Source organism: Octopus sinensis, linkage group LG2 (assembly GCF_006345805.1).
Source record: "Octopus sinensis linkage group LG2, ASM634580v1, whole genome shotgun sequence".
Taxonomy (NCBI): Eukaryota; Metazoa; Mollusca; class Cephalopoda; order Octopoda; family Octopodidae; genus Octopus; species Octopus sinensis.
The window spans coordinates 111,664,686-111,736,774 of NC_042998.1; the positions used below are offsets into that span (position 1 = coordinate 111,664,686).

The window sequence follows — 72,089 nt, forward strand, 5'->3', positions numbered from 1 at the left end:
AAATAAAGTACCTCTCATCTGTGTGTGTGTGTGTGCGTGTGTGTGTGTGTGTGCGTGTGTGTGTGTGTGTGTGTGTGTGTGTGTGTGTGTGCGTGATTTTTCTTTAAGTAATTGAGAGTTCAAGCCGGTCGCTAACAAAGCGACCAGACCTTTAGAGTTAAGAGAGATCCCGGTGTTTGTATGTATGTATGTATGTATGTATGTATGTATGTATGTATGTATGTATGTATGTACGTACGTACGTATGTATGTATGTTTGTATGTATGTACGTATGTATGTATGTATGTATGTATGTATGTATGTATGTATGTATGTGCAGATTTGTATGTTTTATGTATGTATTCTCATGCATAGAGTTACATATCCAGACATGCTCATATATATTTAAATCATAAACTTCTGGAAAGTTTTACAGATTTTTGCAGGTCCAGTGATGGATTGGATCTGTAGTCTTGTAATTATCTTTCTCTTTTCTGGTTTTGAGAAGCCTAATTTCTTAGGACTCGTATTTAGGTAGTATGTTTCTTATCCCAGGGCCCCAATAATTATAGGTATAAACCTGAACTTGTGATCTGAGTAGAGTAATTGCAGATTTCTCAATAGTTCAGCATAAGTGTTCTCTTTTTCACTTATCTTCAGCTTTGATAACATCTACTGTGCAGCTAATTTCCACAACTGTGCTCAGTTTCTCTTCTCTATCCTAAATCATTATATCAGGTCTGTTGAGCTTACATTTTATTGAGGTCTTCACTGGTACATTCCAACAGTATTCATTTTCCTTATGAGTGGCAATGACTTCTACCATATTATGGGTTTTTATTTCTTTGTCCTCGGGATTATCCTTCCGACGGATTTCATTTATAGAGTGTCCTAGCTACAACGTCATGTCTCATCGTAGATAATACCGTGATGACATTTTCGGTCAACTGTTTATGATGTGGGTCATATCTTTAGTGTGAACTCCACAAAGTCTGCATCTGTTATCACATTTTACTGTTTTTCTTGCATCTCTATCCCTTTTGTGCATCAGGTACTTGGTTAATATTTCCTGTTCCTGGATTGCAAACGCATACCCTTCAAAGTAGGACGTAGTAATCCGGCTATTGGTCCATGATAAACTGCTTTGATGATTGATGTTACTATCATCACAGAGATTTCTGCTAACAAACCCATGCATAGTCTTCTGCTCATATAGGCTCATCCTTTAATCTGATGATACGTTGCGGCAGAATCGTGCAACTTCTTTTGGTATGTATTCTAGGTTATCAGACACAAGAGTGTTGCTCAAGGAGCTGCCTTCCAAGTCTTATGATGTTATCAGCCTCACGCATGCAAACTTGGTCAAGGGATACACTTCGACACTCGGTGGTTAAAAGATGTTGCCAAAGGGATATGATGCGACATTCAAAGGAATTTTGGATCGATTTTAAGCCTCTGGCGTCTTGTTTACGTTTTAGGTAGAGGCGCCCTACGTCGCTGTTTATGTGGAAATTATGTGTGCTTGTTAGTATTTTTCGAGTTTTCACATCAATGGCTCGGATCTCATCAAGCAGCTCAAATGTTGCTATGAGTACTGGCACTGCAAACACATTGTGGGCCACTGTTTTATTGAATGCAGAGAGTTCTGAGGTTCAAATTTTCTTTATTCGGCTGTAATATTCTTTAGTGATACGTGTTTTGTTACAGGTCCCATTGTAAGATATATTTTCATCCACCCCTAAATACCTGTGACATTCTTCGTCAGATACAGGAGAAACAGTCAAATTATTGATGGAGATGTTACTAGAATAGTTTATAGTCTTCCCCCTTTTCACAACCATATGTTGTTATATGGTTCTGAAAAGGGGGAAGATTATAAACTAGTCTAGTAACATTTCCATCAATGATTTGACTGTTTCCCCTGTATCTGACGAGGAATGTTTACATATAACAACATTTGTGGAGGCGCAATGGCCCAGTGGTTAGAGCAGCGGACTCGCGGTCGTAGGATCGCGGTTTCGATTCCCAGACCGGGCGTTGTAAGTGTTTATTGAGCGAAAACACCTAAAGCTCCAAGACGCTCCGGCAGTGGAGGAGTGATCCCTGCTGTACTCTTTCGCCACTACGTTCTCTCACTCTTTCTTCTGTTGGCCTGCTCGCTTAGCCAGCGAGGTGGTGTCATTTGAAGGCTAAAACAATGCGAAGCGCATTGTGACCAGCGATGTGTAGCAACATCTGATAGCCTGGTCGGTCACGGTGATAACAACATTTATCCTGATAAATCTCCAACCCTACATCCTTTGAGAATGTTGAAACTAGGTCAAGGCTCTTTTTCATTCCATGCATATTCTTTGCATAAAGTTTTAAGTCGTCCACATAGAAACAGTGTGTAATTTTGGTATTTCTGTTTCCTTGTGAACCTGTGAGATATCTTTCAGACTTCCTTTACATGAATGACAAGGGGTTTATAGAAAGTATAAACAACATCACAGAGAAGCTATCTCCTTTATGATATACCTTTACGATATTGTATTCTGTCGGTGATAATAGAGTCACTCTTTGTGTTTAATTTCAAGACGGTGGCCCACGATGAAGTCAAGTCAGCTATGGCTTTGACTATTATCACTAGAACTTTAGCAAATTGAAGGGCTTCTAGTATCCATGAATGGGGAACAGAGTCAAAAGCTTTCTTGTAATCTTGCCACATTGAAACTAGGTTCCTCCTATGCTCCTGCACCTCTAACATCACAGTTTTGTTTATTAGCAATTGCTCAGCACATCCCCAAACTCCCCTCTTCCCAGCTGCTTGTTCTGCTGCGATAATGTTATTGGTTTCACAATGGTCTTGGAGGAAGAAGTTTAAATATGCTGTATATATCTTATGCATTAAGTTCTGGCATGCAATTAACCAGTAGATTTTTGCCATGTGGGTGGTTCTGCATTTGGGGATCAATTTTGTCTCTGCCAGAGCCAGCCTAATGAAAGCTTGGTGGTACAGATTGATAAGGTATGGTCGGTAGAATGTTAGCTTCTTGTATCAACATTCAACAATCAAGTCTCTCCCAGGTGTTTTTCCATCCTGGATTTTCTGGATCACAGTTGCAATTGTTTCACCATCAATGTTGTATGTGTTGGATGTAACGCAAGAGCAATAACTTTTTTCGGATTTCTTCCAACCACAGAGCATCTTGATTAAATTCCTTCTCTTCGCTCCTGATTTTCCTCCAGGAGTCTATTTATTGCTCCTCCTCTCATTCTCATGTCTATGTATGTATGTACGTACGTACGTATGTACGAATTATGTAATGAGACGTGATGGTGGAGAGAAGCAGAGAGAATGGTATATTGCTGTTGCTGTTGTTGTTGTGTAACGGCAGATCAGCAAATTTTTGGAATCTTACAAATCCTGATTGTAATACTAGTAGATCAGATTCGGAGAATCCGCATCAATCTCTGCTAAGATCCCAGCTGAAAAGCGCACTAATCGGGACAGTCGAATGATTTTTTAGATACTAGGTATCTAGGATCACTCGATCAAATATATATCTTTTCTTTTCTAAGATGGTAGTCGGTGATTTGAGGAAGATTTGGCTGCTATTCCTAGTATTTTAGGAGGCTCAGTTATAGTAGGCGTCGATAACGATAACTAAGCAGAGAGGAGGATTATATATGATTGAGAGTAAGGATGACTAGGTAGGAAGGTTACAGTATAGAAGTAAGAAAATATATCAAGTGAACAAGAAGGAAGACAGTAGCATGATTAACTCAAGAGGAGATAAATTTAGATGGAGTTGAAACCGGTGGTGATATTCAGTTGTTCGATCAACTGAATTACCTGCAGATGAATTAATGTATAGACAAACAGCCAGACCGACAAACAGATAGAAGAGATGAATGGGTGGATGGATGGATGGATGGATGGATGGGCATATTGATAGATGGATTGACAGAAAGACAGTTAGACTCTAGGTAGGTAGATAGGTAGATAGGTAGGTAGGTAGGTAGGTAGGTAGGTAGGCAATCAGGCAGTCAGGCAGGCAGACAGACAGACAGACAGACACACAGACACACACACAGACAGACAGACAGACACAGACAGACAGACACACAGACAGACACACAGACACACACACAGACAGACAGACAGACACACAGACACACAGACAGACAGACAGATAGATAGATAGATAGATAGGCAGGCAGACAGACAGACAGACAGACAGACAGATAGATAGATAGATAGATAGATAGATAGATAGATAGATAGATAGATAGATAGATAGATAGATAGATAGATAGATAGATAGATAGATAGATAGATAGATAGATAGATAGATAGATAGATAGATAGATAGATAGATAGATAGATAGATAGATAGATAGATAGATAGAAAGATGTGTAAACAAAAGAGAGATATCAGTTGGAGAAGAAAAAAGAAAAAAGAAAAAAGACAAATAAATGTTGTTCGTTTAGATGATGCTAATCGATAAATCCCAGATGGAAGATTAAAGTATCACCCTGAATGTTTGCGGTTGTCACATAAAACATGATGTAAGACAATGCTGTAGAAGGGGAGGTGGTTTGAGGGGGTGTGCAGGCAATTTATTGGCACTGTTTTTCCTTTTGTCTGTGTCTGCTTGTTTATATATGTCTACATACGTGTGAGTGTATGTGGATTCGTGTAAGTAGGCTTTTAAATATATATGAGAATATATTTGTTTATGTGTTGTCGTGTGTGTCGGCGTATTATTTACTCGTGACTATATGTATGTGCCTGAGGATATAAATACGTTTGTGTATGAGTGTGCGATAACTGACGAGCAAACAGCACGTTCATGTCTTATGCGTGAATTTTCCGCCGGTTTCTTTATCGAGCTTCAGCTTAATTTTTCATGCATACATACGTATATACATACGTTCCATCCATGGATTATTTTTATTGTAATTTCTATATTTATCTTACGCTATATCGGCACAACCCGATACGATCCCATGAAACTGCTGTTGCAGGTTGGGAGCATTAGGCTGTCATATGCGTACTCAAAAACGTTTCCTGTAAACTAACTTAAACGATATATATATATATATATATACTAGCGTCTTCTTGCTGTCGGCACTAATGTTATTATTGAAGGCGCGAAATTTTGTTTGACCCTCTCGCCGATGACTGATGAGGATTTGGCGACCTTTTGTTTCTGTTTTCCGATTGTTTGTACATTTATTACGTTTTTTTTTAACTTTATATATATAAATGGGGAAAAAAACGCAATAGAGGGCATTAAGAGGTTCGGACAGATAGGCTACACAAAGGCGGACAAGAGAAACAATAATTAGAAGGACAGGCAAAAAAAGACGAGTCATTCTTGGTTTTCTTTCATCAGTCGAGTGTGTGTGTGTTTATCATATATATATATATATATATATGCTTTGTTTGTGTATTAGTTCATGTGTTTGTGTGAATATCTATACTAATGAGTGTAGTGTACAAGTATAAACGTATCTGTGTATGTGCGGTTAAATAGTTAAGTGTGTTTTTTGTTATTAATTTGTGGTTATTTCTGTATGTGTGTGGTGTGAGTGTGCATACATGCTTAGACAATTTTGTGTGTGAGTCTTACAGTTATTTAGCAGATTAATCATGGTGCTTACTAACATTCTCTTCTATGTATATTACCTTGTTGTTGTGGCAAAATATATAAGAAACGAAGCTAAGAAAAGTGAGACTAATATGTAACCAATGTGTAATTAATAAGAAGCCAACGTGTAATCAATCTGTTTTTCAAATGTAACCAATACGGTCCAGAAATCTCCAATATCGAATAATTTTTAAGTAAATTCAAATTTAGTTTTAATGAATTACTAGGAAGCATGAATATTAAAATTTTCGTTCTTTTAATTTTAGTCTGTTAAAGAATTTAAACATGTTTATACATCATATTATTCCTTATTACGACGGTGTTTTTTAAATGTCTTCTTGGATTGCTTCCAGCAGGTGATGGTCTACATCGATAAAAATCAGTCGATATAAAATTCAGAAAAATGGTAAATGTATCAAGCAGAGTAAAAAGTAAGCAACGTTTTGAAACATGAAATTCATCACAATATATTTCAACAATGCCGAAATTTTATTAATCAAAGTAAGTACCATTACAATCGACACATTTTTGCCAGCGAGTTACAAGTTTTCTTATTCCGGTAACATAAAAATCTTCTATTTCTGGAGCTGATGAACTCTTTCAACACACTTTCAGCATCGGCTTTATTTTTGAACTCATTCGCTCGCAGGAAACCATCAAGGTGCTTGAAAAAAGTGGTAGTCGGTAAGAGGAAGGTCTGGGGAATAAGCTGGGTGGGGAAGAACTTCGTAGCCAAGTTCCCTCAACTTCTGGAGTGTCATTAGTGGAACATGTGGTCGAGCATTGTCATGAATGATTGGCCCTCTTCTGTTGGCCAGTCTTGGACGGAGTAGCAGTTTTTCGTTCATTTTTGGCAAATTTCATGACAATATGTTTCTGCAGTAATGGTTTTTCAGGGTTTTAAGAAGTTATAGTGGATGAGTCCAGAAGTATACCACCAAGCAGTCTCCATAACCTTCTTTTTGAAGAGCACGGGTTTAGGGAAGGTTTTCGGTGCTTCATTTTGGTCCAACCACGGCAAAAAACGGTTTTTTTTTGTTTTTTTTTTTGTTTGTTTTTTTTGTTTTTTGTACAGAATCTACTTTTCATCGCAAGTTACAATACGGTTGAGAAATGGATCGGTTTGGTTACGGAGAAGAAGCGACGAACAAATCTGCGCATTTTCTGATTTTCGTTCAAATCGTATGGTACCCATTTGTCGACCATTTTTGATTTTCCGATCGCATGCAAATGATTGCAGGCAGTTTTGGGGGCTAACTTGAAGTTCTTTTGCCAGTTCTCGGGTGGTTTTACTTGGATCTTTCTTAATTTCGGTCTTTAATTGACCGTCCACTACGCTCACGATCTTAAAAGCTCAGGTCTCCACTGCGAAATCGTTTAAAACATCTTCGAGCTAACCACTCACTGGTCATTTCCTCGCCAGACGTTTCGTTGATATCGCGAGCAGTTTCAACTACTTTATGTCCTTTTTTGAAGTTGAATAACAAAATTGCTGGAATATCACGCTTTGATAGTTCTACTTCAGATGATTCTAACAACGGTGAAAAATATATCAATGTTAATTTATTAATGCATTTGCGCAAGTCTATGTCTGTATTATCAGACAACTGCAAAGAAATGTTTTTAAAAATTCAAAACTCTGCAAAAATCCGGTACAAATTCTTCATGATTCAAAACATTGCTTACTTTTTACTCAACCTGAGCATTGCTCTGGGAAGTATAAAATCTAATAACATAAAAGAAGTATGTAGACCGAAGAATTAGAACACGGAGAGGACGAACAAGGACAGACAAACGGATTAAGTCGATTATGTCGACCCCAGTACGTAACTGGTACTTATTTAATCGGCGGAATTTGAACTTAGAACGTAGCGGCAGAGGAAATACCTATTTCTTTACTACCAACAAGGGGCTAAACACAGAGGAGACAAACAAGGACAGACACACAGATTAAGTCGATTATATCGACCCCAGTGCGTAACTGGTACTTAATTTATCGACCCCGAAAGGATGAAAGACAAAGTCGACCTCGGCGGAATTTGAACTCAGAACGTAACGGCAGACGAAATACTGCTACGCATTTCACCCGGCGCGCTAACATTTCTGCCAGCTCGCCGCCTTTGTGTGTTTTTATTCTAACAATCAACTGGTTTTATGCTTGTTACTCACAAGATCACTACAAACTAAACAGTAACAAAGTACATTTCTTGTGCTTTTTTTTCTTTTTCATTTCTTTTTGTTTTGCTTTGGCGGAATTTTTTTCGGTTTTTTTTTTTATATATTACGGCAAAGACCCCTAACATTAAAAATTCTTTCATTAAAATAGTTTAAAATGATAGCGAAAATAAAAACGGCAAATATTTTCAAGCATAAGTACCAGCCACGAAAGTTAACTGATTTGGTGAAAAAAAAAATTAACAATTGATTTGTGCAAACCGACTCCATCCTAGTCTTACATTTTCTATGATAATGGAATATAAATATAAATAGAATATAAATTAAATAATTGTGCAGAGTAGGCATTGTTCAATACCATCACTATCAGGCTAAGGAAAGATACCAGCTAATAAAACTCAGAGGCTTAAGGCCAATGTATTGCGATTAAAGAAGAGTAGAACAGTCCCAGTGACATCGGCTCCCAGTAAACTCGTTAATTCTGATGCAAACGTTTGGTTTTGTCAGGGATACAGCTGGCAGCAGGACATGGTTCGTGCACCACTGTAATTACCTTTTTAATATTTTATGCTTCTTCTGCTTTGCCCAACAGTCGAATAAATGCCAGTGTTATTAATGGTTAAATTGTACATATGAATATCTAACATATCAAATTATACTGAATACTTAAGGCATGGGAACATGATTTTGCAGCAACAAGGAATAATGAAATTCAACATGCAGCTTCACCTTTGCCCGTCCCCAAAGCACGGGGATGAAGAAGTCGGCAGCCATGAACACGACCATATTCAACTTAACCTCACAATATCTCATTTCAACCTTTACAAAACCATTCAGTGGTCACACCCACTTCCTGGCTTTCATTGGTTCAAACACTGAACTAAAACATTCTTATTGTATAGTAAATTGTCAATTATTGTAGACTTTATAGTAAATATGGTTTTATTTATCCGTTTGTTTTGTGTTTGAACTTTGATTAGGTTTTATTGGGTTCTTTATATTTTTTATATGAGAACTGAATAAAGTATACACACATAATAAATGCCAGTTCTGAGTTCAAATGACACCTTGGTACCAGTCAGGAACTGGCGTCGATATAATCGACTAAGTCACTCCCCAAAGTTTCAGGCCTTGTGCCTATAGTAGAAAGGATTATCGTAACTGTAAATTATTTTATGGTATTTACAAATCTGCTTTACACGAGTGCATCTTTAATTAACACCATGACTCTTGCATAGCCTTTACACACACACACCGTCTTATCACTCTTGAAGTTAACTAATAGTTTCAATTAAGGATGCCGTTACGCTTCAAAAATTACTTCAAACGCCGAAAGAGAAAGGAATGAGTGAATGAGATTACAAACAATTTATGACACCAACGATTTCGTATCCGTATTCTTGCTTCACTCCAGTCTTCGTGTTCGAATCTTCCAACTTTCTAATTTCTACTCTAGCATATGTGATTTCGCTCCCACTTTTTAAAATCCTTTGTTTTACTTTCTCTCCCTCTCTCACTCTCATTCATGTTTTCTCTCTCTATCATTTCATTAATCCTGTTTTTCCGCTTCTCTTTTTCTCCCTCTCTCCCCACCTCCTCTCTCTCTTTCTCTCCCTCTCCTTCCACTATTATCAACACCAAACTGATCACAGGTCTTGAGACCACGTAATGGTTCCCTTTTTTATCTACAACAGATTCAGTTTAATTTCAGTGAATCTCCTTTTTCCCTGACTATATAATCCTCACTAAAATCAGATGAGAAAAGTCAAAATCGGTGGAATATAGAAAGAAATAGAGTGGAGGGAGCGAAAGAGAGAAACAACTGGATGATATTAATGAAATACTTATGCTGTAAAGGCATTGCTCTGTCTAATTGATCATTAGTAAATACTACGAGATTATAGGAAACGTAATTAATTAGGGGATTATTTAGTGTACGCCAGATCTCAAGAAGCTTAAAATTTGATCAAAGTTTTGGATAGTGATACAAGATGGAAAAGCTACTTTACGATTCGTTTACACAATACAAGGAAAGACACTCATTATGTGATACAGAAATGAACAAAAATAAATGAACAGATGTTATTATAGCATTCGTCGAGACTAATTATACTTTTCATGATAAAAATATAGAGTCTGTGTATTTTCTATACTGAAAAAGTTAATCCACCTATATAACCTGAAACAGACATCATTAGATTAACAATGCCTGAAGAATTGGCCAGAATATGGTATTATGAATCGTGTAAGTAACATCTAGAGCAGTCATTGGTAAACTGCAACCCGCAGGATTTTGTTAATGGCACACCAACGAGAAATTGCCTTGAATTTTTTTAGTTATGTGACAGGCCTGAATTTTTTTAGTAGGATGGTTTCATACGACCTGCTTCGCGAAAAATGTTGTCCATGCTTAATCTAGAGACTGTTGTTTTCTAATGTAGAATTTTCGGACATCTCTCTCCTTGATAACACAATAGCATCAGATATTCATCATGTGACAATCTTTAGATAAGAAACTTTATAAGTTAGTCATAGAATCAGTAATACAAAAATAAAGGTTAAGGATAACGCCAGAACAAAGGTACTAAAAGACTTTGGACAACTTGATTCCCAGATGTCATCATCTAAAACCGAACTGGGATAGTATTTGATAATTGGGGAAATTAGAGAGATTTTTTAAAAAATCAACTCTAAATCCTGCGTCTTTTAAACCCAGTGACACTGTACGGAGCGGAATGTTGCATGCTACTTTCTACTCTAGCACAAGGCCTGAAAATTTTAGAGGAGAATCTAATCGATTACATCGACCCCACTGCTCAATCCCGAAAGGATGAAAGGTAAAGTTGACCTCGACAGGATTTTAACTCAGAACGTAAAGAAGGACGAAATGCCACTAAATATTTTGTCCAGCGCGGCGTGGTAACGATTTTGCCAGCTTGCCGCTTTTAATGTTGAATAATAAACAAGTACAAGATGAGAAATATTCATTCTATGACTACCAGCTGCTACATTACATCAACAGTTGTGTAGCAATGACGGTTCGTTCTTGAAAAAAGTCACACTATACATAAAATCCCTTGGTTCGTACTACTGCAGGCGACTTCAACATAATGTACATAAGACATCTTAAAAGCCTCACTAACATAATGTAGACAAACTGAAAGATGTCGGACAAGGCTGGTTAATGCGGTGTAACACCGTGGTTGAGTGATTTTCAAAATGGAATAGAATAGAATTTGAGCAAATGAAAGGAAATATATTTTCAATAACAAGGTAATTCGAGTTGAACCAAAATTTACGCGAAGACAAAATCTGAACATCTATTTGATCGAAAATTACAACCGAACTTCTAATATATTGCCAGAGAGTATTGAATAACCAGAACAGTCTTTAATAAAAGTAGCAATAATGGTGATAATTAACAATAGATATAAATTGGCAGAAAACATTTATTTACTCCCACTTTCAATTAATGTTTTCTAGCCATTTATTTTTATAGTTAACTAGCAGTATCGCCCAGCGTTGCTCGGGTTTGTAAGGGAAATAACTATATAAGCATTTTTAGAGAGTTACTTCCCTTATAGATGCCAATTCGGGCTTTCTTAGCCATTTCTGTTTTGGTGTCTTCAAGCCATGAAGTCGTTGTTCTAAAAGAACGCTGGTCTCCTTGACAACGCTTTACGACGTTGATTTCCTTACACTCCCTTCCCCACAGCTTCACGAGGGAGGGAAGAAGGGGGAGAAGCAAACAGGTGCAGGTGTGACCATGGACGCCAACTCCGCCGCCATCGACACACGAAAAATTATGCATTAAAATGGAATAAAAAATGATGTTAAATTATTTTTTAAATCGTAGACTCATCGTAGACGCGTGCTAATACTCAGACGGGCTCGATATGAATCACGACTATAAGATACCCGAATTTGGTTAAACTGCACCGCAAAATGTGGGAGTAGTTAGGAATCTAAATCGAAGGGGACAGACACTCACACAACTACAGTTTTATATATATAGATTTAAGCACATACGAATTCAGTAAAGATCAAGGCCAGGCTGGGGAGTAATTAATGTTAATAATATGGACATTAATATAAGTTAATGCTAAGGCGGCGAGCTGGCTGAATCGTTAGCGCTCCTGGCACTCCGTCAGTTACAACGACGAGGGTTCCAGTTGATCCGATCAACGGAACAGCCTGCTCGTGAAAACAACGTGCAAGCGGCTGAGCACACCACAGACACGTGTGCCCTTAACGTAGTTCTCAGGAAGATTCAGTGTGACACAGAGTGTGACAAGGCTGACCGTTTAAAATACAAGAACTATTCACTGGAATAAAGTGAAATAAAGTGTCTTACTCAAGGACACAACGCGTCACCGGGAATTGGACTCAAGACCTTATGATCGTGAGCCTAATACCCTAACCACTAAACTACGCGCCTTCACCCATAATCGTTAGCACGCTGGGCAAAATGCTTAGCAGCACTTCGTCCATCATTATGTTCTGAGTTCAAATTCCGCCAAGGTCAACTTTGCCTTTCGCCCTTTTGGGGTCGATAAAATAAGTATTAGCTGAACACTGGGTTCAACGTGATCGACTTAACCCTCCCCCGAAATTACTGGTGTTGTACTAAAATTTGAAACCAATATACGTTATTGCTGCTCTAGAAGTACGAATAAGGCAGAAAACCTATATCAATATATATCATAAACATTATTTGATTTATCTAATTACTTATGTAATAAGTAATTAAATAAATCAAATTATGTAATAAAAGATAGCAGTATAAATTATAATAACCGTAGAAACTGTAATAATAATTATAATAACGGATGTTCATAAGAAATTAGAAAAAAAGAAACTATTATATCAAAAGATGTGTAAATAAAGCCACAAAAAAATATCGATAAGCATTTAGTCCAACGTGCAAACGCTTCAATCAGCTGGCCACATTATTTAGAAACACTTATATATCTCAAATGTAGGCACACTAGAAGAAAGCATGGCTATTCAAACCGAAGCCATAGAAGCAAGAATATTTTCAGAAATTACATTTCAGATAAGTCTTGCAGGTGTAACACTACAGTAAGCTGCGAATCAACAAGTTAAAGAAGGAGCCTCTACACACCTGTTCGACTTGTTACAAATAGCAGTCAAATTTTCTTTTATTGTTCACTACTAGCTTTAAAAACAAAATGACACATTGATATTTCGTTTTTGGATTTGGTTTGCAATATTCTTTATATGAGTTCGTGTGTTAAAGCATATTCTGTTGTGTCTGGGGAGAGTCATTTTCTTTTTGTGCCTTATAATGTAACACACTCACCGGTAAAATTTCCACTTTTTTTCTTATTTTTATTGACTATAGTCTTGACTATTGAAAAGGTTGCAAGACGCAACGAAAATTTTAGAAAAATAAAAATAAGAAAAAAGTGGTAATTTTACCGGTGAGTGTGTTACATTATATGGCACAAAAAGAAAATGAGTCTCACCAGACACAACAGAAGATATATTGATATATTGCCTGAAAATAAAATGAGAGAACTACAGGTAAAACTTCTTCAGTCATAAATCATGCGGACCAGCATCTGTATATAACAAGGTTAGATAGGGAGCTAAATACATTACTTTGAGTGTTGTGTGTTCAATTAAAATAAGGAGAAAGGTGTGATGCTAATAGTGATGAAGTATGGAAATATTAACTAAAATAGCAATCAAAATAATAAAATGCCTTCGAAGTTCATTAGAAACAACTACAATACTAAAAGAATAATCCCAGCGCGATCCTGAATAAAATTATTATATAGCGATCTGGAACCAGTTGTAATTCACTCCCAAAGATAAACTCTACCAATAGGCACTTGCATTGGAAAGAATATGATAATAATAAATAGTAATAATAATGCTTTCAACTATAGGTACAAGGCCAGCAATTTTAGTGGGAGGGGGGAGGGAGGGAGTCGATTACGTCGACCCACCAACTGTTACTTAGTTTATCAACTTCGAAAGGATGAAAGGCAAAGTCAAACTCGGTGGAATTTGAACTCAGAACGTTCATAAGAAATGCCACTGAACATTTTTTCTGGTGTGCTAGCGATTCCGCAAGTTCACCGCTTTAATAATAATTACTTCAAATTTTGCCACAAGAGCGACAATTTGGGGGAGGAGAAGAGTCGATTACATCGACCCCAGTGTTCAACAGGTACTTATTTTATCGACCCAGAAAGGATGAAAGACAAAGTCGACTACGGCGGAATTTGAACTCAGAACGTAGCGACGGGTGAAATACCGCTAAGCATTTCGTCCACAGTGCAAACGGTTTTGCCAACTCGCCGCCTTAATAGTAACAATATCCTTCCTACAACAGGCAGAAGACCTGAAATTTAGCGGGGAAGCGGATACTCCATTATGTCAACCCTGCCAAGCGCTCAATTGGTACTTACTTCATCGATACCGAATGGATGAAATGCAACGTCGACTTCAGTGAAATTTGAACTCGGAACGTAAATGCCGCTGAATAATAACCTAATACTTAAATTAGTTTGCTGCAAAAAAAGGGTTCATTTAACAAATTCTTTTTCTGATATTTCTCTAGAAATATCTTTTATCAAAATAGTTCACCATCCAATTGTAACCTTAGTACTCATTTGATTCATTGATTAGTTGTAGATCTTGGATCAACGCTTTTCCAAGTAAATCTACAGCATCAGACTTTGAATTATAAATAGTAATTTACAAGATTCGAAAAAAATCCGTAGTTCACTCCCTTGTTTGTTATTTCCCTTGTCTAGTAGTATTAAGAGTAGTCTCCCTTACATCAGCAAATACTAATTTTTTTTTACTGGATGCAGATAAGATTTTGTTCTTTAAATTTATGTGCAATAAATAAGTTATACTTCGATAATGCACTAAATATTTTTACTTTTTTTTTTATAACATTCTTAATAACATTATAGAAATATATTAGCTATTTTAAACATCGAATAGCCATGAAGATCCACCTGAGTAAAATAGGAATCAAAGGGAGAACCACAACATAGAAGATGGATTTTTTTTAATGTCAACGATGCATAAAAAACTCAGATACACGCACAGAGTATATATTTTCACAAGAGCAACTTTTGATCTTTTGCAATTGTTTTACTGATACAGTTATACTTGGGGTGGTCATATTTTGCCAATCAAACACACGCACTAATTGGCAAAATATGACCATCCTCCAAGTATAACAATATCTGTTTCAAAACATGACTTCACATCAAGAATCTTGTAAAACAAATACACAAACGTAATTTACTGATATTGCTGTGCTAATTTTCTGTTTTTTTATCTTGCTTTCCCAGTCTCCCCGGTTAGATTTGAACTAACAATTTTCAAGCCAATAAGCTGTGGAGTGCTGCGGCCTTCCTTCGGTAATCTATACTCCACCATCATCACTACAAGAACTGGAGACTATTTTAGCAGAAGAATCGACAAAAATTCGTTTGGAAACAATTCAAACTTTGTACGAGTCCATACCTTGTAGAATTCAAGCTGTAATTTCTGCCAAAGGCGGTCCTACCCCATATTAAAATAAATACGTTTGAAATTTTAAGGTGTTTCCATTATTTTGTCCAACTCCTGTATACATCTATCTAATCCACCTCTGTAATACTTCCTTTCAATCTCTTCTACATCATTCAATATGAAGTCCTCTCTCTCTCGCTTTTCTTTCGGGGGATGGGGGTCCCTTCCATATTCCTATAACATGATGGAAAGAGGGAAAATGGTACAGTAAAATGAGAGACGTGACTTAACTTTTATATTGATATAACGTTTCATCATCGTAACCATTTTACATCTGCTTTCCACACCGCCAAATTTTGGACAGGTCATCATAGCTTCAGTCATTTCTTATGAGAAGCTACTGCTCTTAAAAACTGATGCTCATACGTTATTTGAACTTGATTTCTACAGTTGATGCCCTTCCTAATGCCAACCACTTTACAGAGTGCACTTTAGTATTAGTCCAATGATTCTCATTGCACTATTAGTAAAGCTAAATAAATATTAGCAAGGAAGGACTAACGGAACCTTACAACCTTACACTTCCCCCGTCTGTTTTTCAATCACTTTACAGAATGTACTGAGTGTATTTCCATGGCACCAGCACCAGAGAGATAGCCTTGTTCCCCATTTACCTGTAGAGGTGAGTATGGTAGGTTCAGTCGGCATATACGAGGAGCTACCCAAAAGTAACTGGAAACGTGCTCTGTGGGACAAGCCCATTGTAGTTCAGGCTTCCACCGCTAGAAGCCACTTGATGCGACCCTCAGACATCAGTCTGCCGACCGGCGGCTGGGTTAGTCGTACTGTCACGGTGTGTGCCTTTGGTTTGTAGTACTTCACCCCTGTTCGTCGATTTCTACGATGATTGAAATGAAAGAACAGCGTGCTTCCATGAAATTCTGTTTTCAGCTAGGGAAAACGGTGGGCGAAACAGTTCTTATGCTTCAAACAGCTTACAAGGGCACTGCCATGAGCAAAACACAAGTTTATGAATGGTTTTCACGCTGTAGGAATAGTCACTTGTCACTTGAAGACCAACCTCTTTCGGGACGACCGTCGACCTCCCGAACGAATGAAAACATCACGAAAAATCATGAGCTGATCTTGGAGGACCGTCACCAAACAATTGACGAACTTGTTGATATGACTGGTGTGTCCTGGAGCTCCTCCCAACGAAATTTGAGCGAGGAATTGCAAATGAAAACAGTTACAGCAAAATTTATGCCTCACTTGCTCATGGAAGATCAAAAGCAGTCATGACTGAATGTGTCGTGAACTGAAAGAAGAGTTGGAAGTTGACCCGGACCTTTTTACGAAGGTCATCACTGGTAACAAAAGCTGATGCTATGGCTACGACACGGAAACGAAGTAGCAATCAAGTCAATGGAAGCATTCAATGACACCATGCCCCTAAAAAGTGTGTCAAGTGAAGTCCAATGTCAAGACGATGCTAATTTGTCAGGAATTGTCCACACAGTATTTGTTCCTCCTGGTCAAACTGTTAACCAGACATTTTACTTGGCAGTTCTGAAGCATTTGTGAGATGCAGTGAGACAGATGCATTAAAAGGCATCACTTTGCAAGAGGCCTAGGACTGCTTCAAACAGAGGAAAACACACATCTGGACTGATGCATTGCTTCAAATGAAGAATACTAAGAAAGCAATAAAAGTGTAAACATGTAAAGCTAAGTGAATAAAATGATATTGCAAAATTCCAGTTTCTTTTATGTACCCCCTCGTAGACTGAGGAGGGGAATAGGAGAGAGACTTTGTTTTAAATGTAAATTTAACAGTAAGAGAAGTAACAATATCAAAATCATTCAAGCTTCTGTAAATGCTCAAAATAGTGAAATTCAAGGGGTAGATAAGTTAGTGTGCCATGAAGAGAAGAGAAATTTGATGTTCCAGATTTATATTTTCATACAAAAGAGAGAAAAAAACTTAATTTCAAAATTAGTATATTTTATCTTCAGGCATAGGGCAGTCCCAAAATGGGATAACATGCAAAGGCAGCCCATGGTGTACAAACTCATCAAAACTCACAAACTTCACTATATATTTTTTGTCAACAAAGACCATCACTAATTTTCTCATACAGTTTTAAACTTGTTTGTAGATAGTTGTTTGGTTAATTGCTACAGAGTGTAGTACATTGTACTAGTGTGTAGTACAGGCTTTAAAAGAGACTGTACTACACACTAATATATATAATATAAAGAGGACGTTCATTAACATTGTCTTCAAACAAAATGCTTCAGTGACAACCCAGTCTGGTTTAATCTTGGTATGTAAATGATACTTATTTTATTGACTAGAATATTAAAGCTGACAGAAAAGGCATCCGAATTCTTGAAGAGTTAGAAAAGGAACTTAAATATCATAGTATGTAGTAGATATTTCTTTTCTATTAAACCACATTATCTTGTCATTAACATACACACATGCATGCACACACGCAACTAAAGAACTTTAGAGAAGTGGAGCATTAAATATAAACCAGACAATACATAATTTATTGTTGCTGACTATAATCAATAGAAGACCAAATCCACTCTATCTAAATACTCTAAGTGTAGGGTTGCAGGTTCAGTGCTCTACATCTTGTCTTGTTTTTATTACACTTTGTTTTGTGATTCAAGAATCATCTAAGTATAGATGACAACATCTATGATCAATTAAATAATTGGTGTTACCAAATAAGCTTTATAATAAACTTTAGATAACACCACAAAATCCCCACTAGTTTTCCCTTTAACTCTTCAATAGAACAATTCTTGTAATCCTTATAATTAAGATTCATTTGTATTTTCATTTGTCACACATTTTCAAACTATAACCAAGCCTTTCATCATCTACTTTACCCCTTCAATAGGGGTTTATGAACCACTTTAGTCTCCTTCTAATTGACAACTCACTCTAGTGCCAACTCCCAGTTTACAATGAGATTTGTTACTTCTTTCAGAGATAACTAAGGAAACTAGCTGTAATGCATCATGTTGTTGTATGTTGTTCAGTGTTACCATGTGCATGATTCAGTGTTACTCAAGACATAACCCACTTTTAGGAGCAGCATTTTTTATTCAATGTTTGGTCATGTCTTCAAGAAAATAACAAGACATATGTAGACTGAGTTTTTCCTTCAAATCCCATCTTCATGAGAGTTGATGGCTAACAAGTCTTCATTAAATTAATTGGAATTATGAAAAAGTACATATTCTTCTAAAAACTTGAAGAAAGCTGAAGACATTGTTAGTTGAGATATTATATAGAAAATAAGCAAAGTGACATTCTGTCAGAATTTTCTGGTCAACATGTAGCAGTCTTATATTTAACACATCACACTAGATCAATGTGAATGAGTCCTGCATCCACCACATCACACTTATTCAACATGTAGCAACCTCACATTCTCCACATCACACTAGTTCAACATGTAGCAATCTTACATTCCCTTTGTCACACTCGTTCAGCCTGTAGCAATTTCCCATTCACTACATCATATTTGGTCAATAATGAGTCTTACATTCAGCACATTACTCTTGTGTATTTTACAGCCAGTCAACTGAATAGTGGTGTCAATGAAAGACATAAAAGATAGAGATGAATAAAGTTAACAGGGTTCAATCAAAGACAAAGAATAATTTTTGTTGTTTTTCGTTTTGTTTTGGAGGGAAGGGAGTGTTATTGTTTTTTTTGTTTGTTCATTTATTATGTTGCTTTCAGTCCGTCTCATGCCTGCCTTTACTGCAACGCAATGCCAATGGCAAATATTTCAGTGAGCCACCTGATAAACAGAATGCAAGAGCTCCAGTTATAAACATGGTCAAGTAAGCCACTACTATAGTTATTATATACTGGGTTGAAATATGTTCACGACTTAAACCATTCAGGTATGTCTGAAAGAGAAACAAGAAACAATTTTATTCAAAAGTTTAAACACTATTTTAATGTAAATGACATAAGACACTCAAACACAAATTTGGGATAGAAAAGTTAAGTCTTCACTAATAAGAATTGACCACATATCTATTAGTTACTAGGTAACCAGTATCAATTATACTACAGAGCCTCTGCCATTCTTTCTTTTCAAATCATATACAATAATTGAAGTTTTAAGAAACAATGGTTTGATAGAATTATTAAGTGTCAGACAAAATGACCTGCAGCATTTATTCCATCTCTTTATATTTTCAGTTCAAATCCCATTGAGGTCAGCTTCATTTTGCGTAGTTCCAAAGTACCAATTTAAAATGATGAATATTTGTTCTAACTCTTTACAATGGTAATCTCCTGCAACATAGCTGGTGACAAACTGTATCAGATCTCACCATTCCCTTGAACAACTTCAAATACATGGAGAGGGGATACATGCTACATGGACAACCAAAAATGTTCCGTAAAAGACTTTGCCCAAGCCTGTTTCCTGAAGAGGAACTTTCCAGGAAGAGATACAAAATCAACTCTAACTGGCAGAGGCCTTAGAAACTGTTATTTTAACTTATAATTTGATCATATTCATAGATGTAGTTATTGCAAACATCAAACTGTAGTAAAATACCTCACTATGTTTCACATTAGTAGATGGATGAAAACATCGATAGAGGCATAAACAACAGTTGATAAGTAGGCCTAATATGCCATATATGGCTTTAAGGCTATCAGTTCTTGTTCTAAAGCAAAGAAACATGATAGTGATGGCCAGAAAATTACAGTTAATCATATCAATATTACAGACTGAAAAGGATGCTAACTATCAGAATGTGTAACATTAAACTGTATTGGTGGACAAAGGTCTGATGTCATCTTCCCTTTCCATTCAAAACCATCTGAGCTTTTCATTCAAAGGTCAATAAAATACTCCTTGTACTGGGAAGAGATACACACTGAGTAATGTATGATCAAACATACTAAGATGGCACTGGACAAGGTATTATATTACATGCTAGTAGATCATACTGGGATGAAGTACACATTATGTATTGTAAAGTATTGGTGTGTAGATAATGTGGTCAAAATCATTAAGGTGTTTCATTGTTTTTGTTCAAAATAACTTGTTAGAAAGGGCATGTTGGCATTAGGAAGGGCATCCAGCCGTAGAAACATTGCCAGATCAGACTGGGCCTGTTGCAGCCTTCTGGCTTCCCAGACCCCAGTTGCACCGTCCAACCCATGCCAGCATGGAAAGTGGATGCTAAACGATGATGATGATGATGTCTCAGTTCACCATGAGAGAATTACCTGACAGTGGATTGCCACCTTATTAAGGAGGAGATTTACTTATCCACTTAGCACTCTGAAAATGTTTTTGAAAAAACAATGACTCAGCTTTGACAGGTTCCTAAATATCATATTGTCACCATCACCATTTAACATTTGTATTCCTATAAGTTGGATGCTTCAACAGGATCCAACTAACCTGGGGGCTGCATTAGTTTCCAATGTTTCCTTTGATAAAGTTTCTACAGCTAGATGCCCTTTCTAATGTCAACCACTTAACAAAATATACTGGGTGCTTTTTTCAAGGCACCATCACTTGTCTGCTTAGTAAAGGTTTACACTTTCATAGAAACAACTTCTTTTAAAATGAATTAACAAAACTTCAAAAACTTCAACTAGGTAATAATTACCACTATAGAGTTTTAGTAACTTTGCATGTTGAGGAGAGAAAAGAAAACTGAGAGAAAAGAGATTTTTCAACTGAATTAATTACTACTACTTACAATGAATATAAGATATTAGTAGTGACATTAAAAACAATAAGGGACACTAGATATTACTTACCACAGAAGATGTGAGCATGTGGCTTAAGATTACAACAGCTACCCATATGTACTTCTTTTTATCCCAAGCAAAGAAACAGATGATGCCCCAGAAAGTGTGTAGGAACACAAATGACAATGTCAGGAAAGCTAAACAAAGAGAAACAAAAGAAAATCAGTTAAGCTTTATAAAACCACTGAAATTCAGTGAGATTAGTAGTTATTACACAAATTAGTGACTTTTAAAAACTTTTCAGCCTTGATTAGTTACTCATGTCACATTATCTTCTTGATCAAGGCAATGAAATCCAACATGTAAATTCTCTCTCTCTTTCGGAGAGGCACTGAGCAGCTATACGCACACATACACACACGGCAGTAACTTCTGCCTACTGAATTCAATCACAAAGCTCCGGTCGGCTCGGGGCTATAGCAGAAGACACCTACCCAAAGTGCTACGCAGTGGGACTGAACCCAAAACCATGTAGTTAGGAAGCAAGCTCCCTAACCACACAGCCATGCCCGCGTCTACTATATATATATATATAGTATATATAATTATATTGTAAAATTAATATGATTGGTACATAGTCTAATTCACATGAAATATCTCAGCAGGAGTCATTAGTTCAGTGGCTCTCAACCATTTTTTACCTATGGACCCCTTCAATTCCTAATTTACTGGGGGGTTGGGCTCATAACCATTCAATGTCTAAAAAATCTTATTGTATTTTTAGGATTAAATATTATTAGGAACTGTATGAAAAATTGTTTAAATATTTTGTATATTGTAAACATATAACCAGTTTATTGCACATAAATTTTAACAAAATTTGATATGGACCCCAAGGGCCATATGGGCACCTTTTGAAAAACTACTGCTTTAATTGGTAGGCTTAATATACAACCTGGTTTAACATCATCACCTGATTGTTGGGTACCTTTAGCAGAGGCAGTAGTTACTCTGTTCCAAACCTTTAGATTAAAATCCCAATTCACATAAGTACATCAATATCACTAATTGGTGAAAGCTGACTAATTTACAGAAAATAAAAGTAACTATATTTCATTATCTGTAAAATAATGAAGGAAAGACATTAGTACTCTTCATTTTTATACCAGTTTTTAAATAATGTAATGGGTTGAATAGGTTGCAACAGTTTCCACATTAGGTATTATACTAACATTTTTAAAGATCTAACTACTTCACTTCAGAGCTTCTTTGTTCTAGTACACTTTAATAACCTTTCTACAGGATGGCTGTCACACATTTCCATGCAATATACATTATCCATACATGTCCATAAAGCAATGCAGAATCTCTGTTTCACATATTCAACATCAAATCTCAGAACTTACAAAGAATTAGTATTTCTAATAAAAACAAATTTAAATCATTAAAAGTTAACAATGTCCAAACATGATGGAATGACACATCTGATAAAAAAAAATGGAAACAACTTATGACATCAAAATACACACTGTCAGCACTTACAAACAGAAAATTTATAAATTCATTATAAAAGCATAATAATTATTGTAAAATGCATAAAGCATTTCAGAGTCATCTAACAATGACTTGGGCCGGGATTACATGTTGAAACTGAAGTTGAAGAGCTGTTAAATATACTTTGAATTTAAAGTGAATTTAACAGCTTTGTTACTAAGTGGCTCTTCCATTTTATTGTTGTATAAAATATATTTTTGTATTGAAACATAAGAAATAAATCAAATAGAAAGAGAAAGTCAAACAACCAAATATTTATCATATTTATTTTCAGATTAGAAAATGTTTTACCTGAAGCAAGGAAAAAATAAGGTGAATCTCCATGAATGCCAACAGTACCAGGTCCTACCATGTCAGCTAATACATTAATAAGTGAGAAGGCACCACATATAATACCAAAGCCAAGTCCAGATACTGAAATATAAAAAATAGACTTAATATTGTAAACTAGTCAAAAATATAATTACTTCTAAAAATAACAAATAAGTGGTTATTAATGGTATGCAGGTTATTATACCTAACCTACTTTGTATTCATATCTCTATCCTCAATATACAGAACTCTGGCTAACCATGTTCTCAGCTTCTTCCTAGATACCATCTAAGTTTTTGATAGTGCTCCTTGCTACCCACCATTTTTTTCATTCTTTCCAAGTCTAGCTTTACTCATTCTATCATGCCACCCTGTGTTACCCACCAGCTGGCTGAGACAGTGCGCCATTCAAAGATCCCTCCTAATATTAACTACTATAATCATCATTTTTGTCCCCTCCTGTGACAACTGACAAATAACATGCACATGTCTTAAGTATGTTATTTCTCATCACAAAAAAGACTCCATTTACTAAACAACAAAAATATAAACATATTAACTTTGTCTAAGTTGTCATCATATTTTTCTAATTGGACTCAAAAATGAATCAATATCATTTTCATTCTAAACTTACTGTAAATAAAAAAAGAAAAAGCGAAATCATTTTCAGCCGTATCCACTAATAATCATATATAAGTATGATGGGCTCTCATCGATTTTGAAAAACAAGTGTTCCTACTGTTTGCTCAATGAAATTACCCACTCTGTTTTATAGTGTAGGTAGCTGAGTATTCCACAGACATTTGTACATGTAAAGTAATCCTCAGACAGACTCAGAACAATTCTCTTGTACAAAATTAATGCATCCATCCGAGCTAACACAATTTCTGTCAAGCCAATTTCAGTTACCAGGTTTGGGTAATTCTGAAGCTAGGTGCCACACAGTTGGACTAAACTAGGAACCATGTAATTTCAAAGCAAACTTCTTAACTATACAGCCATATTATCACCACCATCACTTTTATCCTATTCATTTTATACTGGCATGAGTTGGATGGATCCCTTCTGGCACTACGCCTCACCATGTGGTGCAGTCTTCCAGTATCTCCTTTCAGGTGTACAGTTTCTTGAAGTCAGCAACAATCACTTTGCATTTCTTCCTCAGTTTTCCTCTTCTATGGGACTCTGTTACTCAGATTCCCTGATACTTCTTTACTCAACTATTATCTTCCTGGCTACACACAATATCTGAGTCTTCTTATACCTAGTTTTTCTCTGATCTGTATTCCTTCATTCATGCACACTTAATATCACACATTCAACAGAGCATACTCACCCCATTCCTTTCCCAACTTCACACAACCTCCACATTCAATGCCTATATTTATAAGTAAAGGGCATCATACAATCTGTCCTTTATTTACAAAGAGAACTACTTTGTTGGTAATAACTTCCTAACTTTTTTTCCATGCCATTTGCATTCTGGTTACTATGCTTTTGGAACATACCCCTCTCCTGCTACTTATATCACCTGGGTAACACACTATCAACTACTTTTAGGGAACCTTCCAGGTATTTGAAAGAATTTATTTCACAAGTGTTCTTCCTGCAAACTACTCTTGTGCATCTACCTATGATCTCACTATACACCTTGTGCTTTCATACTTTAAATTTGATACATCACATGGAATTCTTACCAACTCCTTTTCTACATAATAAGTATAACCAAATTCCAAATAATAATGGAGTCCTGTCTTCTTTCATGCTAATTAAAACTTTAGTCTTTCCTAAGTTTACTGTGAGACCTTCTGCTTTAAATTCCTTCTCTAAATCTTCAGCCAATTCAATTAGTAGAATTATATTATCAGCATACTAGAGTTCTCAAAGAAAGTCAGTCTTAGAGAACTAAGACTAGTGTATGTCCTGTTCACCAAATATTTTCAGCACCTCAGCAACAGTCCCTGAGGGCCCAGCTGCTTCTCCTGCCTTCATATCTTTAAATACACACTCAATTACATAATTGTTAACTTCAACAGATGGTCCCTCTGTGGAGTCTGGTTCGGATGCCCCCACCTCTCTCTTTTTATGTATTCTCCACATTCAGCAACCTCTCATAGTAATATTTCCACATACTCTTTCACGCTTCAATGACAGTAAGTGCACTGCTATCATTCTATACACACATTTCTCCAACAGCATCTTGGTTCATGATGACACACTGCTTTACCTCACATTTCTGATCCTTTCCTTACAGAAATTGGAACACCTCTTATTTTAAGTTTCTCTCCATACTTTATATACCCGATACCGAGTGATCTGATATGTTCCTTACCATTTCTCTTTTCTTATAATCCTCCCAGTTCTGTCTCTTAGCTTTTATGGCTCTATCTACTGCACCATTCCACTATCATGTCACCTTCCAAGTAACTGAAATGGTCTGTGTTTTGCAGCAAGTTGTCTCATAGGAACTCCAAATGACTGTTATAAGTCAATATCTCAATCACTGTCTTGTTAGGCACATCCACTGGTATCTCTTTGGACCTGTGTCTGGTTGAGGGATCTTTCAACTTCCAAGCCTTCCTTTTTCAGGTTAATTTCTGCCCAAGAGTTTAGTTCTTCTGATGATGTCAATACTCACTAGTCTATGTTGAGTGGTACTTAGTATTCACAACCAATTGTCTGGCCTGCACATTTACCTAATTAGTAGGTGGGTGACCAAGAGACTACATGGTTTCCTGAAATTAGCTTTGCAAATGATGAGACCATTTGCATCACAGAACTCCAAGAGTCTTGACTTCTATTCAATCCTTGTACTATATACATAGACTTTATGTAGATTTGTATCTTTCATGATGCTGTCCAACCAGTTCATCCAAGTCATCAACTAGAATATGGAAATTGCAATCATTTGTAATCAAAATAATCAGCAAGATGACCTCATAGAAATGGTGCTTTGGTTCATCTGTCAGACCTCATTGTGATACATATGCAGAGATCACTGTTGCTGCTATGTTGTCTAAGATTAGTCTAAGCTTATTCATTCTATCACATACTCTACTTTAGTTACTTTATTTATGTATTTCTTAGCCAACAAAATTCCTACTCCACCCAGAAGAATTTGTGCCTGTGTTTCTGCTCATAAGGTATCTGACGAAGGCTTCCCACCCGTGGACATATTTACAAAGTAAGAAAACAGCACAGCTCCCATGACTTCAGGAAACATTTTTTCACGCTGAGAGTTGCTGAAGCGTGGAACAAACTGCCGGCATCGGTTGTTAGTTGTCAGAGCACTGCATCCTTCAAAACTTCCATGCTTCCTGAGATTCGCCAACACTACACTTGATTTTCTCCCCTCCATACACACACAAGCATGTTCACTTTCCAGACATTTCTACATTACTGCATGTACCTTATATGCACTTTCTGACAAGTTGTGGTGCACCTGAGCACTGTATACAATAATTTCATTATATTATATTATATATATTATTACCTCTATATACAGCACACAGCTACTTACATCTACTCTAACATCTCTACAATCTCTCCACACCTACCTTTCATTGAACCAATGTTGATGGTAGCAGCACTGAAATTTTGCACCTGACCAGAAGGGGAAAGTTTCCAGTGGTGAATGGATGGTTTGCTGTCCATTTTTTGGCATCTGAAAGGAGGAGAGTTGGTGCGATCGTTTGATGACAGTTGAGCTGTTCTTACAGATGACCTGACATTCCCACCACACCATCCCACTACCATACACAGCACAAGCATAGTGAATATCAGTCTTATATACATAGGGGTTTTGTTTTCATTGTATTTGTGACTATTATGATTTTAACAAAATTTAATTGACTTAAAGCCCTTCCTAACACCAACCACTGTCTAGCATGAACTGATGGCATTTTAGTATGTCCCCAGCATCAACAGTGTTGTCTGATAGAACTAAGTGTCTCTTCTATGCTGTATGGAGGTTTCTATTCAGAATTTTGCTCTCTTAGGCATAACTTCCACAGCAATTTTCAGAGTCCACATCTCTTTTTTATTCAGAGTTACTCCTCTTGTAGATGGTTGTCAGTTCTGCAGCTTGTGGCATTCCATGCCTCCTCTAAACAAAATTTCATTTAGAACAACAGCTCTCTTTGTAGGTCACATTCATAAGGCTGAGGAGTCACATGCTCAAGTTTGAACCACACAAGGGATCATGTAAAAGCTCCTTCACTGCCATATGTTGTCAGAATAGTTAGAGTTGATGGAAGTTGGTTATGATTGTTAAGATAGAGGATGAGGTCAAACAGGGCTACCAACATGCTGGTTAGCTGACATATTTAGCAGGCAAGGTAGCACATCTAGTTTAGATAGATAAAAAAAAAAATATTGGCTCAACTTTATTTAAATTCATGTCTCTGTGTTGCTATCCAAAATAGTAACTGTGATACCACCATTATTCTAATGAGCTAAGCAGAGTATTTAAAGAGACAAAAACCAACAAACAGATAAAAAGATTCATCTTTTTACACAACTTAAAGAAACACACACAGCAAAAAAACAGAGTAAATATGGAGTGAAACATCAGCTACAAATCAATAAATATGTATTGAATGAACTTTTCTTTCTCCAATTTGTATGTCAAACACATACATACATTGTGTACGTGTGTGTGTGTGTGTGTGTGTATATATATATCATCATCATCATCATCATCGTTTAACGTCTGCTTTCCATGCTAGCATGGGTTGGATGGTTCAACTGGGGTCTGGGGAGCCCGAAAGCTGCACCAGGCCAGTCAGATCTGGCAGTGTTTCTACAGCTGGATGCCCTTCCTAACACCAACCACTCTGAGAGTGTAGTGGGTGATTTTATGTGCCACCGACACAGGTGCCAGACGAGGCTGGCGAACGGCCACGCTTGGATGGTGTTTTTTATGTGCCACCGACACAGGTGCCAGACAAGGCAGGAAAACGACCACGATCGGATGGTGTTTGTTACGTGCCCACAGCACGGAGGCCAGTCGATGCGGTACTGGCTACGGCCACGTTCGGATGGTTTTCTTATGTGCCACCGGCACTGGTACCACAAAGATACAAATTCCATTGATGTTCATCTATTTTGATTTGGTTTGATTTTGGTTTGATTTTCACTTGCCTCAACAGGTCTTCACAAGTGTCACAAGAAGGAAGGTATGCATAGGTGGACTGACTACGTCCCAGGTAGGGGCCACGGGTTATGGCCTCACTAGTCTTGCCGGGTCTTCTCACGCACAGCATACTTCCATAGGTCTCGGTCTCTAGTCATTTCCGTGGTGAGACCTAAAGTTCGAAGGTCGTGCTTCACCACCTCGTCCCAGGTTTTCCTGGGCCTACCTCTTCCACAGGTTCCCTCAACTGCTAGGGTGTAGCACTTTTGCACACAACTATCTTCAGCCATTCTCGTCACATGACCATACCAGCACAGCCGTCTCTCTTGCACACCACAACAGATGCTTCTTAGGTTCAACTTTTCTCTCAAGGTACTTACACTCTGTCGATTATGAACACTGACATTACACATCCATCGGAGCATACTGGCTTCATTTCTTGCAAGCTTACGCATATCCTCAGCAGTCACGGCCCATGTTTCACTACCATGTAGCATGGCTGTACGTACACATGCATCATACAGTCTGCCTTTTACTCTGAGCGAGAGGCCTTTTGTTACCAGCAGGGGTAAGAGCTCTCTAAACTTTGCCCAGGCTATTCTTACTCTAGCCGTTACACTTTCAGCACACCCACCCCCGCTGCTGACTTGGTCACCTAGGTAGCGGAAGCTATCAACTACTTCTAGTTTGTCTCCCTGGAACGTGGTAGAAGTTGGTCTCTGCACATTTCCAGTGTTATTTGCTCCTAAGCATCTGCCACAGACAAAAACTATTTTCCTAGTTAGCCTTCCTTTGACATTGCTGCACCTCTTATGTGTCCATAGCTGACACTTGGTGCACCTTATAGAGTTTCTACCTACACCTTTTTTACAGATCGAGCAGGGCCATCTACCTGAAGTCGTTTGTGATTGGTCCACCTTCCTACTTATTAGGACTTTGGTTTTGGCTAGGTTGATTCTAAGGCCCTTCGATTCTAATCCATGTTTCCACACCTGAAACTTCTCCTCCAGTTCTGATAGTGACTCAGCAATTAGAGCAAGGTCATCAGCATAGAGGAGCTCCCAGGGGCATCCTGTCTTGAATTCCTCCGTTATTGCTTGGAGGACTATGATAAATAGGAGGGGAGTGAGGACTGAACCTTGGTGGACCCCAACCTCTACCCGGAATTCTTCACTGTACTCGTTGCCAACCCTCACCTATATATATGTATATTTATATATATATATATATATATATATCAGTAATAATTAAGATTCAGTTGAATTGGGTACTTAAGTTGAGGCACCAAGTCAGTCCAGTATTGTCTGCACACCTCAAAGTTAGGTGAATAGCAAAAAGAAGCAATGTAGTTATTTTAGTCTCTAGTACTGATGAAAAATTTGCTAAAAAATTATACTGGAGTATCCTGTATGTTGGAAATCTATATGATCACCCACACACATTCACAACAAACTATATGTAACATGGTCCAATGCCCTCACAGGCAGTAAACCTAGTACATGAATCATTCTACAAATTAATCACATACAGTATCTCACACAGTAATTTGTGATCAATATGTTTACAATGTACTAGTAACTATTTAAATTTCATCTAAATATTGACTACTCTAATGTAAGATTATGTATCTATAACATGACAAAAAATCAAAAAGGATTAGTGTATTAGTAAACCAAACATCTTACCATATGCCATGATGCTTTTATTAGTGATATCTTTGGGTCGTATATTAGCACTTCGACCTTGCTGACTGACTCGTTGAAGGCCTTCATCTGCTTTTCTGTTCAATGATAAATTTAAAACAAATCATAGAAAGGAAATATAACTGAACAATACACAGACTATTTTTCACTCTTTTTCTTTTTTTATGAAACTTTACATTCATTTTGTTTATTTTAGAAAGACAAATTTATATATTTATACAACTTGATATTTTTTCATTGCTTAGTCAAGAGAAAGGAGCAGTATCAATAAGCATTGCAGACCTATTGAGATTTATGAAATTGATGCAGATATTTGATGTTCATCTTGAACACCTATAAGCAGATATTTAAAACAACTTCCAAATTGGATCATTAATTTATTTTGTGGTGGAAGTTTTTCTACAGTTAACAAATTTCAGTTGCGATTTTAAGTTGAATATGAAGACTTTAATAGAGGCAGTTTAGGAATGCTCAGGTAGCATAAAACAAAGGCCAGTCAGTCTTAAACAGCTTCTTATTAAAATTAAGTGAATTTGCACAAGTTGGATTTTCATGCAAATAAATAAATTTTTTTTTTGAAATGTCTGCTGTATTATTGTTTTTGAAACAGTTTCCAATTCATAATACCAACCACTTCAATTAAAATGTGATGAGCTAACAATGTCACTCAACTAGTGAGGAATAGCAGCCAAATTCTACCATATTAAAGAAAAAAAAGAGACATTGTATTATATAATTCTAAATACATTATGGTTGAAAAAAAATAACATATGGGTGGTCACAGCAGGAATGTTTTTGATTATAATTTTATTCAATCAGAGATGGCTTAACCCTTTCACCTTCAGATTCCTCTATCAAATGTAATGCTTATTTATTCACATTGCTTTAAATTTAAACGTACATTATCTTCAAGATTTTCCTAATGGGATTGCTTATTTGTAGAAAAACATTGTAGGGTAAGTGTGAGAGGCTGGATCTGACCAGTTTGAATGCTAAAGTGCTTGAGTATATCAACAGCATCTGCTAAAATGTGAAAATAGTAGTCATTCTCTGCTAAGATCTCTGTCTTCAAAATACAAAGCAACTATCAAATTTTGACTAAAACATTACTCATTCAAACATCATATCTTGCAAACTGAAGAAAACAGTTCCTTACCGTAACATTTTATAGAAGAGATACCGAAAGAGTTCTTGGATTAGTACAGAAAAGACCAATCCAGTTATTAAAGACTCTCGCAGTTTGTTGGCACCACTCATAATTTCTTTTGCCGCAAACCAAAGGATCGATGAAAAGAGAAGTGAAAGCAGCCAGAAGAAGCCACTGTGGAAACAAACAGAAGAACTATATTACATTTTGTAAACGAATAATATAGATAATTAATGACTGTCTAATGTAGACATTAGACAAAATACTTTTACGACAGAACCAACCAAATATTGAATTTCCAACAAGCCTGTGTCTATTATATCACCATCATCATTACGCAGTCAGTATCATCATCATCATAGATATACTTATTACTATCATAACCAACATCAAAATTATCAATGTCCCAATCATCATCAACGCCACCATAAACAACAGCATCATGGTAGAGTCATTTTAACCATCAAAAACACATACACTGTTGTATATTCACTTTATTTTGAAATATATATAATCATTAGTAATGACAGTCTTTTGTCAAAGATCTACTTCACTATAGTTCTTAAAAGTTGTAGAAATGTTCTTACAGGCAGTTTAAGATTTCTTTATTGGTTAAGGTACACGCATGTAGCAGAGAAAAGAATGAATGTGTTGTCTATGTCCATCTGAATGGCATTAACAGAGAAATTTAATGAGTACTGATTAAAAATCAGAACCAGGCTGGACACTAAATTCATAAGGAAGCCCATTCTACAATGAATGTTTATGGTGACAATTTCATACAGAAGAATGATCACAATAATATAATATATATTAGGATGATGGCATAGCAGAATCAGAAAGAAGTTGGACAAAATGATTTGTAGTGTGTAGTGCCCTTTACAATCTGAGTTCAAATCTAATAAAAGTCAACTTTAGATTTCATCCCTCTAGGGTCAATAAAATAAAATATCAGTGAAGTACAGATGATAGGGGATGTGATATAATTACACTGGTACCCTTCCTGACAAAATATGTCTAGCCTTATACCAATGTTAGAAATCAATGTTATACCAAAAAATTGTATAAATGGAGTAAGAAGGATTCACTCACCTAGCAATCAAAACAATAACCCTTAAGGGATCAGGGGCAATTGTAAAGATAAACATTGCCAAAGGAGGTCCAAAAGCAATGAATGTGCAACCAAAGAATTCCATCATCGTCATGTTGGCAGATTTTGGTCTAGAGATCTGTATAGAAAAGGTAGCTTTTTTGCCAGTAGCAGCAACACAGGAGTTTGAGTGTAAATTAACAATGGAGGCACAGGTGCGGGTTTCAGCAGGAACAGTTAGCTGTAATATAAAATTAAATAGAATGAGAAAGGTTTGAAACAGTGAATGGAGATGCAGAGAGATATTAAGACATGAATGACGAACAAATAATGGTCAACTGACACTTGGAGGTACTAGACAAATGTGAAACCGATTTTGTTTCTAAATCATTGAATGGGAGGCCAAAGGAAAGGCAAGAAGGATTTATAATTAGGCCTCAGTTAACCTTAAACTAGTACCACCAACCAGATTTTGTACATAACAACCTAGTAAGGGAGCTCTATGTGATAACTCAAATTGCTAGAAATAGTACCTAAATGACTCTCAAGTCACAGTCTGCTGTCTTTAAAAGACAAAAGAATTGAAACCAAGACTGAGAAAATAAGGAAGGTTACAGCCAGAATGCCTCTGATTATATGTCTGCATGATCAGAGTTTACCTGGTGCTAAACAACAAGGACAACCAGACAAATTTTGAAATCAAGTAAATATATATAATCTCAAGAACTCAAGAAGAATTGTAAAAGATATGTGTTAGCAGGAGTCTATACAATATAAAAAAAAAAACAAAAGAAAAAAAAGAGCAAAAATTATGTTAGTATGCCATGAGAAATGAATAGATTTGACATTTCATATAGAAAAGTCTTCATTAGAGAAGAATTCTCATAAGAAGGGCATCTATTCAGAACATTAAATATTTCTGTCTTCTCAGAGAACACTCACTAACATAGTTTATACCTTTGCTTTTATAGTTAAGCAGCTGGTGGACTTGCTCTCTTATGAGGCTAACTCAGAAATTTCAATGTACCATATTTGATGGCATAAAAGACACAAAAGCATATTAGATACATCCTAATTTCAGGAAAAAAGTTTTTGTGCACATAGAAGACCCAGAGTAATTTTTTTTTTGAGACATTTTAGGGGGAAAAAGTGCATCTTACATGTCATCAAATACTGTAAGTCATTCATCTTATTCAACTCTCTCAAAGAATTCTCGTCTTTTGTTTGTTTGTCTACTTTTTTTTTTTGCTTAAATTGATTATTAGCTTAAATTGATTCCAAGATCTTCAAGACTGTCCTTTGAAAGGAAGATGAATGTATGGGGTGATATCAAAAGGTTCCCGGACTAGTTATGTTTAGTAAAAAAAAATAACTCATTTCCCTAAGTTTTAACATCATCTCCTTCGAAATAGTCACCTTGTGCAGCAATACACCAGTTCCAGTGTTCCTGTCACAGTTGGAATCTGGCCTGGAATTCATGTTCCTTAAGTTAGTCAAGGACCTTCTGCAATTCGCTTTGAATCTTGACAACAGTGCTAAAATGGCAACCTTTGGGCTGTATTTTCATCTTGGGGAAGTGATGGAAGTCCACAAGTGCTAAATCTGGCAAATAGGGTAGGTGTAGAAGCAATACCACAAATAAGAAAAGCTTGATGAAGAATCAAATTCTTCACACTCCACAGATCCAGTCACTTTCGCTAAGTGTCCTTCCTCAAATGCTTCAAAATGTCACTGATTGTCCTCTGACGATCCTCATGCACAAGCTGATGAATTTTCTCCATATTTCTAGGTGTGACACTCATGGCAGGTCTTCCAGATCGCTCATAGTCTTCCAGGGACTTCTTTTGCTTATGACGCGCCTGCACCACTTGAAACATTGCATATGACCCATTGCCTCATCACTGCCAAAACCTGCTCAATGTCTCTGTAGCAAACTTCCCAAGTTTAACGCAAAGTTTCACATAGGCTCTTTGTTCCTATCCCTGACAAAATCACAGACTGCAGCATACACGTGATCACAAAAAACACAAATTTCACAACTTGCAAAGTAAACATAGTGATGTCGCTCAACACACTGCTAGCTCTCACTGCACACACAACCCTGTGCTGTCATCTGTTGGTGCACTACAGAACCTGTCCGAGAGACTTGTTGATACCACCTCATATCCTCAAACTAGAGAACTGGCTCAAATTCTTGTCACAAAGTGAAACTCATTAAAAAGCACCTGAATCTACTCTTTTTATTTCTCTACTTATATCACAATTGTTGAACAGTAGTGTAATTCTTACAAGTTTCCAAAGGACTAAATCACCAGATTATTGTATTCAGGGAATATTAATAACTCAATACAGAACAAATATCACACATAGCTCCACATACAATTAGTTCCAAGAAAAGAAAGCAGGCCTAGAGAACTGGAGCAAACAAAGTAATTCAGCCACTGTAATTGTATCAGATACACGCACACAACAACAACAGCAACATATCACACCACTTAAACTATGCAAACAGAGAACAGCGAAAGTAAAACATAAAATACAGTCAACAAGGAATTTATTGGAAATATGAGGCAAAGTTAAAGAATATGAGTCACCTGCTATGGAATATTGCTCACCATTAGGTGAGATCAGAAAATAGTGAATCATCATTAAACAAGATCATAAAATAGTGAATCACCAATAGATTAGACTGTGGAACAGAGAATATGACAACGAATGCTATAAGGATTGACTGTAAGTTGATGAAAGTAATTCTACCTAATTGCTTGACCTGCAAGAAATAGCAGCCAAATTTTTATCATATCACATCCTATATATAAAAGATGAACATATTGGATAATATCATCCTAGATGTGCTGTATCTAGAAAGAACAAGCCAGGATGGTCACAGGTGATACGTCATTGATCATAAATCCTGCTTGAAGCTAACTTGGGTTGAAATAATGATAATATGGATTGACTGACTGACAAATAGATGGCAATAGAAAAGTATGTACAAACAGAAATGTGTGCATGTGTGTGTGAATACACAAACACACACCCGGAAACTTGCCTATTTTCCCAACCAAAGGACAGCAACAAAGCAATCATCATGATGGACTCAGCTGATAACTGGATCAAGCCTACATGGCACAAATGAATTGCTTGACCATTGGAATGCATTTCTTCCATGGAAAGCAAAAGAGCAGATATTCCAATTTAATAAGATGAAAACTTGAGTAATACATGACAGGCAAGCAAAAAACTGAAGGTGATATATATTTGCCACTTCTATCAAACTTTTCAGGAACAGTAAGCATTCAGTTCATTTCTCGGTGAGACTGGCCACTCTGCTCTCCTTTTCACCTTAAGGTCTTGGAATCAGAATCCAAACAACTTAACTGATCCATCATTCCAGCACTCCACAATACTTACCAGAATGATGGAGCAGTTTCTCAGCATGCCTCTCAGTTTGCTGGGCTGCAAACCCTTCAACATCTGAGGAAAATTTAGCTCTTGTTACCAGCTAACATGCTTTTAAGATGGTGCTAACCACCTCAGCCACCATGGTGAACAACACTATTAGAGAGAATAATAGGGCCATTTAGTTTGACCATCAAACAGATGCTGCTCAAAGTTCCACTTTTTGAAGGACTGAAACTGGGAAGAGCTGCTAAGTAACAATGGTCAACCCCACTACAAACTTTTAAATGATCCAAACTAATCAAAACCTCACCAAAGCTAGGTTTGTTACCCACATTCTATATGACATCATATGAGGTGGAGGGTAGTGTAGATAGATCTGCTTTAGTTTCAACTTCTGCAAGCACCAACTTCATTGCAAGCCCTTTGGCTAGAATCTTAACCATTTTGTTACCATATTTCTGTTGAGATACTTTGTGTTTCTTCCAATTAATGTTAAATATAACAAAGAATTTAGTAAAATAACTTGGTTATCATTAAGCTAATGTTAGCTACATAAATTGTGACAAAGGTTTGGTGGAAGATTTTAATTCACCAAACCTTTGTCACAATTTATGTTCCTAACATTAGCTTAATGAAAACAAGACATTTGTACTTCAGAGTCAGAGGCGGTTTCAGGCAGGTTGGTATCAAAAAGGTTAAACTATGCGTTCAGCAGAGATATGGGCCAGAAATTATCAAAAGTGTCCTCCTTTTCCACTTACTTCCTTAGTAATGCTACCACAACTCAGCTCACAGAACTGGGAACTCTCTCATTATACTGCAGATGTTAGTTTGGCATGTAAATGTAAAGTTTGTAGGGTAGAACATCCAAGACAGCTCACACAAACACTTACTGCTGACCATATCTCAGGTTCTGTTATCTGCTTTTTGCAGTGCTTCATGTTTTCTGCCAGGAGCTGCAGCAAACTACCAAAGTAGACTCCAAAGTCTATTACTGTCTCTAGTCCGCCAACATCATCACTTGCATTGAACAGTTAAGCAAAGTGCCAATGGAAAGCCTCAAACATCTGCCCGGAATTTCATAGAATGCACCCATCCTAATCCATCAAAGGCCAAATGGTGGCTTTCTTTCCATTTCAAGAGTCCGCCACAAAAGCCTATTGAATGGCTTTGTTCTCTTAAGATTTCTAAGAAACATCTTGGATCTGACAACATAATTTTCATGCATCTTATTGAAGAAATAATTAAGTGTCAAACTCACCACTGGCCTGTTGGTTGCTATATCTTAGCTAATCAACTCTTTTAATGAGCTCATTAGTTCCCAACTCTTATCTACTTAATCATGACTTTTTTGCTAAATTCTATCAATTCTCCTATTATCACCCACATCAGAGCACCTTACCACTAGTTGCTCACAATCATCCCCATCAACTGTTGCTTAATTAATTCACTAATCCAGCCCCTGTCAGCCTTTTACATTGGGAACAACGCATTGAACTTCCAATAAGGTCCTTTGTTTATTAATAATGATTTCTGATATGAGTAAAAGACCACAGAATTGGTGACAAGGACATAGTCACTTATACTAACTCTCATAGTTGATTGATGCTTATTTTATTGACCCTGAATGATGAACTATAAAGTCAATCCTGATGTGGATTCAGAATCAAAAGCGATATAATTAAACAGACCCTAGTTATTTGTCTCATATGTAAGTAAATTGATAACAACTAATGGGACCAGTGAATATTTCATGAAATTAATGATAATCTTATTGGGTTATTTCTGAAAACTTTATCCAAAAAACCTGAAAGCGTAGCCTGTGTTGTGTCTGTATCAAAAGATAGTCATTCATCAGCTAATCACTGCAAAGCAAAGGAAATTGGAATACGATGATTACTTAATGCACTTTATATATACACTTTATATACTTTACGCACAATTTTATAGACTTAGTACACAACACTCTCCCACTTTATCACTCTTCACCTTACCCTCTCTTTCTCTCCCTTTTCTTTCACTCTTTGCATTTCCCTAATCACATGAAAGTGTTACAGACAGGCTAAGTAACGGAAGAAAAAAAAACACCTCTACCTCTCCTTCAACTAATGTGGAAGCATTATGGACAGGCTAAGTAACAGAGTGACAAGCAGAATTATTATAAGATTGCAAAAGATTGGCAATCTTTGGAGCACAGGACAAAATGCCTAGTTATGGCTGTTTACATTGTGAGTTCAGTTCCTAAGAACATCAGCTTTGTCTTTCATCCTTCTAAAGATGATAAAATTAAATACTGTCAAGCATTTTATTTGATATGTATTCTCATAATACATCCTACATCTGATCAGAATCATAATAAAATATATGGTTTCAATTCTATTTCACTATTATCAGCATTTGCTGTTTCATTAAACGATGTTACCCATAATCCCAAAAGAATATTTTCTCCCTCATGTTCTATCCCTGACACCCTAACTCTGGCCCCCTCTATCTCTGTCTCGCTCTGTCTCTCTCTCTGTTTTGATAACCCCTTGCTTCACCAACACTTCTTCCCTCCTCCACCACCCCACCCTATATAAACTAGCTCAGCACTCGGATTCCCCTACTCTATTTTAATAACTCCGCCGAAAGAATACAAATCCAGAAGATACTCTTTCTAACTTTGGTGTGTCACGGTACGCCCACCCTCCCACCACCTGTACCAGAAATCGCTATCCTCTGTCATCCTTTGGTTGTTTCCGATGAACACGTCTAAAGGCTTCTTAACGCCATCCACACCCCTACTTAGGGTTTATCTCCCATGTAAGGTAGTGATCATATAGCACATAAAAATGATGGTGTAATGTATGCAGGTTGAAGGCCAAATGCGAGCCTTCTTTTCAGGTACATGACACTGCTGTCCCCCATCCCAGGGTCTCACGGCCCCACACCTCCCACACCCTCAGGGTTGGCACACTCAACGTGGACACACTGAAAGGTAGGTCTGGTGAGATTGTTGAGATGCTTGAATGGAGACGTGTAGATTTGTGCTGCCTCCAAGAAGTAAGGTGGAGAAGAGGTGCCACTGGGTTCCTCACAGGCAAAGAACACAGGTACAAGGTTTTCTGGGCAGGGAACACTGACAGGATCAGGAGTGTGGGTATACTTCTTGCGGAGAAATGGGTTGCTAAGGTAATCGAGGTAGTCAGAGTATGTGATAGAATACTTACAATTAGATTAGTGCTACATCATGGGTTAGCAACCATTATCTTGGCCTATGCTCCTCAGCCGGGGCTACCTGATGGACAGAAAGACCGATTTTATGATACCCTCTTGCAGACCACCTTATTGACGAATGACAGGGACCTTCTCTTTGTGGCTGGTGACTTCAATGGACATGTTGGACAACATGCAGGGGGCTTCCATAGAATACATAGTTGTTGGATCAGGTAATGAAGGTCATGGAGAGGGTCATAGCCCAACAAATTTGGTGGAGAGTCAGTCTAGATGAGATGCGGTTTGGGTTCGTGCCAGGTAAAAACACCACTGATGCTATATTTCTGGTAAGATAGCTGCAAGAGAAATACCTAGCCAAAGATTAACCTCTGTATCTGGCTTTCATTGACATGGAGAAAGCCTTTGACAGGGTCCCCCGATCCCTTATCTGGTGGTCAATGAGGAAACTAGGGATAGATGAATGGTTAGTGAGAGCTGTGCAAGCCATGTACAGGGATGCTGTCACTAAGGTGAGGGTTGGCAACGAGTACAGTGAAGAATTCTGGGTAGGGGTCTACCAAGGATCAGTCCTCAGCTCCCTCTTATTCATCATTGTCCTCCAGGCAATAACAGAGGAATTCAAGACAGGATGTACCTGGAAACTCCTCTATGCTGATGAACTTGCTCTAATTGCTGAGTCACTATCAGAACTAGAGGAAAAGTTCCAGGTGTAATAGCAAGGATTAGAATCGAAGGGCCTTAGAGTTAAAACCAAAGTTTTAATAAGTAGGAAGGCAAACAAACTACAAATCCCTTCAGATGGATGGCCCTGCTTGATCTGTAGAAAAGGTGTAGGTAGAAACTCCATAAGATGTACCCAGTGTAAGCTACAGACACATAAGAGGTGCAGCAATATCAAAGTGGGGGCTAACTGGGAAGATAGTTTTTCTATGTGGCAAGTGCTCAGGTGCTATTAGGTTGTCAAGAAAGTTCTTGTGGAATTTTTGATTCTGGTTTTAAATGATGTATTTTCAAATTAATGTTCATTAAATTACTTTGATTTTATATATCATTTTAAAGCCCATTTTTCACTCTATCTAATCATGTTACTCTTTTTCTTTTTGAATAATTAGGCCATTTTTTCCAGAATGTTGAATATAAAATGGACAAAAAGTAAATTCGCACAATTTTCTTATTCCAGTTCAAGCTAGGCCGAAAAGCTGCTGAAACAGCTCATGATATCAACGATGCGTTTGGTCCAGGAACCACTAATGAACTTACAGCAGCATGGTGGTTCAAGAAATTTCATAGCAGTGATGAGAGTCTTGTAGATGATAAGCGTAGTGGTCGGCCATCGGATGTTGACAACAATCAACTAAGAGCCTTAGTCGAAGCCAATCCACGCACAACTGTTCGAGAGCTTGCTTCTGAATTAGACGACCATGTTCATTATGCTACAAAAAAACGCAACCAACCAAAGCTCTTCAAATCATACATTCTCATCATAAAAAATTAAGAACACATTAAGCAATGGTAGTTATTCATATATATATGGTCACAGCTGGATTGACTTTCATTGTAGGTTTGCCTGATCCTGAGTGACTGGAAGCTAAACAGCAACAGAAACCAATGAGTTGTGATTTCTGCCACTCGTCTCCCACTTATCTCAAAGGCCCTGCTAAAACGACAAGGGCTTGGTCCTTTGGTTATAAAATTATAAAACTAAGTATCAAAATAGTTCTGAAATAGAATAAATCGTTTTTCTGTTTTGTTTTATTTTGTTTTTTATGGTTACGTGGGAGAAGGAAGGAGGCAAGATTTCCATTTGTCCCCGCCCCCACCCCACCCCAAAAAACACCCCTTTTTTATTCAATTTTTTTTCCTACACAAACCTCCATTTTCAGTTACGGAGAATACGAATCTGCAAAAAAAATTGGCAAAATTCGGCATTTTGAAATTACCCCACCCCACCCCCCCACTAAATTCTTCATTTTTAACTTTTTTCAGAAATTTTTTTTTGTCAAAATATGCGGAAAAAAGGGAGATTATGATTCTGAAACAAATTTCCAAAAGTTTTTCTGGTTACAGTTAGGATTGGGGTTTTAGGGTTAGGGCTATGGAAAAAAGTGAAAGATGAAGGGGCCAAAAATTTTCAAAATTCCGATTTTTTGCAATTTTCCAGAATCTCCGTATCAGAAAACGTGGGGTTTTGGCAAAAGCAATAATTTAAAAACAATAATTTCCGAGAAAATGGCGTGGGGAAGGGAGGAAGTCTTTCCAGGAAGGGCAGTGCCTCCGTATCCTTTAAGTACCACCTTGACTGATAGAAGGAAAGAAAGTAGTTTTTATTTTCCCTTCAGCAACCATACATAAACTTTATTCATAGTTAAATACATACAAAAAAGTGAGCAAAAGAGACAAAAAAAAACAAAAAAAAAATTTACCACCTTAGGTTGAAAATTTTGGGGCGCTGGGAAACCTCTCTAATGACTTCAGAGGCACGCCAGCACGCTTGCAGCGTTGCCGTGGGTGATGGCGAGGCTGATGCGCTGGAACAACCAAGCGCCCTCACGAGCTTAACCAGTGAACTTCTGCTAGGCGAGCTGCCAATCAAGACAGGAATCTCGCAAGTTAGTGGTCCGACCCCATAGGATGGAAAATGTAGTTGGCCGACAGATCGATGTACTTCAGGATTTTGAAAGTAGTTATCCTCAGAGCAGAGACCTGGCCGAAATGTTTGCAACAGAGTGTACTCTGCTAAAAGTACTCAGTGGCCAAATGGTAATATCAATCCAACTGACAGATTAAGCCTACAAACTAACAGGAACGGTCTCTCCAACATACTTTACATATAGCTTTCATCTCACATATTTAACCCAAGCCTATGGTAAAGAGACTTGTCCAAGGTACTAAACTCTGGAATCAAGCTGGAACTATGTTGCTGCGAAGTGAACTTGTTTACCACATAACAATGCTTATGCTCACCTCACAAGAATGAAAATGCTGATGTTTTGAGCCGGAACTTGGTCGGTGAAAGAAGAAATGTAATCTGATGTTGTTCAATTAATATATTCAGCTTTGTAAAATATTTTTATAACTGACTGGTTCTTGGTAATCTCTGAATTAACTGTCCTAAATTCACAAGATTTACTTGTAAACAATACGAGTTTTTATACATTCCTGTTTCAAAACCAGTGATACATAACATCACACACTCCAAACCAAATTCATCTTCTATCATAAAGAAGGGACAATTTGCAGAGTTCACTAAAAGCCATTCTAAAGAAAGCAACTTGTATCTGCTAACTTCATTTCAACAAGCGAAACATGAAGATTACCCTTATTTTATGTATCTCAGACGGAGAATGAACGGAAAAGTTGAATTTTGTGGAATTTGAAATCAAACCATGAACAATAGAAGGGAGGTAACTAAATACAAGCTATTTCACTGTTCTGACAAGCCAGTCTTTTTTCGAAGACTGATCAACTAAAAACAGTTGTTTAACTCTCTGTTATTTATAATTCATCAGATTTTTATCAAATTCAGGCAATGTTTCGTTTGTCGTAGCACACGTTTCCGTCGATTTCCTCCGTCGATTTCCGTAAAAAATATAAACACTGAATCGGCCATACATACATACATACATACATACATACACACATACATACACACACATACATACACACACACATACATAGATACATACACACACACACATACATGCAGACATACATATACACATACACCGAGTAAAAAATTACACTGAATCGGCCATACATACATACATACACACACACATACACACACACATACATAGATACATACATATACATATACACATACACCGAGTAAAAAATTTCAGTTATCTCTCTTTCACACATTACTCTGTCTCTTCGCACACACTAACAGAAGCACTTCACTTACACAACATACTGTCCGTCTCCCACACCCCATCAAACACACACACGGGGACTTCAAAAAGAAATTCCCTCGTCATAAAATCGCTTCCTCTTAGTCTCTTTCGCTCTCATTACTTCAAATATTCCCGCAAAGCCATATGTAAAAAAATAAAAGTTTTTTACGGAAATCGACGGAAACGTGTTCTACGACAAAAAATTCAATCCATCCCTCAAAGTCAGAATCTCCTATTTTTCTAAATGAAGTAATACAATGTCTAATGTAGATCGTGGTTTGAGGGAATTTGATTGCTAATTCTGGCATGTCAAAAGACCGCGTAGAAAGCTCTCTCGTTGCCTTAAGATGCAAGGTCTTGGAATTAAGTTAACTTTGAAGCCATGCAGTTAACGGTTTGAATCCAATGCACGACACCTTCGGCAAAATTTACCCAAAAGTCTTCTATTGTAGTTCCGGATTAACCAATACCGTGTGAGAAGGGAAATTGGGCAGAGGTAATTGTGTGGAAGCCCATCCTTTGAGTGTGTATGTGTGTTGCTGAAGGGTATAAACATCGTCGAGAAACAGGAAAAACAATCGGTGCTTTTGAATGTATCTTCGTTCCACTCATGTTGTGAAGACATTTTCCCGTTACTTACGACGTTGGAAACATGTAGCATCACGGTATTCTCAAACTACGATATGATATAGACATAAAGATACTAGGTTCGATGCTCGACACCAACAACTTTTTTTCGCAAAATGAATAGACTAAGACACTAAAGGTATTAACCGCGCTTCAGTTTTATATATAAATTATTATACGCAAGCAGCCATAGACTAAAATACCGGTGTGTATAACATTTATATGTACGTATTTTAAATATTGATCAGACGGTTATTTTATCATATCTATATTTTTAAAAGATATCAAAATTGTTTTAAAACGGAAGCATGCACTGCAGTTTACTGCAATGAAGTACCCAAGCACCGGTGAGGCGCATTAAAAACACTCTTAATTTTGTAAATAATTCTGGTATCTTTTGACTCATGTCGAAAACTACAAGCAATGAGTAGGGCACAAGTTTGCTACGGTACAGTGGTTGAAAAAGGAAATTATGACCATTATAAATTAAAATTATGTGATACAGTTGGTATGTATATATATATATATATATATATATATATATATACATACCAACTGTACACAGTTAATGTATATATATATATATATACACGTATACATACCAACTGTACACAGTTAATGTATATATACATATACATACCAACTGTACACAGTTAATGTGTGTATATATATACACATTAACTGTGTGTAGTGTGAGAAATATGTTACTGTTCAACCCCCAAATCAGCAATAACCGAATAAACACATGACTAAAAGCGTTCTAGTCGTGACCATACCATCAATGTATACATTGTCCCACTGTTTTTAAAAGGAATAAGATATGAGGGAAGATTTCACTGCCATCTCTGACAGACTAGGTTACAACGTATAAGTTATAACTATTTTTCCAGCCTGCTCTCTCTATATATATATATTCCGTTACAATTATTAACGAACAATAACTTTAAAAATTTTATACTAACACTTAACGGAAGTGATGGTATGACACTTAACTTCCACACAACTTTAGAATAAAAGATGTTTTTGACTACTATACTCATTTCCTGAGATGGGTGTAAAAGTTTATAATATATATATATATATATATATACATTCAAGTGTGTGTATATGTATATATATGAATGTGTGTGTACACACATACACCTGTATGTGTATATTTTATAGATGTGTAATGATAACTGACACATGATTCAGTTAAAACAAAACAAATAACATCATTTCTAAAGGAGAAGAAAAATGTAAAACAAGGGAATTGAGAAAAACAGTTTTAAGATCCTCTTACCTGCAATTTTAAATTAGGATTAGCAGAAATATTATAATCCAAGAATTTCAGAAACAAACAGAATATTTCCTGGTGTAATATATTATTCGGATTACGGACTGTCGCAAAATAGCAAGTGCAATACACGTTATGATTAAGTGAGACACACCAGGAAAATGATAGAGTTTATTAATAGAAGTTTCTAAAAAAATTTACTTTTGACAGTTTTCGATGGATCAGCATTTATTTATTGTTTCCGTGCTTTCTTACAATATATTTCCTACTTCTGATATTGCACGACAAACACGCATTTCAGATTAAACAAATTTTACGGAAGCTCTGAAGTGCAAAAATGTTATTGATTGTAATTTCGATTCTCTCACAACAGGCAACTATAACAATAACATTGTTGAACACAAAGCGTTCATTTTAAATAAACACATGCACGCACACACACAAACATTTGAGTGTATATGCACTTATATGAGTGCGTATGTCCATTATTCATTTTATTTCAAGATTTCTTACCAACAGAAAAAGAACAGGTTTCTAACCAAGATCCAAGCCTCTTTCATTGGAATTTCAACATCTTTTGTTTGTATATTTTATGCATGTATTCTCATGCATATAGTTCGATATCTAGATATGCTTATGTATATTCAAATAATAAACTTCTGTAAAGTTTTACAAATTTTTGCAGTTCCAGTGATGGATTGGATCTGTAGTTTTCGAGTTAGCCGTCTCCCTTCTGGTTTTGAGAAGCATAATTTCTCAAGATTGATATTTAGGTAGTATGTTACATATCCCAGGGCCCCAATAATTACAGGTATAAATCTGAACTTGTAATCAGGATAGGGTAACTGCAGATTTCTCAAGTGTTCAGAAAAGGTATTCTCTTTTTCACTGATCCTCAGCTTTATGCTAACATCTGCTGTGCAGCTAATTTGCACAACTATGCACAGTTTCTATTCTCTATCCCAAATCATTATATCAGGTCTGTTGAGCTTACATTTTATTGAGATCTTCACTGGTTCATTCCACCAGTATTCCTTTTTATTATGAGTGGCTATGGCTTCTACCATATTGTGGGTTCTTATTTCTTTGTCCTCAGGATTATCTTTCCAACGGATTACATTATAGAGTGTCCTAGCTACAACATCATGTTGCATCGGTAGATAATACCGTGATGACATTTTCTGACAACTGCTTATGATGTGCATGGTATCTTCAGTGTGAACTCCACAAAATCTGCATCAGTTGTCACATTTTACTGCATTTCCTGCATCCCTGTCCCTTTTGTGCATCAGGTACTTGGTTGATATTTCCTGGATTGCAAACACATTCCCTTCAAAGTGAGAGGTAGTAATCCAGCTATTCGTCTGTGATAAACTGCTTTGATGATCAATGTTACTATCATCAAGGAGCTTTCTACTAACTTATCCATGCATAGTCTTCTGCTCATATAGGCTCATCCTTTCTTCTGATGATACGAAAAGACAGTCTGATTGTCTGTAGACAAAAGTAAAGTTGTGTTGCAACTGTTTCTGCCTCAGTTAGCATTGTTAGCACAGCAATTGTCTTACTCTCTCTTTAGCCGACAAGATATACTTGTGTGTGTGTGTGTGTGTGCGTGCATGTGTGTGTCATCATTCAGTTTTATTTCAAGATTTCTTGCTAATAGAGAAAGAGCCAGTTTGTAACCTTGATCCAAGGCTCCTTCATTAGAATTTCAACAACATCAACAGGGTATTTTTGTCTGTATTTTGTGTGTATATGTGTTGTACTTGGAGTCATTGCATGTGCAGATTTGTAGGTTTTGTTTTATGTATGTATTTTCATGTATATAGCTGCATGTCTAGACATGCAAATATATACTTGAATATATGTTATGTATGTCATTGTTCAGTTTTGTTTCAAGATTTCTTTGCAATAGAGAAAGAACCGGTTTCTAACCTAAATCAAAGGCTCCTTCATCGGAATTTCAAAGTCAACAACAGAGTATTTTTGTTTGTTTGTATGTATGTATATATATGTATGTATATAAGTATGTATGTATATGTGCAGATTTGTATGTTTTGCTTTATGTCTGTATTCTCATATAATTGCATATCTAGACATGCTCATATATATTTAAATGATAAACTTCTGGAAAGCTTTACATATTTTTACAGTTCCAATGATGGATTGGATCTGTAGGCTTCGAATTAGCTTTCTCCTTTCTGGTTTTGAGAAGCCTAATTTCTCAAGATTGGTATTTAGGCAGTGTTACATATCCCAGGGCCCCAATAATTACAGGTATAAACTTGATGTATGTCCTGGGTATGACTCTAAACAACATTGGTAGTGGGGTTCTGGTATGGGACATCTGGAGATTTTAGGAGTCTAGAACTATATCTTAGCCACTATTGTGTTCCCAAGGTGACTTTGACCTGGAGTTGTAGCACCTGTTAGGGTTTCAGCTATGAGTTAACTAGCATGTGACCCATTAGGAGTAAAGAACCCATAGTTCATGTTAAAATTTTCTTGTAAGAAAAGATAAACCCGTATTAAAAACCTGAATTGCAGTTAGTTTTAGGCCGTCTCAACCTCTGTCGTGTTACTGGTTTTGTGCTGAAAAGTGGATTCAGTGCCATACAACACTTTATCCACTCAACAAATTTACGCACAGAAAATTCTTGGATTCTTTGAATGTTTGCACGGACTTTCTGAGTTTAAGAAGTGGTCTTACTTGGTCACAAGTTGACTTCAACCATGTACGTATAGATGTATGTATGTGGTAGTCTTAATCCATTGCCCGGTCTTAAAAAAACATTTGTAACCTTGGCTGCTTTTAGCAGAGTCCACTTCGTGACAAGCATTTGGACCAGGTCTTGTTTGATGATAGTTACCTTCCCACCACCTGTCTCAGAAGCTCTGTAAAGGGTCGAGATCACTGCCTTGCTCCTAATTAAAAGAAATAGCAATTATATGCAATCACAGGAGAAGCTGTATTGTAAGAAGCTTGCTTTCGGTTGAAGATTTCAGTTGTGTTTGTTTTTGTGCTCTGTGAGTTGGCATTTTTATTGTTGAAACTCTGTTAATTATTGTAAACTGGTATTGAAAATTATTGTTGAAAATTGTTATTGTGAACTGTTGCCTGTTTGCAGGCTTTGTTGGACTATTTATGCCCCAGTATTCTGGGGGAAAATGAAATTTTTGTAGCAATTTGGCATCTGTTTTGGACTCTTTAACAGAGTTGTAATGTTATAATTTAGCCTTTGTAGGCATTGTTGAACTGCATCCCACCTCCAAACGGGGCTGCAGTTTGAACTGTTGTTCCTCTTGAGAGAAATTAATTTTTGAACTGAAGGTAAACCTATAATTTTTCTTTTGGAAAAAAAACTATCTTCAGCCGTTTTTTTGGCTTTGTTGAGCTGTGCCCTGACAGTGATGGGATTTAACTCTATATTCCTTGTGAAAGGAAAACATTTCTGAACTGTGTTTTTGTGTTCCTTTTGTTAATTTATCTCTACCGAAATGTCAGTTGAGATAATTAGAGAAAAATGCTCTCTAGAAGAGAGTGAAGCTTTGGAGGCTAACCAGACCCCCAAAAAATTACCAAGGGCTTTGCGGCAGTTGCCGTAATACATACTGAAAATCTGAAGATCCCATTTGGGGACCTCCAGGAGATGTTCAAGAGGATGTCGGAGGTGGAGGGCAATGTTAAAATATTGCCTCCTACTGATGCAACAGCAGAAATAATAAAAAGAACTGTTATATTTAAAACATTTTGCGCAAAGGAAGAGAAATGGCACACATGGACCAGGATAAAATTGAGAAATGTCTTGCCCCAATTTGGAATGACATTATGTATATCTCAAGAGGGAGAAAATTTGGCACAGTAGAAGCTAGGTTTATGACAGCAGAGATGGCCCACGAGCACTCTGTCAGCCCTTTAAAAACAAATGAAGTGGTGCTTCTGCCAACCTATATGGGGCGGTGCATGTCCTGTGTTAAGGTGGCAGAAGTACTGCTGGAAATTGAAGCTGTGTGAATGATGGCCACCCTGTTATTTAACAGAGAGGACAAAATTAATGTCCTACAAGTGACACGCTCTGCCCCACCATAATTGGCTCAGGTAGAGCATCATGGCTATCATCCAAGTAGCTCCAAAAGATCTTGAAAACATTCCTAATAGTGTGCTCATGGGTGAGGACATTGTCCTGAAAATTCAGGTGGAGGGAAAGAAGTCAAGGTGCTTCATATGTAGTCAAAAGGGGCACATAAGGGCCAATTGTGACTCCAAGAAAAAGGAAGGACAAACCTCGACACAAGAGGAAGAATATTCATAGGCCCAAACATCTGTAATTACATCCACACCCGGCCCCTCACAAATCAAAAAACTACCCCAAACCCACACACACGCCAGCCCCATCACTAGCAAAAACATCCACTCCCCCAACTGCAGTGCCCACACAAGTCCCCAAACAAATGCTTCAAAAGCTCCAACCCATGCATACACCAGTCCTGACAACAAAGATAACCACCCCCTCAACGTCGATGGCCCCTGATAACAAAAGTGTAACTCTTTCAGATGACACCATGGAAGTAGTCAAGGCAGAGTTCACTGCTGTACAACACTCAGCCAAAGACTATTGTCCCAATCCCCATCCATATCCCCTACAAAATCAGAAAACCTTGCAATACAGTCAATTAAAAAAAAAAACCACCCAACCATCCCAGAAAAACCAGGGGATAAAAGGATTTTGGTCGAGTTCGGTCCAAAGGAAAAATACACAAATGATGTGATTGCACCACACTACAGTATTATATCCAAAGCACAAGGCCTAGCCTAGACAATGTGCCTAGATAGAAGAAACATCTAGCCCCTACATCACCAATGAAAAAGTAAGTAGAACCTTTACTTAAACTGACATCACTTAACCTTGGTTGTTTAAATGTGCATGGTCTGACCTCCAAGTGGAAGCAAGCATATTTCCTTAATGGCCTCAAATCACATAATGTACATGTGATGGTTGCTACAGAGACCAAGCTGGATAGGCTACAAACCTTCTCAGCTCTCCTGAATGGCTATGAAAAAATCATGTCTCCTGGCCAGACTGGAGGTCGTGGGGGTGTAGTAGTCCTGGTCCGAAAAGCTTGGCTCTGCAGACAAGTACAGTCTTTGTGGACCTTGAAGGTGGGCTGGTCATCCTTGACATGACATACAGCAACAAAGCCTTCAGTTTGATAAGTATTTACGTGCCTTGTGCAAGAAGGCAGCAAACTGACTTTTATCAGCACTTAGAGAACTTTCTCATGACATCCAAGACATTACATTATTTACATTTGATGGCTATTTGTCCTCATCTTGTTTGTTGTTAACACAACATTTCGGCTGATATACCCTCCAGCCTTCATCAGGTGTCTTAGGGAAATTTCAAACCTGGGTTCTCATTCCTAAAGTATTTTTCGATGTTATTTTTATTATTCGGGTCACTGCCTGGAATCAAACTTGGATTCTTGGGGTTAGTAGCCCATGCTTTTAACCACTACGCCATATGCCCATGGTTATGGCATATGGCGTAGTTGTTAAGAGCACAGGCTACTAACCCCAAGAATCCAAGTTTGATTCCAGGCAGTGACCTGAATAATCATCATCATCATCTAATAATAATAATAGTAACATCAAAAAATACCTTAAGAATGAGAACCAAGGTTCCAAATTACCCCAAGACACCTGATGAAGGCTGGAGGGTATATCAGCTGAAACGTTGTGTTAACAACAAACAAGATGAGGACAAATATCTGTCAAATGTAAATAATGTACATAATCCCTCATCTCTTAAATATAGAACTGTATTATCCAAGACATTAGTTGTGTTAGGAGACTACTATGCTATCCTGGATGCATGCCTGGATAGCTGTGACTTGATTGGTAGGAGTGTTAACTTACACCTCATCGATCTGCTTAAGTGTTTTCAGCTGGCAGATCGTTACAGACTTGAGCACCTGAAGGTCCCAGTGTGGACCTGGATGAATGGCAACAGGAAGCTCAAGTCTTACTTAGACAGGATAGTTATAAGGATTAGAGATAAGTCTAGCTTCAGCTGTCCACAGTTTGTTCATGTTGCCTACACTGACCATAAAATGGTTAAGTGTAGGCTGAACATAGATAGGGCTCATAGACAGGGTTCCAGCTTCTGGAAGCTGAAGAAGTCAATTTTGGTTTGTGAGGCATACCATAACCGGATTAGGAATCAGTGAAAAGGGCATTAACCGGCACTGTGATAAATAACCAGTGGTAGTTTGCCCTGAAAAGAGCCATACATTTTGAGTCTATTAGATTTAGCCATCAGCTAAGTTTAGATAAGCTAGAATAGAATGAAACCTACTTAAGGCTTTAGAAGAGGCATTGAGATTGGGCTCTGCATCCTAAATTCTGGAAGCGAGAACAGCCTTGGATGGTCACCTCAAAGTCAAACATGAGGGATGCAGGGTTCGGGCTAAAGTATGTGCATTGGACTGCGAGAGTATTAATGTTGCCAGGTGGGCCCATACGGTAGAGACCCAGCGAGGCAACGATGACATAATCAGTTCTTTGATTGACGTAAATGAACGTTTGGTCAAAGTTACAGGAGGAGATGTGTGAGGTACTTTACAAGCACTTCGCCAAGTTGTTCGGGAGGAGTGGGATGCTAGACCATGGTGAGGCCCTACAGGACTTCCTCACTGGTGGCCCGCATCTCTTGGCATGAGAAGCTGAGTGCTGTGAGGGGCCAATTACAGCTGCAGAGATATTGGCTCTTGAGTCATTGCAGAAATTGGAGGTGCTAGGGAGCATGCCACATGATCTGTGGTGTGGAAGAGGAGCTACTGCATATGCAGATGACATCTCCATCATGGTGTCTGAAGAAGGGCAGCTTTCTTATGTGGAAAACACCATTAAAAGATATGAGACGGTGGCAGGAGCAAGTCAGTCAGCTTGCAACCCGGCACCTGGAGGGGCAAGTCGATGTCGGCTAATAACGTTGTGGGGTGTTGGACGGAAGGTCTGGTTAAGTTGCTAGGTGTCTGGTTCTGTCCAGACCTCCAGATAGCGAATAATTGGAGCGAGGTCACGGGCAAGGTGACTGCCCTAACCCAGAATTGGTCTGAGCGGACGTTATCCTTACTAGGGAGGGCGAAGGTGGTGCAGATGTTCATAGCATCTGTCATCACCTACCACCTGACCGTTGTGTCTTTCCCCGTTTTGTGACTGAACAAGTTGGAAAGAATCCTTTTCCGCTTTTTGTGGAAGGGTAGAAAGCCACTTGTGAAGTGCTTTGTCTGCTGTCAAAAACCACTAAACGGTGGACTAGAGATGCTTTGGCTGAAGATGTGAAGATTCGCGTTAAGGTTGAGTCACTTCTGGCTTTACCTGGATGGGGAGCAGGTGTGGTCACCGCACATAAGGTTCTACCTTCCACAGTTGACATCCTAAATGGATATTGGTCCATGAATCAAACAACGACCTAGGCTGGGAGACTGGCAATTGGAGTGCTGTCAGGCACTCCAAGTACTCTTTCAGGCAGGCAATACCAACAACAGGAGTTCCACTACAGATTTCTATAGTGGGTTAGCGGAATTTACCTCAGACGATGTCCTGGGGAAGACCCAGGGTTTCGATGGAAATCAGTTGATCAACCTGTTCAAGAGAACTTTCAGGCCTGGGTATCTAGATAATTACCAGAAATCCATGGCTTGGCAGTGCTGCCATTTGGCTTTGCCTGTTCGAGACAAGCTGTCAAGGCACAGAAGTGCCATCTCGCCAACATGCCCGAGGTGCGGGCAGGACAGAGAAACTGTCTTGCATGCCTTTGTGTTGTGTCCGGAATTATCGAGCTTTTGTCGAGCAACTGTTGTCAACGATGGCATGAGTACAGCTATCGGCTGAGTCTATTATCAAGATTGTACCTCCTCCTTCCCTTAACAAGGAAAGGAAGGCTTGTTTTTTTTTTTTTTTGCGTAGTAGCCATACTGAAAGAAACAGTATGGAAAACGCATGTAAGAGGAATAGTGACGAGTACCTTCGTCTCTGGCCAAGGGTTGGTTAACTTCTTTAGTTACCACCTCAATAGCAAGAGATACCTGTCACAGGATATGTTCGCGAAAAGATGGAAGCAAGTAGTGAACAACCTGCGAGTGACTGGAACCAGGTAAGTGGGGCCAGAAGGAAAAGTAAGGGTTCGAACCTTTCCTTCAGTCACATATTGCAAAATTTGCAAAGATCATCAAGTTTATATTGAAATTTTTAAAAGGAAAAGAAAATGATATAATTTTTAACTGTACGTCTGTCCTTGTTTGCCCCATCTATGTACGGCTTTCACAGCCAATTAATGAAATAAAGAAGCTTGCTTCCCAACCACATGGTTCTGGGTTCAGTCTCACAGCGTGGCACCTTGGGCAAGTGTTTTCTATTATACCGTCGGGCCGACCAAAGCTTTCTGAGAGGATTTGGTAGACGGAAACTGAAAAAAGCCCGTCGTGTATATACGTGTGTGAGTGTCTTCATGCTTGCGCTTGACAACCGGTGTTGGCGTGTTTACGTACCCCTAACTTAGCGGGTCGGCAAAAGAGACCGATAGAATAAATACTAGGCTTAAAAAATAAGTCCAGTGGTCGATTCGTTCGACTAAAACCCTTCAAGGCGGCGCTCCAGCATGGCCGCAATCATATGGCTGAGACGGATGAAAGAAAAAAGAATAATTTAAATTCTGATTTTAAAAAATTGTAATGTAAATAACTGTTTAAATCAGAAGTAGTGCATTCATACATAATCTTTAATGGGTATGATTCAACAAAACGTATTCTAAAAAGTTCATTCAAAGACGTTTGACTATGAAGGCAATTGCACAGAATGGAAATAGAATCATTTTTCGATGGAAACAGTTTAAGTTAGAATATATCACGTCACCATGTGAGCCACAAATTTAGTCACTCAACCTATAAGAAATAGCGACCAAGTACATATCAAGACAATTACCCCTTTCCCCCACAGGACAGTTCCCCCGACGATAACTATCCTCCAGGACAATTTGCCCCTCTCTAATATATTAAGAAGTTTTAAATCATCATCTGTTGTCCTCAGGGGTAACTGTTCGGGAGGGGGGTTATTGTTTATGGGGGTGGGATAAATGTCCTAGACTCACCAAATCAAACCTTACTGTCGTAAAAGGGGGAATTTATTTTGAGTAATAGAGACCTAAATTCATAATTCCTGAAAAAAGACCGTGTAGTCACGGTTGGACTCCATTTGATCGTAGCTTTGCTTCGTCAGAGTTGATTTTGAAGTTAAGCAAAAACAACAACAGATCTGCATGAGTAATCAAAATATAATTTTCTATGGACTTAATTTGGAGAAAATCCCGACCGTCATGTCTAATTAACAATCAAGACTATAACTGTTATTGTAACTGGAAGTTTTGACTCTGAGACTCCTCAGATGGATGAAATCCTTACAGTTTTCTTGCCTTATGACTCTTTCGACGCACACTACTGCAACAGAACATCATGACTCCTATAAACTGCAAAATAAAGCAGAATATTCTACATCAAGAACACAATTTCATTACTTTCCGACTCGCATCCATACTCTAAACATTATGTGCTATTTTATTCTGGTCTATCAAACTGGCTATATTTCCATCTACGGAAATCGAATAAAATAATTTTATCTGCTAGACTACATTTTGTTATTTTGGTCAAATTTGTTTTCAACACCACCACAAAACTGATCGTTTCTTTCTTTTTTGTTTTTTATTTTATTTTAAGGGCTTGGTTAGCGGAGGTAGGGCAGCCCTTAAAACCCACTTTAGAACCTAGGAGATGGAGAAGGCTATTCTCAGACACCAGATACTTGGCTCGGACGCTTTCAACGAAGCACCACCACACAAAAAAAAAAAAAAAGCAGTGGCTTTAAACCAGGCAACAAATTAAGTTTACCAGCCAAAAACTGGAATGATCCTCCGATGAGGGTTTGCTCAACCCCGGATTCTTGTAGAGAACATTTTCTGAAGGTGTCACACAAAGAGATCGACCCCGAAACTACGTGCTGTGATGTAAACGTCTTAACCACACAGACTTGTCCATAATTAAATAATGACTGTTGTTATTTTTTCTGACGTTACTTAAAATAAACTGATCAATCATGTTAAACAGCTTTAATTAAAATAAAGTATTGTGGTATGAGTTATTGTATTTGTAGCATAGCTAGTCGTATTCCCTACATGTTTAATTTCAGTAATATTAATTAACTTGTTTCTTTCTTCTGACATTCTTGTACACATAAACAATTAACAAACAAATCAAAAGATAAGAAACAAATGCCAGATTACATAAGAACTTTTTTTTTCTTTTGTAATTAATTAGTGTAAAGGCGGTAGCGTGACGGGTTCAATATTAGACAAAATAGCTTGTGCAATTTATGTTCTCTGTCAAATCCCATTGACTTTGTCTTTCACCTTACGATATTGATAGAACAAAGTACTAGAAAATATTAAATTCTCCCACCAATTCTGGGGCTTTATTCCAATCTTAGAAATTGTTATTACATGATTAACTGAACAGCCAATTATACTAGCGGTAGCAAAGACAGAGGAGAACCGTCAGAGGCTCATGTATGTCATTTAGCGAAGGAATAGCCCTTCCCTGGATGTTGCCCAGTATGTAGCAGTAGCAACGTACCAACTGTGGAGGCAATATTCCGTTGCGGGCCCACTTGATCCTTGTAGAGTGTTAGTAGTTGATGAGAGCTGAAATATCTTCTGGTCTTAGAGAGCAGGGCTAGTCTTTAAGATGCCATCCTCGCTACGCTAAAGATTGGATTTTACTAGAAAAGACCCTCGTTGTTGAGGCCCTGCATTTAGAGTATAACGGAGGTGATAAGTGAGGGAAATGTCGAAAATGATATACTACTTGAGATAAAATGAACTGGTAAGCGACGATTTATTTTCAGTTATAAAATACAATGATTGCCATACATGAAATAACATAACATAACAGGTTACAACAAGGATGTGTGAGAGACTTCGTGGTAAGGTTGGACTGTTGACAAAGTTGAGGTACTGTTTGGTGGTGTGTAGAGGCATGCTGCTCTGTTAGTCGTGTTGTCTTCATACAGCAACGATGTGGGCAGGTGTCTGGTGTAGATGAAAGAGGAAATTGGCTGGTGTCAGATACATCGTTGCCGGAGACGAGTTGCGTTTGGTCAGTAGTGAGTGCCAAAGACGAAGCGTAGTCGAGAACTGCCGTTCATATGGGGAATAGTAGGCTCCCAGGATACTGGACACTGGATGGTTTCCGTGTTGAAGCTCCTAGGAGCTTGTTCACGGGTCATTTTCAACTAGTACAATTAATTTGGGATCTTTTCACTTTCGTAAAAGTGAAAAGATCCTTAATTTGTCTTGTATGGTACAACACTTCGACAGTTGTAGCTAATAGTAACAAACAGGGTCAAATTTTGCAGAAGCTGGTGATTAATTTCCTGCGTAAGGAAAAACAAACTGTTGCGCCAACGCGGTTGGACAGCTGGAACCCGACCAATACAAATAACAGGTTCGTTTAATCACGAGGTCATGTGACCTGCTGGAACGAAAAGGGCTTGTGGAGCCGCTATTCGGGTATTTAAGCCTAGATGAGTCAAAACGAAAACATCTCACACATAATAAGCGGCACTCTGTCGGTTACGACGACGAGGGTTCCAGTTGATCCAATCAACGAAACAGCCTGCTCGTGAAATTAACGTGTAAGTGGCTGAGCACTCCACAGACACATGTACCCTTAATGTAGTTCTCGGGGAGATTCAGCGTGACACAGTGTGTGACAAGGCTGGCCCTTTGAAATACAGGCACAAGAGAAACAGGAAGAAAGTGATAGAAATTTGTGGTGAAAGAGTACAGCAGGGTTCACTACTACCCCCTGCCGGAGCCTCGTGGAGCTTTACGTGTTTTCGCTCAATAAACACTCACAACTCTCGGTCTGGGAATCGAAACCGCGATCCTACGACCGCGAGTCCACTGCCCTAACCACTGGGCCATTGCGCCTCCACAATCTCGCACATAATGACAGTGTAAATCACTTCTGCTACAGTCACTCCCCTGCCAGAACATTTGCGGCCGGTTTCAGCTTTGCCTGAGGATAACTACAATGTATAGCAACATTTGCTCAGAAGTCGAGGTAAATAGTAATCTATAGGAATTGTTTAGTATTATGTGTACGGTTCGTCAGCCCTCTCGCCCCTTCTCTGGTGCAAGACCAGACTAGACCTCCATATTTATATATGAACTGAGAAAATGGAGCGAGAGGAAGGTATCCCTAAAGGATTAGGTGAAAATGGTAAACGCCTACATCGCATTCGTCATCAACTACTGCCTAGCAGTCGTCTCTTACCCTGCTTCATAACTAACCAGACTGGAGCCCTTGTTCTTCCACTTTCTATGGAGGGGATAGGTTCCGCTGGTTAGACGAGCCATTTGCCGATAACCACTGCATGAAGGGTTGGTATGGTGGGCTAATAATGTGCAGGCATGCGCTGAGACTACGTCTCCAGCATTTACTGGACTATGAGCAATAGTGGTAGAGGTTTGTCAGACGGGTATTTTTTCAAACTGTTCTGAGACAGAATTTCGGTCCTGGATCAAGTATAGATCGAGACAGGGTGCTAGCACCTACAAAGTCGTTAGGCGCTCACACCCTTCTGCTAGCGGATAATGTAGTCGGTCGAAGCTCTACTATAGCGTTCTACAGAGAATTAGAGGTGGGCAAAGTGATGACGTCTTTGGCGAGACCCTCGACGTTGTAAATTAACTGGCTGGTCAATTCTGGAGGGTTTGTTTCATGGCCTATTGATAATTGGAGATAATTGTTATAAAAGCAATGGTTGGCAGAATCGTTAGAGCGTCGAACAAAATGCTTTATGGTATTTCTTCCAACTCTACTCTTGAGTTCGAATCCCGCCAAAGTCAACTGTATCTTCCATCCTTTCGCGGTGGGGTGGGGTCCGATAAAATAAAGTACTAGCCATGTATTGAGATCAATATAATCGTACGGCGGCGAGCTGGCAGAATTGTTACTGCGCCGTACAAAATGCTTATCGGCATTTCTTCCGACTTCACGTTCTGAGTTCAAATTCCACCAGGGTCGATTTTGACTTTCATCCTTTCTGGGTCCATAAGATAAGTACAACACTGGGATCGGTAAGACAAGTACCAGTTAAGCACTGAGGTCCATGTAATCGACTTAACCCTCTCAAGAAATTGCTGGCCTTGTGTCAAAATTTGAAACCAATATAATCGATTAACTCCTCTCCTCGAAAGTGCTGAGTTTATACCTAAATTAGAAACAATTATTCGAGTCCGGTAAAGGCAGCATGCGAGCAAATTGGTTATAACGTTGGGGAAAATGCTTCGCAGTATTTTTGTGCTGGTTCTTTACATAGTGAGTTCAAATTTTGCTAAGGTTAGCTTTGCCTTTCATCCCTCCTGGAATAAAATAAAATACCACTCAAAATTACTGGCCCTGTGCCAGTAATATTGGAAAACATAATTTGCTGCAGTCGTGCCTCTTTCTTCCGAAATCAGCAAAAGGAATACCAATGAATTACTGAGGACAGCATAATTGCTACAACTCTTCCCTAATAAATAGCTTTGTACTTCTATCAGAAACTACTAATAATTCATATATTCTGTAGAAAGACAGACGAAATATTTTGCAGTATTAAGTTGTGTCCCTTTACGTCCCCTGTTCAAAATCCGCTGTGGTTGATTTCGTCTTTCAATCTATCTGAGGTCGACGAAAGAGAATATCAATCAAGTATCGAGGTCGATGTCATCGACTATGGATTCTTTTGTTACTAAAATTTCTGGTTTCGCACTTGTGTAACAAATCATTAATTCCCGCAGCAGCAATCAGGTATTTCAGTCGACACTTTACTTATTACCATTACGTCCACTCGTAGTTTCGATTTTCTTGAATCTCGTTAGAGTTTCTTCTCGTTGTTTTGGTATTTGCTGGTTGGTTAGGTGAAGAGTGTAATATCAACAGCTGTACCTTTACCTGCATATTGGTGTTATTACTTCGTGCCAACTGGTGGTGGTAAACTAAGCCTCTTTACTCAGCAATGGATCCCTACCACTCGTTGTACACATGAATAGCCATGATATTGACATTAAGTTTACTTTGGTTTGACCGGCCGCTACTGAAGTCAACATATGATATAGGTTTGTATATGTATATACATGTCAATTGTTGTCAGTGCTTGGATAGGAAGCCAGCTGTAGTTGTTTAACATGAAACTTTCTGTTATGTTTATTCGTCAAACACAAAAATAGCACACACTCTTCTGAAAACTGAAATAACCCCTAATTTATATCTCACCTATCTACTATCTATCAACGATAATTTTTCTGAATAACTCACACCTGAATAGTAATTGTTTATTTACATGTTTTTCACACACATCCTTCTTAATATCATAGAATCGGCGGAGCACCGGGCAGAATGACTTTCATTAATATGTAATTATGTTTCTGTACATTTGGATTTCAAATCTCTTCTGGATCGACTTAGTCTTCCGTCCTTACGGGTTTGTTTTGTTTTCTTTTATATTTCCATTCACATGTGGGATTCATTTAGAAAGGCATAAACCGGTTCAGTTTATAGCTGGTATTTTATCACCCCCAGGATGTAAGGCAATGATCATTTCGGTTTGATTTGAATGCGGAACGTTGGTGAAATGAAGTACATTTCAAATACTGAAGTAAATATAGTCGACTACTTACTCTCATCTAAAATTTGAGGCCCCGTGACTAAGTTAGACACCAATACGATAGAATCTGTAGAACGTCGGACAAAATTATTTGTTTTAGTAATAAGTTACGACTCATGACATTTTGTGTTTAAATTTCGCTGATGTCTACTCTACTGCCTTACTGCTTTGATAAAGTACATGTTAAGTACTCGTACCGAAATAATTATTCACTTTTAACTGCGTGGTCACATACCTATGTTAAATATCATTATGATAAAGTTGGTGTCAGTTTAATCGAGACTGATTTTCTTCACATATCTCACTGTAAACTATTAAGAGGGACTAATTGATATAAATAATTTACTAGGTGTTTCTTAGCTGAACCAGCAAGTCGTGGGTATTTAAGTTTAGTTTAGTATACCTAACTCGGAAATTCACGTCCAGTTGCGGTGAACATTTGCTCGAGATAATATAACCATAATTACCTTATTGGTTCACTGCAATTGATTGGCACCTTGTAAATCAAAATTGATTTTTGTGCGTTGTCCAACAAGAATTTGTTTAAATAAATGTGACCATTCAGTAGTACTAATATAGGCTTATACAAATCTTATTGAAGTAATTCTATGTAATTTGCTATATATATTTTCTACTAACTGCACTAGCACACTAATATAGTTGCTTTGAATTGTCTTTGCTCTTAATTGTCAGTCATTTATATACAATATAATAAACCAATCCTCTTTATATTTCTAACGGACTGTTAGTTCTAACGAAGGGAGAATAACTTACAGTACCCAAGCTAGTGATGGCGTGTCGGTGAAATAAAATTTATTGAAATCCTGAATTAATACATATACCGTAAGAGGCAAGTTACAAGGTTTCATACCGGGCATATTTTTGCAAAGGCGTCTGCTGAGGTTTCAAACAGGGCCTTTCTTCAGAGATGGAATAAAGCTAGGCACAGTAGAGTCAAAGAATACGTTGAGCATCTACCCCACTTTGAACCCGCTTTGAACCGACATTGTCTACGCCAGTTAAAAAAACAAAACAAAACAAAATAAACGCTTTTACTCGTACATTATACTAATTACTAAATACTCGCTGATGGGCATGATTGACTGTTTATGTTGCTTGCACGAAAACTTAGCTATGAAGTAGTAATCATCTTCACACATGTGTATGCGTGTATTTATGTACATAGCCGTTATTCTCTTTTTCAAAACAACTAGCCCCAGTTCAACCTTGATCGAAGTGACTTACGTTTCCCTTTTTTTTTTTCTATTAAATTACGTACTCAGTGATTTGAGGGGCGTTTAGTTGCCATTTCTAGCAGGTCGAGCTACTGCTTAGAGGTCTGCTCGTACTACCTTTAGTAATTATTGTTTGGACCCAGGTCAATCCTGATTAAGTAAACCTGATATTCCTGTCGAGAACATGTTCATCCCCCAACTCCGTCACACACCTTATGTTCTTAAGACTTGTATGGGTGTGGTTTTGGGAAAGAAACTTGGTTGCTATTTATATTCTGTATATATATATATATGTAGCAGGTTGAGCTCAGTTTGTATAATCTACAGTTGTTATTGTTGTTTAGCCGAGGTCAGCTAAGATCAAAAGCATTCTAAAAAAAGACTATCTCGATTGGTTTATTTTGGGTTTTTCTTTCTTCCGAAGCTTAGTATTTCTCAGCTTATGTTATCTAACGTATTCTTCCTTTTATAAGATGGTTTAATGATGTGAAGGATAGTTACTTAGTTGCTATTTCTAAACGGTTACATAGAATCTCCCACTATCAGTAAGGTGAGAGATAGTGTTAAGTGAACCACCAAATTGGAAATACCTTGCCGAAATACATCAGAGATTTACTAGGAGTAGATGTGGCTTTATCCAAAATAGACTTTGACATATTTCTATCTCAGCTGTCAGATGAGGATCATCATCATCATCATCATCATTTAGCGTCCGTTTTCCATGCTAGCATGGGTTGGACGGTTCAACTGGGGTCTGTGAAGCTGGAAGGCTTCATCAGGCCCAGTCAGATCTGGCAGTGTTTCTATGGCTGGATGCCCTTCCTAACGCCAACCACTCCGTGAGTGTAGTGGGTGCTTTTTACGTGCCACCCGCACAGGTGCCAGACAGAGCTGGCAAACGGCCACGAACGGATGGTGCTTTTACGTGTCACCGGCACGGGGGCCAGGCGAGGCTGGCAACGGACACGGGGGCCAGATAGCTTTAAAAAAACAAAAACCACAAACATGAGGGCAGTGTTGTCCAACTTTTTCCCTAAAATCACTCAGAGAGGGCTGTAGAAATGAAATAAACTAACAATCATACCAATGGTGGTTGCCCCAGCATGGTCAAGCCTCTGGCTGAAACAAATGCAAAAGTAAACTGTATATACATGACTGAATGTAAATGTATTGTTATATTTAGTTCTTTTATCATTGTCATTTAATGTTCCTTCATACAGGCATGGCTTGCATTCCTTGATAGAAACTGGCTGGTCAGAAGACTGCGCCAAACAGGGTTTCTGTGGGTGGATACTCTAACACTAATCACTTTACAGGGTGCTGGGTGCTTTTTATGTGACACCAGCAGCGGTAAGGTCACCAAGTAACCTGCAAGACTAGCCCCCTCAACTGGATGGAGAGTAGCATTGAGGGAGGTGGCTTTGTGCAAGGTGATAAGTTAAACCATGATAGAGGGTGAAAAACAGGTGTCTTGCAGTAGAGGAGATATGTGGCTACCTCAGTTGGAGAGAGATGAAAAAGAAACAGATGTTGAGGATGTGTTGAGGGGGTACTCTCAAGTTAGAGGTAGGTGTATATAAGTGGAACCAAGGATTGGATTGGGTGAATGGCTGGATAAGTTTGCGAGATTGTGAAAGGAAGGTGGGAGATAGAGGGGAGGGAAATGTGAGTGGACACAGGTAATGGGTGGGGGATATGTTGACAGGGTCACATTGGGTGCAGGCAGGCTCCTGAGGGTGTGAAGGGAGAGTGGGAAATAGAGGGTAGTGGAATGTGAATGAAAGGAAGTGGGAAGAATTATTAGACAGATTGTGTGCAGGGGCAGAGACCAAAGACATCATCATCCTCATTTAACATCTGTTTTCCATGCTGGCATGGGTTAGATGATTTGACTGGAACTGGTAAGCCAGAGGGCTGCACCAGGCTTCCATCTGTTTTGGTTTGGTTTCTAAAGCTGGATTCTCTTCCTAATGCTAACCACTGCATAGCATGTACTGGGTGTCTTTTACATATCACCGTCTGGGGTGCCTAACATGTGTCACCACCATGGGTGCTTCATGAGTGTCACTGTCATGGGTACCTCACATGTGTCACTGTCACAGGTGCCTCGTGTTTCACCGTCATGGGCGCTTCATGCATGTCACTATCACGGGTGCCTCGTGCATGTCACTGTCACAGGTGCTTCACATATGTCACCATCTTGGGTGCCTCACTAACAAGAATGCCTCACACGTGTCACCAGCACAGGTGTCTTTCGTGTGTCACCAGCAGTGGTCATACACACACAAACTTCTATAAGTTACTGTGCTCCGCTAAAAACTATTCAGTATTCAGTTTAACGTTAAATTGTTTATACATATGACCTGTTATAAAAACAAATACACATATATGTATATGGACATATGTGTATATATGTGTGTGTGGATAGATATATTTATATATGTGTGTGTGTGTATAAATATATAGGTAGGTGTGTATGTATATATATATATACATGGCTCAGTGGTTAGAGCGTCGAGCTTATGATTGTGAGGTTGTCAGCTCGAATCCCGTACCGGGCTGCGTGTTGTGTTCTTGAGCAAGACACTTTACTTCACGTTGCTCCAGTTAACTCAGCTGTAGAAATGAGTTGCGACGTCACGAGTGCCAAGCTGTATTGGCCCCCTTGCCTTTCCCTTGGATAACACTGGTGGCGTGGGGAGGGGAGACCGGCATGCATGGGTGACTGCTGGTCTTCCATAAACCACCTTGCCCAGACTTGTGACTAGGAGGGTAACTTTCTAGGTGCAATCCCATGGTCAGTGTCGTGACCGGAGGGGGTCCCCGAATATATATATATATATATATATACATACGTGTGTATATATATATGTATCTCTCTGGGTGTGTGTATATGTGTCTGTCTATATGTGTATACATATCTATATATATGTATATGTAAATATATATATATATGTGTGTGTGTGTAGGTATATATGTGTGTAGATAAACATATATATGTAAATATTTATGTATATATATATATATGTGTATATATAGATATGTAAATATATGTGTGTGTGTATATATATATATATATATGTAAATATTTATATGTATATATATATATATATATATATTGTATTTAGGAATGGTCATTTTGTCAGTTTAGCCAATAAAAACACACGCGCTATATATTTGTTGTTACTTTGCTTTAGCGTTATTTATTTCTTACATTAATCTTAATCTTATTTTGACCAGAGTTCTTTCGTCACACGTTTTAGTTTAACAATAAAATATATGCCCAGGACTAGGGGGCAGCCATCTGCATTAGTATTGCCGGTGATGTAGCCAACCTTTTCATGGTATGGTGGGACAGAAGGCTTAAGCAACGCCTAACACAGAACTCCATACTCGTGAACATGTACTCTCGCTATGTTGATGATATCAACATAGTGGTAAAGGCACCCCCACAAGAGAGTACTGTTGATATAGTAATAGAAACTAATACTATGGAGAGCATCCAGCAGATAGCTAACTCCATCCACCAGAGTATTAAGGTCAAAATTGACTACCCTACTAAACACCCTAACCATAGACTACCAGTACTAGACACAGAACTCTGGCTAGAAACTGAGAATAATAAAACCCAAATCCTTCATTCATACTATGCCAAACCTATGGCCTCCAAATACTTGATCCACTGGAACTCAGCTATTGCGGACAATGTCAAATCCAATATTTTGATGGCAGACCTCATCAGAATAATGCAAAATGTATCCCACATGTGCAAGCCTCCAGAGTTAAAGAGACACATACAACATTTCGTTCACTGCATGCAGTTCTCAGGTTACAGCCATAAAGAAAGGATCAGAGTATACAAACTATCTATGAAGAAATTTGATACTATCTTATGTAATGATAGGAATGGGATTTGCCCACTCTATAGGAGCAAGTCATGGAACACTATTGAAAAGACAAAGAAGAAAATAGGGAAGGCCAACTCTTGGTATGATAGCCACAAATACCAGAGTGTCATGTTCATCAACACCACTCCTAGAGGTGAAATGGCCTACCGCTTTAGAAGGACCCTAGACAAACTTAATATATGTAAATATATATGTATACTAGCACTATGACCCAGCATTGCTGGGTCATTGTGCTAGTAGATATATATAGTTATGGTACATTCTGTAAAGAACGTAGTAGAGAGCAGTATAGAGCTCATCTACCTTCAGATTTCTCCTCTGCTATCCTGTAGTAGTATTATACGTACATCCAGGTTTGCATTTGGGCATCTGTCTTGTTGGATAATGATCTAGTACACGCAAATCCAAGGCTGTGCGTCCAAGGTCAAACAAGTTCTAGGGAACTATATTCTAAGAAACTTTTGGAGAAAATTACAGACCTGATTAAGCGCATGAGATGGAAAGCTTTCTTTTATGACATGGAAGAGGACACCACAGAAAATATATTCTATAGTATAAAATATAAGAAATTCCTCCAAAGATCAAAGGCCTGGGAGATTTCGAAGCGTTTCTCTTTTTTTTTTAGCCATTTTTTCCATCCGCCGGATAACTGAAGAGATGACAATGTGGATTTCCACCTTGGCATCCGAAACTCGGAGTTTTATCATGGCTACCAAATAACTGTCACATATTACATCTACAGATAAAGTCCTCTATTTACATAATATTGAGGTCTCTTTCATTCTTTTGTTGTCTTAGAAAAGTTGGATCTAAGAAGAGTCAGTTGTGGTGTGCAATAGAGACGATTGCGTTGGTATGGTCATGTGGCAAGAATGGATGAAGATAGCTGTGTGAAAAAGTGCCACACCCTAGCGGTTGAGGGAACCTGTGGAAGAGGTAAACCCAGGAAAACCTGGGACGAGGTGGTGAAGCGCGACCTTTGAACATTAGGCCTCACTGAGGCAATGACTAGTGATCAAGACCTTTGGAAATATGCCGTGCATGAGAAGACCCAGCAGGACAAGTGAGACCATAACCCGTGGCCTTTACCAGGGATGTAGCCAGACCACTTATGCATACCTTTCCTTCTTTGGACACAAAACTCTGCTTGCGAAAACCTGTTGAGGCAGGTGAAATCGAAATTGAATTCGATATCAAACCAAATTCGATGACTGGCACCCATGCCAACCTCTCTTCATTGGACACTAAACTCTGCTTCCGAAGACCTGTTGGGGCAAGTAAAATCGAAATTGAACCAAATTCGATGACTTGCACCCGTGCCAATAGAGCGCTAACAGCTCCATCCGAGCGGGATCACTGCCAGAGCAGCTGTCTGGCTTCTGTGCCAGTGGGCATGTAAAAAGCACTATTTGAGCATGATTGTTACCAGCGTCACCTTACTGGCACATGAACAAAACATTCAAGCGAGGTCGTTGCCAGTGCTGCTGGACTGACTCCTATGCAGGTGGCACGTAAAAAACATCATTTCAAGCATGGCCGTTGCCAGTACCGCCAGACGACCTCGTGCAGGTGGCATGTAAAAGCACCTACTACACTCTCAGAGTGGTTGGCATTAGGAAGGGCATCCAGCTGTAGAAACTCTGCCAGATCAGATTGGAGCCTGGCACAGCCATCTGGTTCACCAGTCCTCAGTCAAATCGTCCAACCCATGCTAGCATGGAAAGCGGACGTTAAAGGATGATGATGACATAAGTATATATATATATATATATATATATATATATATATACACACACACACACACACATAAGTGTATATATATGTATATATACATAAGTATATATGTATATATAAATACATAAGTATATATATATATATGTATATATAAATACATAAGTATATATATATATATATATATAAATACATAAATATATATATATATATATATATATATATATATATGTGTGAATATATATAAGTATATACATATATATATAAATATAAATATCTATAAGCCTGATATTATAAAACTGTCAAAAGAAGTGACCACTAACTTCTTCACCTCTGATATATGATTGGCTGTTTGTACTCTGATTGGCAGAATCATTAACACACTCAGCAAAATGCTTAGCGGTATTTTGCCTGTCACTGCGTTGTGAGTTCAAATTCCACCGAGGTCCACTTCGTCTTTCATCCTTTTAGGGTCAATAAATTAAGTTCCACTGAAACACTGGGGTTGATGTAAACAATTAGTTCTTTCCCCCAAAATTTCAGATCTTGTGTCTATAGAAGAAAAGACTACTGTTGTTGTTTTCAACATTGTTGCTGCTGTGTATATGTGCACTTGTGAGTGTATATGGGTGTGTATCTTTATCTAAATACATAAGAAAAGGTGTGGCCTCCACCACCCTTCTTTCCCAAAACTTTTCTTTTTTCTATTTATACCATTGTATTACTTTGCACTCTGTCAAACTATATTTTGTCACAATATTGATGTTGTGGATATTTTGCATAGCAGGGATAAAAATTGGCTTCAAAATTTAGCACAAGACTCGCAATTTCAGGGGATGGGTTAAGTCGATTACATCGACCCTAGTGCTTGGCTGGTACTTATTTTATCAACCAACCCCGAAAAGATGAAAGGCAAATTCTTCCTCAGCAGAACTTGAATTGAGAATGTAAAGATGAACGAAATGCTGCTAAGCAATTTTGCCCAGTGTGCCAACGCTTATGCCAGCTCGCTGCCTTTTAGTCATCTTTCAGACTCAATAATGTCTATCTCTATTCCTTAGTACTAATTGCTGGAGCACCTACCTTATAATGGTGGTGGTAGTTGTGTAACCCTAAATAAAGAGGCCAAAATCAAAGCCATGACCATCCCTACTTTTTCAGCAATAGTGTTCCTCTCTTCTTATTTAATGTACATCTTTTTAGGATGGTAAGGGGCTGGTTGCTTTCAGGAATACCTGTTTGCTATTTCTAGCAGGTTGAGCAAACATGTAGAGATTGAATGGTTAGGAAGTGGCTGGGTAAGTGTATCAGTGTTGCTACCTGTAAAACCTGATTGCTTCAATAAAGCTTCATTATTTACCTGCTAGTATAGGAGTGAAAAAGAAACCGTTTTAAAAGAGCATTGTATGGGAGTTTGTGTGTACAAGACACAGATTTCATCCATGTATTTTTGGTCCTTGTTTTTCAGAAACTTAAAAAGGCTTTGGTGACTTGAAAACAATAGAATAGAGATCATGCTTTGTAAGCATTACTACAATATCTGAATTGTTAGCTTAATCTATATTTGGGTTGAACTTTATTGTAGAATGACTATAGACAATATAAATGTGTACTGTGGCACAGGTCACCACTTATTATAATCTTGTATCTTAAATTCACAAAGCTAGCATAGTTTTATCTTTTATCTTGACTTGTTTCAGTCATAAGATCACAGCCATGCTGGGGAACCACCACTTTGAAGGGTTTTCAGTCAAACAAATTGACCCCTGTACTTATTTAAGTCTGACACTTATTCTGTGAATCTTTTTGCCAAAATGCTATGATATAGAGACATAAATAAACCAACACCTGTTGTTAAGTGGGTGGAGTGACATACATTCATGTGAGGGGCTTTCATGTAGTTTCTGTCTACCAAATTTACACACAAGGCATTAGTTGGCCTGGAGTTATAGTAGAAGACACTTGCCCAATGTGCCACACAGTGGGACTGAATTTCTAAAAATATTTTTAATGTTTTATGCATTAAGATATGTTAACAATGACATATTTTCTATACAACCTTTTTAGTACTTTATTCATATTGAATTATTCCTATGTATTTTAATTAATTTTGACAATAATCAAGAATTTGGAGGGATTCAGTAAAATAATTTAATTTTGGTGTTTGGAATATAACTTGATTCATAATTGCAGTCCATTGAGTGCAGCTATGATGGGATACCATCTAGAAGTGTTTTAGTCAAACAAATTAGTCTCTGTACTTACTTTAAGTCTGGCATCTGTCTCTTTTTTGCTGAACTACCAAGTTATGGGGACAAGACCCAACCAGCATCAATTGCCAAATGGTTGAGGACAGAAGACAATTATACACACACACACACACATGCATGCACACACAGTGGCTTCCACTCAATATCCATCTATTAAACTCACTAACAAAGCATTAGTCAACTTGCAGACATATTAGCAGACACTTACCTAAAGTGCCATACTATGAGGCTAAGCCTGAAGTGTGCTTTTAACTTCATAACTGATAGAAAATTTTAATTGACATATGAACATTTTAAAAAGAGGCAAGGTTAGTATCATAAAAGCAAAGGCAGTCTCTGGTTAGCTGGTATGAAAATGGTTAATTTTAAGTAAATTGATATAGTTTTAATGTGGGTTATTTTTCTTTTATTTGTTGTACTTGCGTGGTTTTTCGATGTAAATTTTGTTTTAGTTGCAAGTATGGATGTGTGAATAAGAAATTCACTTCCCAATTGCACAGTTCCAGATTCAGTCTCACTACATGGCACCTTTGGTAAGTGTCTTCTACTGTAGCCCTAGGCAGACTAAAGCCTTGTAAGTGGATTTGGTTGATAGAAACTGAAAGAAATAAGGTGGCGAGCTGGCAGAAACGTTAGCACGCCAGGCAAAATGCTTTGCGGTATTTCGTCTGCCGTTACGTTCTGAGTTCAAATTCTGCCGAGGTTGACTTTACCTTTCATCCTTTTGGGGTCGATAAATTAAGTACCAGTTACACACTGGAGTCAATGCAATCGACTTAATCCCTTTGTTTGTCCTTGTTTGTCCCCTCTATGTTTAGCCCCTTGTGGGCAATAAAGAAATAAGAAACTGAAAGAAATTCATTTGTGTGTGTTTGTGTCTTTTATCTTGACTTTGGGTTTTAGGTGAAAGCAAGTGTCGCTGTCTTAAAAGTGGTGTCATTCGTTGCCAGTCTTCAATGAAAATAAGGGGAAATACTATCTTACTTGGGAGCAGGTGAGAGTTTATGTCAAGAGAGACATTTGATCATAGAAAACCTGCCCCAACCAATTCTGCCCGACTCATGCAAGCATGGAAAAGTGGGTGCTCAATAATGATGATACTGAAATTCATGACTTCTTATATGTTGCTTTTATCAAATACTAGTTTTACACTTCTTCTCAGTGTACCAACCCTAAAAAAGTGGCAAGTTATTCTTTTTTTTTCTTTCTTACATTACCACAATCCCCAAATATTTAGAATTGTTATTCATTCTTAACTGGATTTCTTTAATCTTTTAGATGTTTCAGTCAGTGGACTATGGCCATACTGGAGCACCACTTTGAAGGATTTAGTCAAACAAATTGTATCAAGTGCTTATTTTTTAAGCCTGGTACTTATTCTATAGGCCTCTTTTGCCAAACTGCTAAGTTACGGGGGAACTAATTGTCAAATGATGCTGAGAGCAGGGGACAAGCACAAATGCACAAGCACACACACACACACACACACACACAATGTATTCTGTGTATACATACATACATATATATATATATATATACATAATAGGCTTCCGTGACTCACTCACAAGGCATTGGTCATTTTGGTGCTATAGTAGAAAATGCTTACTTAAGAAGCTGCTTAGTGAAACTGAACTCAGAATCACATGGTTGCAAAGTGAGCTTCTTAACTACATACTTTATCTATAATTCTTAATAATTATAGTATGATTGTCAATAAACTTTGTTATTCTTTTATTGATGTCAGGAAATGAATCCATATAAGTTTGATTGCATATGTATTATAAATTACTTTTGTAATAAAGTGTTTAAGAAATCAAAATTCCAAGAATTTATCATTAGGGGAAAAAAAAAAACCCAAATAAATATTTAAAATAAAATAAGAGCATGATTGGAGAAAGGAAATGGGTATTTGTAAAAATACTTTCTCGTACAAGAGTGTATATAAACAGATAGCATTACGTTTAGGAATTTTTTCTTATCTGAAAGGGAACTACCATTTGTGGTTGTATGTGTGTGTGTGTGTAATTTACAGAAGTTAACCACTAACTAGGCTAAAGTTAAGGTGTGAGAAAATCATCAGTGGCTGCTGCAGCTGACTTCAGTGTAACATGTTACCGAAACATGTAGTAACATGTTACCGACTTTTCTGCTCTACCCTCAGCTCTGTCAGTTATCTATGGGAGTGTTTGTGCTCTCTCTCTCTCTCTCACAAATACATACACACTGAAGGATCTGATATATAAATGCATGTGTATGTTAGGGCATGTGTACTGAAAGTCACACATATTCACCAATATACAGCCATCTCAGTGTGTGTACTGGCATATATATATATATATATATATATATATATATATATATTATATAGTGAGAATTTACAAAAAAAAAAAAAACACATGCACGCACACATCTTTTATTCTTTCTTGTTTTAATCATTGGCCTGTGGCTATGCTGGGGCACTGCCTTGAAAGTTCCTAATTGGACAGACTGACCCCAGTCATTATAGTTTTAAGTCTAGTACTCATTCTATTGGTCTCTCTTGCCAAGTTACAAGGATGTAAACAAACCAACACTAGTGGGGGCACACACGTGCGCACATGCACACACACACACACACACATGATGGGCTTTGATGCAGTTTCTATCAGCCAAATTCACTCACAAGGCATTGGTTGACCTGGGGCTATATAGTAGAAGACTTTTAGCTCAAGTGGCAATAGGACTGAACCTTAGACCATATGGTTGAAAAGTGACCTTCTTAACCACACAACTATGTCTGCACCTTCTTAAATACACGACCATACATCTCTCTCTCTCTTTTTATATATATATATATATATATATATATATATATGTGTGTGTGTGTGTGTGTGCGTGCGCGTATGTGTTATTGTGTGTACATATTTCACAAATGAAATTTTATTCTGATGTAGTGATAATGATGAAGAAAGTGAAAAAGATGATATTTGTTTTGTGTTTATCTTATTTATTTCAAGTCCTTAATATTTATCTACGCTTAACAGGGGAGCTTCAGTGTGGTTGCTCAATCTGCTAGAAATAACAGCCAAATATCCTTCAGATAACACTTCAGCTTATAAACACTGGATATTGTAATTCTAGGTAAGCTTTAAAAGGCTGGATACAACGGTTGTGACGAGAAAGCCTTTTATTATGGGTCTGCCCACTCAAGACTGTTATGAAGCTAAACAGTAATAACTATTACTCACACAAGTATTAAGTAACAATAGTGCTGTTGTTATTTACTATAGGCAGCTTACATTATAATACTACTTCAGCACTGATAAATTTAAGTCTATCTCTCTCTCTCTTTATAAGTAGCAATACAAAGGCATAAAATTGCCCAATATTGTATGCTGGAAATAAATATAGTCTTGTATATGTTAATTTATGCAAGATAGTCAAAAGATATATACCAGATCAAATAAAACTGCTGTTCAGGCAGTGTAATTCCTGTTCATAAGTTAATTTATGTGTGTATTCATATGTGTTATTTACATTATTTATATTTGTCGGATATTTGTTCTCATCTTGTTTGTTGTTAACACAACATTTCAGCTGATATACCCTCCAGCCTTCATCAGGTGTCTTAGCGAAATTTCGAACCTGGGTTCTCATTCCTAAGGTATTTTTTTGATGTTGTTGTTATTATTATTATTATTCAGGTCACTGCCTGGAATCAAGCTCGGAATCTTGGGGTTAGTAGCCCGCGCTCTTAACCACTATGCCATATGTCCGGGCATATGGTGT

General features: G+C 37.8%; 2 protein-coding genes across 3 annotated transcripts in view; one reads left to right on the plus strand and one right to left on the minus strand.

The window, feature by feature from the left end:
• Nucleotides 1-18,396: 18,396 nt before the first annotated feature.
• On the minus strand, nucleotides 18,397-44,568 carry LOC115230308 (gamma-secretase subunit Aph-1). The gene is made up of 7 exons (XM_029800514.2): nucleotides 44,414-44,568; nucleotides 31,993-32,231; nucleotides 30,910-31,074; nucleotides 29,736-29,830; nucleotides 22,896-23,018; nucleotides 21,120-21,247; nucleotides 18,397-19,234 (listed from the first exon to the last, which is right to left on the minus strand). The coding sequence occupies exons 2-7, from the start codon at nucleotides 32,103-32,105 to the stop codon at nucleotides 19,058-19,060; spliced, it is 801 nt and encodes a 266-aa protein (XP_029656374.1). The 5' UTR covers nucleotides 32,106-32,231; nucleotides 44,414-44,568; the 3' UTR covers nucleotides 18,397-19,057.
• Nucleotides 44,569-58,147: 13,579 nt separating this feature from the next.
• LOC115232338 (F-box only protein 30) overlaps nucleotides 58,148-72,089 on the plus strand; it is a 27,687-nt gene continuing 13,745 nt past the window's right edge. Inside the window, exon 1 of one of the 2 annotated variants that reach the window (XM_029802174.2) lies at nucleotides 58,148-58,321. The gene's annotated coding sequence lies outside the window, so the exon portion shown is untranslated. Of the gene's footprint in view, nucleotides 58,322-58,394; nucleotides 58,630-72,089 lie in introns of those variants that run through there. The other variant, XM_029802173.2, reaches the window with a different exon arrangement.

What these genes read in the sequence shown, in the direction of transcription:
- LOC115230308 (XM_029800514.2), bottom strand. Translation starts at nt 32,105, where the DNA reads ATGACGATGATGGAATTCTTTGGTTGCACATTCATTGCTTTTGGACCT. An exon ending in GTTATTGTTTTGATTGCTAG is followed by an intron (nt 31,075 to 31,992) that starts GTGAGTGAATCC and finishes TTGTTTCCACAG; the next exon opens with TGGCTTCTTCTGGCTGCTTT. An exon ending in TTATTTTTTCCTTGCTTCAG is followed by an intron (nt 21,248 to 22,895) that starts GTAAAACATTTT and finishes CTCTTTGTTTAG; the next exon opens with CTTTCCTGACATTGTCATTT.